Source organism: Panthera pardus, unplaced genomic scaffold, assembly GCF_024362965.1.
Source record: "Panthera pardus isolate Hobbes unplaced genomic scaffold, ASM2436296v1 HiC_scaffold_1, whole genome shotgun sequence".
Classification (NCBI taxonomy): Eukaryota; Metazoa; Chordata; class Mammalia; order Carnivora; family Felidae; genus Panthera; species Panthera pardus.
In genome coordinates this window covers 9124878-9185825 of record NW_026526654.1, presented here as the reverse complement: position 1 = coordinate 9185825, position 60948 = coordinate 9124878, and the positions used below count along the sequence as shown (strand labels likewise).

The following is a 60948-nucleotide window of genomic DNA, read 5'->3' as shown; positions in this document are numbered from 1 at the left end:
GTAAAAATTTCCTTTATCTTTAATGCAGTGGTTTCAACAGGGATGATTTTGCACCTGGGGGACATGTGGCAGTGTCTGGGAGGGTTTTGATGGTCATGAGTGCTGTGGCCAGGCCAGGGGGTGCAGCCAGCTCCCAGACGGCAGGGATGCCACTAAATGACCCAGAATAGCCCTGCTCGTAAATAAGACTCCCAATCAATAATATCCTAAACACACAGAACAAAAAACAAAATTATTGTGGCTCTTCTCATTAAAAGCAAAAAAGCACCTTAGACCATAAATGTGTAGACAGCATAATCCATTCCTCACTCTATCTCCATGGTGCAAAATCAAGTGTGTCCTACCCTCCTCCATGAGGCAGATTCAGGCTCATCCAGCCCCACATCCACGGCCCACAGTCAGGGTCCCCCCAGCCCCACGTCCACGGCCCACAGTCAGGGTCCTCCAGCCCCGCGTCCACGGACCACAGTCAGGGTCCCCCCAGCCCCACATCCACGGCCCACAGTCGGGATCCCCCCAGCCCCGCATCCGCGGCCCACTGTCGGGGTCCCCCCAGCCCCGCGTCCACGGCCCACTGTCGGGGTCCCCGCAGCCCCGCGTCCGCGGCCCACTGTCGGGGTCCCCCCAGCCCCGCGTCCGCGGCCCACAGTCGGGGTCCCCCCAACCCCGTGTCCGTGGCGCACAGTCAGAAGGATGGAGCTCCGTATGCTGCAGACCCCTCAGCAGCTGGCCCGCCTGGACTGGGCAGAGGTGAGGACACCAGTCTGCCGGCACAGCTGGGGAATGCACCCTGCCCTCAGCTCCGTGCTGCTACCTATGGGCTTGTTCTCGGCAGCAGGGGTCCTGCTGGTGTAGTCTCAGGAAACACGTTTGTGCCCATGTCTCCCTGGACAGAAGAGGACTCCGTGGTGGTCAGAATCCCCCTGAGCCATGGCCTCGGTTGTGTGTGTGCTCTCATCTCTGGCTGCCCTGGTCTTCTCAAGAGATTGGGGCTGGCTCGGGAAGCATTCCACAGGAACATTCCAGAGCTGCCTCCACGGTGAGGGAAGCCAGACAGCACCAGGGGAACGGTGCAGCAACAAGACAATCCGGCCCCAAAGCTGCTTTGGGCTCCCGGGGCCTCATGAGACCAGCTGGTGGGCAGTACAGGGCTCTCCTGGGGGCGACAGGCAGAACTCGTTTTCCACACTGAGAGTTGCTGGTGCTGGGGTCGTCTGGCTTGCAGGGGTGGTGGTGAGGGGGCCTTCCTGCCTGTTGAGCAGGCAGTGTCCAAGCCTTGGTTGTCCTGGTCAATGCCAAACCCCCAGGAACTGAACTCTCACCCCCCAGATGGACGGTGTCTCCAAGTCCTGGCCTGACCAGCTCAGCCCCACCCGACCACCTGCCCGTTCCAGAGCCCGCGGATGGGCTTGGGGTCCCCATATGGTGCAAGCTGGCATGCCTGTCCACCCTGGTCACAGACCACAGAGCAGCCTGTGAACACGTGGCCTTCAAGGTCACGGTTCCCCCCCATCCCTTGTTTCCCGTGTGGAAACCTAACTGAAGAGTCTCAGACTAGTTTTTTCAAGTCCTGAGTCAACAGAACTTGTGCCCCGATGCTGCCACTCAGGAAAACAACAGAAAGGACGCAGCCGGGAGGGCAGTGGTGGTTGGGCCAGGGGGTCCCAGGGACACAGTGAATGTGCTGGGACTAGTGGCCACCCTACGTGGCCAGGCCTGCCTGCCAGAGCCTGTGGGCCTTGCCGCGTCCTTGCCCTGGACCTACGGCCTTCTGCAGTTACCTCGAAGGTGAGCTTGGTCCGGGGAGGGGTCCCTGCGGGCAGGTGTCTGTGATGGCCATCAGCTCCCTCACTGAGTCCTGGAGAGCTCTCCAAGGGCAGGCCAGCTGTGGGTGCACAGGGATACTCCCCCCGCCCTCACCAGGGTGCAGTGGGGGGTCACCCGGCTTGCCGATCCAGCAGGGGCTTCTGGCACAGTGCTCAAGGCCATAATGTTTTCTAGAAATCTGGAAAGAGGCCTCTCTGCTTCCAGTGGTGCACGGCTCACTTTGCCTCTCGTGTGAGGATCACTGAACCCTGCTTCCTCCGACTTCTCTTGCTTCTCTCTGGGTCAGGTGGTGACTTAGACTCATTCGGCACAAGAGACCGTTCGGTGCTCGGCTGATAGAGCTTTCAGGGATCACTCTGTCCTGGGGAATGACAGGCTGGGGGACCCTCGGCTGCCATCTGCAGGGCAACATGTAAAAGGAAACCCAGAACCTGCCCCGCAGCCCAGAACATTCTCTGGTGTTTGGTGTTCGAAGAAAAAAAATCTCAGTCTTGAAGAGACTGTCATTGAGCGCGACGCCCAGCGGACACTGAAAACGTCCCTGGCACATTCTGCATGAACACCACATGGCCACCGGCCACGGGGCGGGCGCCCTCCAGTGACCATGGCGTTGGGCAGACAGACAAGCTGTAGCCCTAACCTTGGCGCTGCTCTCCGCACCCCCACCCCCTGCCAGGCCTTGGTGACCTTGGTGCGTGCTGGCAGCTCTGGGGCCCCAAGTGTGTTTTCCAGGGGGGGGTCTTCCTGGGCTCAGTGGGCTACGGGTCATTGCCTCCACTCCATCTCCTGGTGCCGATTCCAGCAGCCCCACCGCAGAGCAGGGACCTCCCGGAATAGAGAAAACAGGGATTCCCTTTACATACAGAGAAAGAAGGAGGCTCAGAGGTGAGTGGGTTTGTCTGGGGGAAAAGCAGCAGGTGCTGGCCAGCCTTGATGCTGGAGGAGTGGCCAGGGCCCCCTGCCTCTGCCTGGGTTGCATCCACGGCACAGAGAACAAGGTGGCAGCTCCCAGAGCCAGGGGCGGTTGAGGGGTGGCGGAGAGGGCACCTGGGGCAGAGGCTGGCACTCGGGACCCTGTGCCGCTGATGCCGGCTGCCAGGCACTAATGGGCAAAGACTGGAGATGGCACCACAGTTAGAAATGGTTCTGTAGATGTTTTATTTTTCCATGTTTTCAGGCCAGAAAGAAGCATTTGGTAATAAAAATAACAGAATTATTTTCCTGGGTCTGCTCCGGTGAGCGCCAGCCTCCTGCCTCCGGCCTCCCTCTAGGAGGCTTTGGGGGTTGGGGCTGCGGCTTCGGGTCACTAATACTAGTCCCCTCAACTATTTACACATATGTTACAAGGCAAAGAACAGTCTCAGAGAAAGCGGCCTGCAGGGGTGTGGGGTCCGGAGAGGCTGACGTGGGCAGGTGGGTGGGGTCACCGCGGCCTTCTCTTCCTGCTGCTCTAGGGGCTGGCCTGCTCGACGGGGGGGCAGGAGTGTGATGTGATGTCACTGTGCTTGTAGGCGGCCTCGTCCAGGTCCAGCGTCTGCTGGTTGACCTCCAGGGTCATGCAGCCGCGGTAGAAGGCCGTGACTGGCGCTGAGGTCACAGGCACGTCTGGGCCAGTGGGGAAAGAACAAACAGCATCTTAGCAGGCGAGCCACCCGTCCATCTGGAGCCTGGGTGGCCCACCCACCACATCCCCCACCTCGTTGCTGCTCCCAGGCACCCCTGGGCCCCTCTCCATCCTGGCCTTTTGTCCTCAAGGGCACAGATTCCTTTCTGTCCAAAACAGCACCAGCTCGGCCAATGTCCACAGGCACCACTGAACACCCGGCCAGGTCCCCAGGAAGTGCACATGAACATCAGTAAATCAGTGTTATCTCCTTCTTGGCCCAAATGAGTCACTCAGGCTGCGGGGTTCCCAGTCCATCATCTTCAAGAGCTTGTTTGTTAAAACTAAATGGAGTGTGTGTTTGGCAGCCAAGGCAGGAATCGTGCGTTCTGCACAAAGGAGAACCTACACTGGGCTGTGCGGGGGCGCACGTCAGCCTTTCAACCACCTTTCTACCACTTTGCCCCGATCACTTGGCTCACGGCCACGGGCAGTCATGTTCTGCCTGGTCAGGAACGGGTTCCCAGTGTGCAGGAGGTGGCTGTATGCCAGCACTTCCTGGGGCACGGAGGACTCTGTCCCCAGAAGCTGCATGTTAGGACAAGGAGGCGGGTTGGTGGGGGCCTTGGCCAGAGCCTCTGTCTGATGCATGCTCAGGTGGGCGCTCTTGGAGGACACAGGTGCATCATGTTCAGGCTGACACCCGTCCCCACTAAGCATGGTCTCAGACTCAACCCCTGAACTGCCCAGCTGGTGCTGATAAACACAGAGCCATCACAATGCCCGTCAAGAGGTGCACCTGCAGTTTTCTCTTCCTCTAAAACAAAAGTTCTTTCTGGACAGAAATGCCCTGGCCCAGTCTAGAGCCAGCACATTGAGGACGGTGAGACAGCTGGTGTTCCCCCCCCTCACCGAGCGCCCCTCCTTCCCCAAGTGCCCCTCCCCCCAGCACCCCTCCCTCCCAGAGCACCCCTTCCCCCCGCCCCCCCAGTGCCCCTTCCCAGGTGTGCAGCCCCAGGAGCCCTACCTGGAAGTCCGCCAACAAAGGTGAGCACAGAGCCCTGCAGGTGCCTCTCGAGCACAGCCAGGCTCTCCTGCAGCCCCGCGGCGCTCACTTCGCTCTGGCCCCTGGTGCCGTCCACCTCCAGGGTGGCCTCACCCTTCTGCACAGAGACGGCCACTCGGTGCTCCTGGCCGTCACAGACCTTGATCTCCATCAGGGCCAGGGTGACTCCCTCCACAGCCAGGACGACCAGCTGTGGGGAGACATGCACCTGAGCAGGCCGGCCTCCTGCCCCGTCTCCCATCACTCGAGCCCTGGGGCGGGCGGGTGGGGGCGGGGGGGAGGCAGTGTCCCTGCAGCCTGCACTCTGTGGCCCACTGGTGCGGGAGTCAGTTTCCATGTGTGTAAGATGGGGGCGGGGGGGGGCGCCACACCCTCCAGTCATCCAAGTGGGGGTGCCGCCAGTGCGGCCATGATCTGGAAGTGGGACGTGGCCACTTCCTCGACGTGAAACTGCCACATAGGCCACAACGCAGTGGTGGGAGATGCGGGGCAGTAAGTGCAAGCATCCCAGAAGGCAGCTGGCCCTATGCATATGGGGATGCTCTCACCAGACAGAACAGCCTCCAACAGCTGGGAACAGAAACATGCTCCCACAGCAGGGAACAGAAACACACACTCCAGTAACGGGGAACAGAAACACACTTGGAACGGACATGCTCCAAAAGCAGGGAACAGAAACACACCCGGAACAGACAGGCTCTGAAAGCAGGGAACAGAAACACACACTCTGGTAACGTGGAACAGAAACACACTCTGACAGCAAGGAACAGAAACACACTTGGAACAGCCACGTTCCAAAATCAGGGAACAGAAACATGCTCTGAAAGCAGGGAACAGAAACACGCTCTGTAATCAGGGAACAGAAACACGCTCTGACAGCAGGGAACAGAAACACATTTGGAACAGACACACTCCGGAAGCGGGGAACAGTAACACACTCTGGCAACAGGGAACAGAAACATACTTGGAACAGACACGCTCCGAAAGCAGGGAACAGAAACATGCTGTGACAGCACAGTTTGGCCTGATGTCTCTCATTCTGCACCCCGGACAGTGAGCACTATTGTGTGGGAGCGCCAAGCTGTTTGCAGGCAGGCTGGGGAAGGAGGTCTGGTGTGTGGACTGGTGTTCAGTGGTGGTGGGTCTGGATGTGGTCCTGCTACTGCCTGGTCCTGGGAGCCTAGGGCTGGACCACCTGGGGGGCAGGCTGCCTCGGTGTGCATGCACCCTCCTGGTCAGCCGGGTCCTCATGCTTTGGATAGAGGCAAGAGCATAAAAGCTCCTTCCACAGCCTCTTCGCTGTTCCCTGGGGAAACAGTGGGTCCCACATGGCAAGAGTCAGCGTGGCTGGGTGTGAAGGGTTGGCTGAACCCGGGGCTTGGCCTGCATCCCCCAGAGTTCTGGGCTGGGCCTGCACATCTGAGCTGGCAAGGGAAACTGGAAGCCTGAGTTTGTTAGTGAAGTGGTCACAAGTGTGAGTGACTGATGTACATCGTCCTAAACGGCCAAGTCGGCCGAGTGTCTGGTGGGACGTGGCCCTGCCACACAAGTGCTCCCGGGCCGCGGCCCACACGGCTCTGACCACAGGTTGTGTCAGGTGACCTCGGGTCAACAGCGTCCCCGGCCGTGTGGCTGTTGGACTCGCAAGGGCCGCGTGACGCCAGGGCAGGGCTTCCCGAGGCAGGAGCGGGGGACCCGCCCAGGAGGGGAGGCCTGGGCAGCAGCGAGTGGTACCTGCTTCTTGAGCTTCTTGGTGGAGTGGTAGTCGACCAGGGCCACGGAGAGGGCGACCACGTGGTCGCCGCCCACCAGCGCGAGCAGCACCCCTGTGTCAGTGGCGGGGCGGATCCAAGCCACGACCTCTATTTCCCAGGCTGCCTCGGTGCCAACGGCTGCGGACGTCCGAGCTGCGGTGAGGGCGGCACATCAGAAGGCGATCCGGGTGGGGCAGGACGTGGTGAGTGGGGGTGGCCGTGGAGGGTAGGCGGGGTGACCGCGAGAGGGCCGTCCCTGTGGGGGGCTTCTGACCCGAGCTCTGGGCGCCTGAGGAGTGGCGCCTGCCCCTCCCTGCCTGCTTTCCCCCCCAGGACGGGCCAGAGCCTTGCCCGCAACCCCACCGCGCCCGCCTGTGTCCCTCAGGCAGTTTGACAAGGTCGGAGGTGCTTGGAAGACGCTGCACCGAGCGCCATCCCCACAGACCACACAGTTTCGCGTGAGGCGAAGCGTTGCTGCCATTCTACCGCCTCAGCCGAGCGGCTCCTCACTTAGGCACCTTATGTATACATGGCCTACGTGATGTCGTACGTGTGCTAAGTGTGTGGTGCAGAAACGATGCACGGGGGCCTGAGGCAAGGCATGTCGAATGTCCCCACGTGTCCTGCGTGGACAGTTCCAGAAGACATATTTTGGTAGAAAGGGCTGGACTGTGGTTGTGTAAGGACAAATATCACGCCACATTTCCTCCCTACACTTGAATCATCTGACGACCAGAAGCCCCTTTGCTCCGTGGTTGTAAGCGCCTTTGTCTCAGAAGATCTTCCAAGTCCTGACGAAGGAGCCGGTTCGGGCCTCTGGTGCTGCAGCAGGGGCCATATCCGTTGGAGCGTGGGCGCCCTGACCACAGGCCGGCTGGCACCACGGTGAACCACAACCTGGGCTCCTGGCTGCTTCCACTGGACTACAAGCACTGCAAATCATCTGTGCGTCCCCCGACCCTAAGTGGGGCTCGTTACAGTCCGTTCCTGATAATCATTCACTGAATCCAATGGGCGCAGAACTGGAAAAAGCAGCCAAAAAACAAAAACAAAAACCAGTGATCTTCTCCATGGCCAAGTTTCACCTTTATTCTTGATGGAAGAGAGGAGTGTTTCCTGGCCCTGAGTTTTCCCCGAGACGGGACCGGCGCACCGTGGGGGCGGAATCTTTCAAGGCACTGGAGCCACGGCTGTGCTGAGAAGCCTCGGCGAAGAGGGTCTCCCCCTGAACTGCTGCTTGGTGCAGAGTCTGTGACTCTCAGGGAGGCTTCTCTGTTCTAAGATGCGACTGTCCGAGGTTATGAGAGACGCATCGAGTTCTAAGTGCCATCTGGCCTTTGCTGTCATAGAACTGACTGCCCCAAACCAGTCCACGTGGACAGTGCACAGACCGTGGTATGCACAGGTCTGTGTTACAACAGAAAATGTCTGTGATACTCAGAAGAAAAGTAATGAAATGTTTTGTGATACCAGATTTTACCCTGAACATTATAATGATGTTCTACATCTTCCTGTTTAACAATGAGACCAAAGGAATAACGTGTATGTTGTTACCGGCTGGTTCTTTCCTCAGGAACACCTAGCAGTTTCGACAATGAAAGCAAAGATACAGGTGGGGGGTGACCCAAGGTCCTGAGAGGACAGCCTGCCTCACTGAGGGTAGAGGAGTGGGCCCCCATGGCCTCCCAGTGGGAGGGGTCATGTGGTCTGTGGTGGGGGTGGCAGACGGGAGCCTAACATAACCAGCTCGCCATCTGGGGAGAGAGGGTCTGCAGGTGGCCCGTGGAGACAGGGAGGACAGAGCCAGACCCCAGGAAGGAGCCAGGGTGCACTGCGGGGGGGGGCACCTGGACTGCAGTGTCGGCTGGGAGCAGGGAGGCACCTGTGAGGCCACCAGACACACAGGCTGTGGACGTGGGGTGGGTGGGGGGCACCTGGGCCCGTGAACCCGCCAACAGGGTCCACACAGTCGTGTGCATGTGCATTTTCCTGGGCCTGGGACCTGGCTCTCCTGATTCTCCAGGCACAGTGACAATAATTTAGGGCTCCAGGTCGCATGTGCTCAGGAAACAAGGTTAATTTTAAACCTAAGTAAGAGAGAGGAGGGAAAATCCCTTGGTCCCAGGGTCAAACAGAACCACTCAGCAGTCACCACTGACCCGCGCTGTTCATGCTGGCACCCTGAGCTCTTTTCCCACTAGCTGGCGATCGAGGACGCACATGATTTAGAACTTCAGTCCCAGGTAAAGTCTGTTTCTGAGACTGTTCCTCTGTCAGCATGAGCGGGTTGTTCGTTGCGTTGTGGCCCTCCAAGGTGGCTGTGCCGCTCTTCTCTCCTTTAACACTAGAGCTCTCCAGGGGCCCTGAGACGGCCCCTGCAACTCCAGGGTGCTGCCCCTCAGGGTCCCCAGGACGGCCCCTGTAACCTCGGGGTGCTGCCCCTCGGGGTCCCTGGATGGTCCCTGTGACTGGGGTGCTGCCCCTCATCCGCTCCTCAGGACGCTCTGACTGCAGAGTCAGCCATGTTCCCCACAGCCGGTGTGGACACACCTACACTCATCTCGTCCAAGAACCGTCTGTAGGCATCCTCTCAGATCCTTCATGTCCTCCTGCCTGCCCGGCCCCAGCTGCCCCGGTACCAGCACGGCCGCGGTCTTCTCCCATCTGTCCCGTCCTCCTCACTGGCTGATGTGAGACCCAGAGCGGGAGCAGCCACCCGCGAGGTGGCTTCCTGCCTCATGTGTTTCTCACTGCCTGTTGTCTGGAGGCCCAGCCCCAGCCCGGGAGCCCACACTTACTGTAATCGAGGCTGTAGAAGGCAAAGCCAGTCCCGGGGTAGAAGGACCCTCTCTCCGTCACGGAGAAACACTGCATCTTGGAGTTTGCTTTCACCGTTTCTTGGATGGTGGTGTCCTCGCCACTCAGCCAGTTCCAGCTCCTCATACAGCCATCTAGACGGGGGTTTATCTGGGAAGACAGAGAAATCCACGTGGCTTCCTGGGACCACAGAGACTCCCAGATACCATGACTAGGGGCCATGTGGTCAGAGCGTGGGATGCCCTCTGGGCTCAGGCATGTGGAAATCTGCCAAAAGATGAACAAGTCCTACTTGTAAAGATGACTTATTTCCCTAAAGGGCTCCACACTGGACACGATGACTCCTTGCAGGAGGCCCAGCACTCACGGTGGGTCCTCCTGCCGTGCGTCGTGCACGGACGCCCACCTTCTGTGGTCGCGCGCTCACTCCCAGAGCAGAGCACTGGCCACCCCCGGGAGGACATGGGACAAGGTGATGTGAGCAGTGGTACCTGGTACCTATGGAACTGAGTCCAGGGGCTGGGAGTGCCAATTCCAGTGCACCAGGCACGTGCTACATGCTTTGGAGCAAATCGGTAGTCATCCCTGCCTGTATCTGCAAAATGAGGAGGCGTAAGCAACTGTGGGACCCCCTGGAATGGAGACTGGCACCCCCTACCGGGATTCTGGCCACTGATATCCACCCACTGGGTGACGGGGAGATATCTACCGACCAGGGTGTGGGCTGTGATGCAGGAAGGGTGAGGTCGGGCAGAGCTTCGAGGTGGACTAGTAGTGACCTCTCCCCTGTGGAAGTCCCAGCAGGACTAACAACCCAAATGTTCTTGGAAATTGTCAAAAGAGTTGACTGTGTTTTTTAATTAGAAAAAAGTTTTTTTTTAATGTTCATTTTTGAGAGAGAGAGACAGCGCACAAGCAGGGGAGGGGCAGAGAAAGGGAGACACAGAATCCGAAGCAGGCTCCAGGCTCTGAGCTGTCAGCACAGAGCCCAATGCAGGGCTCAAACCCACGAACCGTGAGATCTGAGCCGAAGTCGGACGCTTAACCAACTGAGGCACCCAAGGCGCCCCTTGAGTGTTCTTTTTGCTCAAAAATAATTTCATTGTGTCTCATTTTTCATGCAAAATAGGCATTTTTATCATCACTTTAGATGAAAATTAAAGCTACTTTCACAGGGAGAGGCGGTGCACGCATGCTTGCTGACTTCTGGGAAGCCACCGCCTAAGCCTGGGAAGCACTAAACACAGCAGCTCGCAGGCTCGCCTGTCCTGATGGGTCCTGCGCTCTGACTCCAGACTGATGATGGTACTTACTGGCTGGACCAGGTCCTTCTCCTTGAAGGGAATGCCTCCCACGGTCAGGTTCAGATGATACAGTCCTCTGTCCAGCTGAAACAGGTCCCCAGCCACTGCGATCTTCATCACGGCATCCTTGTTCACCTTGATGACCAGATTCCGGTCCAGCTCCTCCACAGAGATCTGAAGGAAACCAGGGCCGGAGAGGCCGGGTATACCTTCACCCGGGACCCCCGGCCCCAGGGCTCACCCGCACACCTCCCTGTCCCCGTGTGCCAACACAACTTCCCTCCAGCTGGGGTGAGGCTCCAGTTCCCAAAAGGCCCCCGGCACTGGCTTCTCTCTTCGCTCCTCCTCCTCCAAGTGAAGCCCCTCGAGCTGCGTCCCTTGCCCCATCCTGGCACCTCTATAAGCCCTGCCGGGAGCTGCTTCCTGGGAGCAGGAACCCCGCCTGACATCACTGTTTTGGTGCCTCACTTCTCCCACCTGCAGGGGCCCCATCAAAGGCAGGGGGCACGTTTCTAACTCCCAGCAGGTAACTAAGTGTCTGGCACGGACCGGATGCTGTGCGTGAATTCACATGGACTCCAGAAGTTTGCATCTTTCCTCCTTTCCAAGCAGGAGAATGTAGAAACCTCTCTCTACACTCTGTGTTCTCCTAACCCTCCAGAGGTCCATCAGTTTCCTTTTTGGTTAAAACGGGAAACTTGTCGGTACTTGGGTCAAGTGTGGTCAGGAGGACACGGTGTCCATGAGGGGGCTGCAGGGGCAAAAGCAGGTCAGGAGGGGCGGCTGCAGGGGCTGCCAATGAGCCGACCCCGCTGACCCCACCCTGAGCGGCCAGTTCATGCACCGGGTGGGGGCAACTGTGCCAGTCACCCGTCACAGGCCCTGCGTGCCCCAGCTTTCTCACCTGGGTGCCGCCCACCCCCCTGGACCCCACACGCCCCACGACCACAGGGGCCAGGCTGCCCGTTTGGAGCACGTGCCTCCCTGGGCCCTGAAGGAGGCCGAGTCCCTCTGGCTCCACGGTCTTATCTGGGCTTTGCTGTTGGCACCCCTCCCGCAGCTCCGGAGACCCTTGTGCTGAGAGCTTGGGAAAGAAGGAAGGTGGCCTTACTTAACAGGGTGGACGCCTTAGCAGATGTCCCCAGTGTTTTTATTCAGAAAGTCCTATTTTAACATAGCTTTTAAAGGGCAAAAGGATGCTCTTCTCTCCCAGGTGCTTACTAAGAGCCCACTTCCAACCAGGGCCCTCCAAACTTCAGGAAGGGTCCTGTGTGTCAGGCTGCTGTGCAGGGGGTGCAGGCAGGGCAGTGGTGGGACACCTGCCTCTGGGGCTCTGGGTGCTCAGGGCACTCTCCAGAGGGAGGCACCCGTATGTGAGTGCGCCTGGGTCTGGGCGGGAAGGGCGCAGGTCCTGGGATGCTGCGGACACTTGGGCAGGAGCCGTGCCTAGATTTCGGCCCTGGACCCCCAGCTTCAGCGCCACGGACATCCTGAGCTGGACAGTTTTCTGAGGTGGGGTGTCCTGTGCACTGCAGGGTGACCGGCAGCCCCTGGCCCCACCAGGAGCTGCTGTGATGGACAGAATGGTCTCGGGGACACAGCCAGGTGTCCCAGGAGGAATGGCCCATCGAGTGTGAACTTCCCAGGGGCCGGGGCCCATGCCACTATGTGTAGTGTTCACCAACTGTCGGGTGCCTAAGCGCACGAGCAAACCCCAGGCCCTCCCCAGGAGTCCCTATGCCGGCCAGGCCGTTCCCCAGGAGTCCTATACGCCGGCTGGGCCGGGGGCACGAGCAAACCCCAGGCCTTCCCCAGGAGTCCCTACGCCGCCCGGGCCAGGGGCGGGGGTGGCCACGCTCACCGTCTGCCATGTGCCATGGTTGATGATAGGCCCGCTGCTGGTGACTCGGCCGACACCACCGTAGCGGAGCTGCAGTTCCAGCCGGCCAGCCCGCAGGCCCAGCACGATCCAGGCGCTGTCTTGATGACCTCCAGCAAAGAACAGGACCCCTTCGGGGTCAAAGGTCCTGAAGTCGAATTCAGCAAGCAGCCTGAGGGCCAGCATGAGAATCATCAGGTGACACACAGGCCCCATAGGACCCAGACCAACACGGGCAGGCAGGCACCCCGGGACTCCTTCCCCAGCGCCAGAAGCAGGCCCCGCAGTGGTGGGTGTCCATGCTGACCCAAAGCCTGGACTTGGCAGCAGGCTGCCGTGGATGTGCCAGGACCGCGGGGGGCTGCGAGCTGCCTCCCACCTGGTGGGCTGCAGCCTTTTGAAGCGCAGTCTGATCACGGGGGTCCCGCTGAACATGCGGCCCAGGTACAAGGACTTCACGCTTTTGGCCACATTGAAAGGCACGCAGGGCAAAATGTCCTGTGGAACGGGGGCGAGGAGTGTCAGGTGGGGCCCACCTGGTTCCACCCCTCCCGGCCACACGGGGCCTGTCAGGGTCGCAGGTCGAGTCCCCCTCAGCCATTCTGCCACCCAGATGCATAAGCAGGAGGCAGATGGGCCCCCCAAATGTTGGAGCGGGATGAGCGGGTGTGGGCGCACCCCCAGTCTGGGGGCTCTGGCTGCACGCACACTGGGCAGGGCCTGCTTTGGGTGCAGGCTGACTGCTGGGCCGCGGGTAGGGAGCCGCCCTGGGGGTGTCATGCACAGGACAGACACGCCCCCCCATCCCGCATCGCCACTGCCCTGGGTCACCAGCCCTCCTCCCTGAGAACGGTCTTCCCGAAGGGGGCGGCCGCCCCGAGGACACTACCTCGCAGGTGTTCATGTCCGGGGACAGCTTGAGGCCCCCACGCCCGTCACAGTGGCAGGTGTAGCCCCCTGGGGAGTTGACACAGGCCTGCTCACAGCGCCCCTCAGCACACTCGTCCACATCTGTGGCCACAAGGGAGATGGGCAAGCCTCACCTGTCTGGTCACACATGCGGTGTGCTCTCTACGGGCTCCACAGCACGTGACTCAGGAGGCACCCACACCCCGCTGCGCCCACAGTGCTTCCCGGCAGGTCCAAGGAGCCGCTGGAATAAGCCAGCCGGTCAGTCACAAAGCACGTCCTCGTCTGAAGGGTCCACTGCCATTGGCAGGCACCCCCGGGGCACGAAGGGTGTGAGCGGCTGCACGTCCCCAGCTGTCCCCAGACACAGTAGCTGGAACTGAGGGCCACACACAAGCCCATCTGCTATGGCGGCACAGGGCATACGGTCTGGGGCAGGTCAGAGAAGGTGCCGAGCTGCACTCAGAGGCAGCACGAATGCATGTGTGTATTGTATGCGCACGTGTGCACACACGGCACGCACACTTATGTGCACACGAGCACACGTACTCACAGGTGGGTGCGGTGTGCTGTGTGTGCACGCCTGCACGTGTGTGTGTGCCTGGTGCCGGTGGGCGGCTGGGAAGAGAGGTACCTTGACAGTCTTTCTCCTGGGGACTGAACGCGTAGCCCTCATCACAGAGGCAGGCGTAGGAACCCGGCAGGTTGTTGCAGCGCGCCTCCCCGCAGGCCCTGCCGTCTGCACACTCGTCCACGTCTGCAAGAAAACCAGCATGCTGGATGGGGGGTTTCTGACTACCATGGGGAGGTGCTGTGGTGGGAGCACCGCGTGTCGGGGGCGCAGCCCCCGGGGCAGACTAGGCCCACGCCCCCTCCGCCCAGCCACCGACACTGCAGCCCGAGGCCCAGGCATTGGGGCCATGGGGGGCAGTTCCAATCGGTGTCCTGGACACTGGACAGGGCTCTGAGCACTGGAGCACAGGAGCAAAACCCCAGGGGCCTTCCGAACGGAGGGTACCCTGCGTCCCTGGAGCAACTCCCCCCCAATGCCCCCGGGATGCCACCTGCATCTCCCAACTCGGCCTCCACTCACACCCTGGGTCTCTCCACCGGAATTCAAACACCACAGTAATGACAAGTTATCAAGGCTCTTCCTGAGGTTCCGTCCATCCTGCCCCTCCAGCAAACGACCAGCACGAAACTTCTGCAGTTAAAAACCCATTTCCTCCAGAGTCAGAAGGAACAGGTGGCTCGTGTCATTGCTACTTCAAACACCATGGGTCCTCACACAGCAACACGACACGTGTGTCTCCAAGCCCCACGCCATTCACGACTCCTCACGAGGGCAGCTAAACGCAGGCTTGCAGGTGCAGAATGAGGAAGACGTCGCTCACTGACCCCAAGAACGAGCCAGCAACCGCACACGTCCCTCGAGAGCGTGTGAAACCGCCAGGTTGCACCCGATCCGTTTCCAGCTGTGTGGACGCTTCTGAGCCTGGACTTCATTTCAGGAGCCAGGCAGGGCCAACCCCACGTCCAGAACCTTAGGAACCTGGCTCCCCCTAGTACGTGGGGCGTGCCGGCTGCACCAGGGAGGACACTGTGCTCCCTGCTCTGCACTCACACTCGGCTGCAGGGCCCCGGGCCGCTCCACACACAGGATGCCTCATTGGCACAGGCTCTCTCTGAACACGGCCCATGAGGCCCTACCATGGTACCAAGGAAACCACAGGGACCCCCCACAGCCTCTGCAGCCTCTGTTGCTCTACAGAAGCTCATGACCTGGGCTTCAAGGTGTGCAGAGTCCCTGTGGGGCCTGTGACAGCGGAGGGGCTGGGGAGGGAGGGCCCGAGAGCCCGCGGCAGCATCAGGGAAGGGCTCCCCTGTCCTGGCCCTGTGCCCACACACCATCACTTCCCAGGCCAGGAAGCCTCCCCATGGGAAACAGTGGTCAAAGCTCCAGACCCCACGCGTCCACGTGGCCCTTGCCACCTTGCTTTCTTCTCCCACAGTGTCCATTGGCCACAGCCACAGAGCCTCTGGCAATACTGTGGGCCGGGCTGGGGGCCCAGACAGCTGAGCTCCAGCCTCTGGGCCCCTCCTCCCTACACCTCACATCCTGCCAACACTCTGCCCATTGGAGATGCCACTGTCGGGCAGTTGGTCACAGAGCACGGTGACTGGGAGCCAAAGCAGGTGAACAGTGTGCAGCATTGGCACGGGGGGGCAGAGAGCCTAGGCCCAACCATACTGTGTGCGCTGCGGCCAAGAGGTCCTTGGGTCCAAAACAGGCTCTTATTGCCCTCCCCCTGCGGGGGCCCCCGGCCCACCTCCCAGCCATGCAGGCTGGGGACCCCTCCTTGCAGCCAAGGACAGATGATGGAGAGGCCTGGGCCCCATTCCCTATGCTGCTGGGGGGCCCTTGAAGTGGGGTGCAGCGACCCCACCCCCTCCTTCCCAGTATCTCGGGTTCTGACTGAGAAGAACAAGATGGAAAGTCCAGGCTCCACAGTGATAAGACTCCCCATTCCCCACAGCCTCCCTTGCCTGCATCTGGGGGTCCCAAGGTCCCCAAAGAAATAGTTGATGGCCAAGAGAAAGGGGGGTACGTGAGGACCAGACTTGGCAGGCACACCCCGAAACCTGGCAGCAGAGGTGGGGCTCCTGCCATCATGCTAATCATTACTCAGTCATGCTGAGGACAGCACCTCGCAGCCCGCTGACCCAGCAGGTGCAGAGTCCCGTCCCACTGCCCTACACGCTGTTCTGGGGGGAAAGGCAAGGATGCAGGGAATATCTGGGACCCCTAGAGTCCTCACACATCATAGACTTGGTGAGCAGGTGGGAGGGAGATTCTGGTCACTCAGGGACTTCTGAGGAGGCTAATGCAGGATGTCCCCCATGGCACACGGCACATTTCCTGGGGGCGTCCAAACAGACCATCTGCCCGCGGCCCTGAGAACCCTGCCCCTCGGCCCCAGCAGGTAGAGGTGCACAGGCCACGGAGGGGCCCTTGCTCCGGAGGCTGCTTCCCCCTCAGTACCTCCATCTTGTTCCGGGGCAAGCCAGCAGCACTCAAGAAACGTCCCAGATTCCCAGGGACGTGCCAGTGACAGACGTCAGCAGGTCTGAGTTGGAGGGTGGGGTGGGGGTGGGCGGAGAGCTGCCCCTGTGAAGTGGGGTGCCCCTGTTGTGCAGTAGGCTGGCCACAGCTTGCAGGATGCTGGGCTGCAGGGGGCCCGAGACAGAAGGGACGAGAGTTGCCTTCTGCTTGAGCCTTTGCCAGAGGGAAGCAAGCCGGGTGGGTGTGGACGGGGGCCCGCCCCTGGGTCAGAGGGAGTGGCTGAGAGCCCGGTGACTCATCCTGGGTCGGATGCTGGGGCAGCTCCCATGGCCGCTGACATGCCCGGGCATGTGCTCTGCGAAGGCCCCTCCCCCTCCTCCCGCCTTTGCAGGGACCCACAGCCTCTCAAGAGGTGACCGCCAGCCTCAGCAATCTGGCCATCTTGCCAGATTGCTCTGGCAATTTGACAGCTGCACAGACTGACGGGGAGGGCACGGGGAGGGCTTGGGGAGGCTCGGCCCGGGCATTACCTTGGCAGGTCCTGCTGTCCACCGTGAGCGTGTAGCCACTGTAGCAGGCGCAGTGGAAGCTGCCGGGCTTGTTGAGGCATATTTGGTTGCAGCCCCCATTCTGCTGGCTGCACTCGTTGACATCTGGGCACAGAGCAAAGAGAGGCTGGGGAGCATGCAGAGGTGACGCACAAGCACCTGCACGCCTGTCCCCACAGGAGACCCCGCTGTGCCGAGGGCGGTGCCCGTCTACCGCGAGTGCACACTGGAGGAGGGCAGGGCCCCGGGGTGGCTTGGAGCAGCAGTGAAGGGGCCCCCGAGGTCACCAGGTCTTGGGGTGTTTTTCCTGCGGCTTCTTTGCTCACCCCCCAAAACTGCAGACAGGGAGGTTGGACAAGGCCCCACCCAGGGTCCCCAGGGGTAGCCCTACGGTGGCTTTTCTTCCAGTCCTGCCTGAGCCAGGCCACTGCCAGCATCCGATAGCTTCTCAAAGGTTGGACAGCGCCCTGTCCTTGGAGGCGAAAGCAGTGCCTCTCCATGTTCTTGGGGGATGTGAGGGGCCAAGGGGCCCCTCCTCTCCTTCTTCCTCTGAGCCGGAGGGAGGTGGGCCGGCCATGAGGGGCCAGGTACCCCAACAGTCTGGGGCTCCTGCCTCCTCTGGAACAGGCCCTGCACATCCCCCGGGTGGGCTGGGGGCACAGGGAGGGGCCTCACCTCTGTCACAGAGCCGCCCGCCCCAGCCAGCTCTGCACTGGCAATAGAAGTTGCCCATGAGGTCTTGGCAGACTTGGGTCCCCTCCTTGTTGCAGGGGTTTGGGGAGCACTGGTCAGGCAAGTCTATGTTGAGAAAAAGGAGAAAATATTCAGCTGGGAGGGAACGGCCGGGGGGCAGGCCCACCGAGGCAGGCCCAGACTAGAGGCATGGACCCCAGCTCCGGGCAGGAGAACAGTCATGGAGCAGGTGGGCCAGGCCCTCGTCTGTTCCAGGGAGATCTGGGTCAGCTTGGAGGGAGTGTCCACCTGCCTGCTGGGCCAAGGGCAGCAGAGGAGGACAGGGTGGGCCTGGCTGGGCTCCTTGTGCTCTGGCCTCCCAGGGAGGAGGCCCACAGACCCCTGGCTGACCTTAAGGGTCACATGAGGAACCCCCATCCCGGCCGACATCTCCACAGTCCCCGGCCAGGCATCCCATCCACTCAAACCCCAGCATGCTCCCCACAGGGCTTGGCGGCCACAGGAGCACCCCCACACCACCTGGCCGGATGCGGGACTGCCCAGGCCCAGGCTGCCTTGGCTCTCCCAGAGAGGGGTACCGGCCGGCCCCTGCTCAGGGGGCAGTCTGCCGGCCAAGACTGGCAATCGCCACCTGCTTTACAGGCTAGTTGAAACAGTCACGGGGGGTGGCTTCCAAGGACTTGGCATGTGAGCAACTTCTCACAGGCTGCTGAAGCCCAGCTCCAAGGTGCCATAGCTGCAGGGCCCGCCCACAAGCAGCCTGGCTCGCTTGGGTGCAGGTGCTGTGTGGGAGGGGCTGGCCAGGGGTCTCCAGGGGATCTCAGCACTGGGGCCCAGGCTGACCTCTGCCGCTCTCACTGTGCCCATGCTCAGCAGGCCCAGGAGATTTCCAGCCCCGCAGCCCTTGTGTGGGTCAGCTCTCGCCTTGGTTCCTTGACATACCTTGGCCAGCTTTCCCCTCCCCTCTTCCAGCATGGACACCAGCCCCTTTCAGCCTGGGGACAGCACTGGGCCTGTGGCTGAGGTCCAAACCCAGGGCCAGGGCTGGTAGATGGGGCGGGAGATGCCCCGAGTGCCTGCAGCAAACTCGCTGTCCCTCAGGCAGGTATCCTTCAGCGGTGTGGACAAAACCTTGCTGCTCTGGACCGCTTCCCTGTGGCCCTGGGGACTGTGGGCTCCAGGCTGGCCAGCTGACAGCCATCCCCAGGCCTGCAGGGGAGAGCAGGTCACTGTGTCACCCTTCCCAGGGCCATGCACCCCACAACTCTCTGATCAGGTCAATCACTTCTCTTGTATTTACATGTATATACATATTTTTAACATTTATTTGTGTTGGAAAGACAGCACGAGCAGGGGAGGGGCAGAGAGAGGGAGACACAGAATCCGAAGCAGGCTCCAGGCTCCAAGCTGTCAGCACAGAGCCTGATGTCGGGCTTGAACCTGCAAACCGTGAGATCATGACCTGAGATGAAGTCGGACATTTAACCGACTGAGCCACCCCAGGTGCCCCACTTCTCATTATTTATGGAGAGAGTAGCCCACACAACATGGCGGCTGGGCAGGTGGAGAGGCTCGTCAGACTCCCGGGTTTTCCAGCCTCTTCTCTACACGAGCCAACAGGGCCCCCAAGAGCCGAGAGCTCAGGTGTCTGTCCTGCTAGGAGACTGACTAGGTGGGCACAGGCCACTGTTTATCACCTCTTCCTAAAATGACTGACATTTCCAGCCCAACGCCAGGTTTGGGGACAGCATTTCTGCCCCAGGCCTTGCTTGTGGTCACCAGCAATGAATTCCTAGTAGAGCCCTTCTCCGCCTCACCAGCCTGGGGCTCAAGTGACCCCCAGCCCATCTGGGCCTCCTGTCAGCCCTCATTGGCAGGACTCCAGACTCTGCCAAGCTGCGTCCCTTTGTCCCATGCAGGTCTGTGACCTTGTCACCAGGGCCCCACTTCTTGGGGAATCCGCATAATTGTGTGCAAATAACTGGGGTCTGAGTCTGGCATTGGGCTCCTCCTGTGGCCCTGCCACACTCACTGGCAAGTGTTGACTGGACACAGCATCCCCAAATGCTTTGTGACACTTGCACAGTTGTTTTTGGCAGGGAAGGTAAATGCCTTCTCCCCGTAAGCAAGCAAGAATCGGGTCCAGGAATGAGGAAACAGGGCCTGGGAACGGTGTGTCCCACAGCCACCAGGAGCTGGCAGGTCAGCCCTGTGGACCCCACGCTGCCCGTGGGGAGGGGCAGGAGGGCTGGGGAGGGCAAGGCCCAACACCAGCCCCAGAGGTGGCAGATAGGGCAGGAGGGTTGTGTGCCGTGTGTCAGGGCCTGGCCTGCCTGCTCACAGCACAAGCCCAGAGGGGCCCGCAAAGGCAGAAGGGTGTCTCCACTTGACGCATTTGGTTCAAGATTCAGTTATTTCAGAAGTGTGCATCTGACACGTGGAACTGCCTGAAATGGCTAAAGCTCCTTGAATAAAAACGCCTCAGGGCCCCACAGTCCAGGGTGGAGACAGACTTCTCCAGGGGACACCACAGCAGGGCTCCCACAGGACACCCACAACAGTGGCCCCAGGACCCAAGGAAGGGGGAGGGGTGGTCCTGAGCATTTGACACCGGGCAGGGGCCCAGCGAACTCCTGTGGGATCAAGGGCGTGCACGTGAGAGCATGGGTGAGGATAAGCCTCTGCAGGCACCCAGGGCACCCGCTTCCCTGTGGCTGGGCCTCCAGCGAGAAGGAGCCTTGAGAACAAGGGGTTCCCCTTGCCCCCACGCGGCCCTGCTGCTCTGAGCAGCCGTGTGATCCCTCGACAGGAAGCCTTTCTCTCCATCTCGGAATGAAGGTAAAGATGAGTTATAAGCTGGACGACACACTCAGTGCAGGGCCCACTGTGGCCAAAGGGAAGGGGCCCTTCGGACACGGTGGGCAGAAGGTGGAGACATCGGCAGGAAGAAAGCCCCAGGCCCAGAGCGCAGCAGGGCTGGACATGGGCACCTGGGCAAACCGAGACTTGGGCTCTTGGGGGACATTGCTTCGATTCTGACAATAATGGACAGTCAAGCACTCAGCTCTGCTGCCTCACGGCCACCAAATGAGACAGCTGTCGGGAAGGAACCATGAAAACAGCCTAAAGTTGCCCAAACTGCGCTGCGGGTGGAGAGGCCTGCAGGAGCCACTCCGGGGGCGCAGGGGGTGGGGGTGCGGGTGCCTGCGGGTGCGGGCAGGACGTGTGTCCTTCCCGAGTGACAGGCCTTGGGTCCTTGTCCCCAGCTGTCTTCATGCACACCCCAATAAGGACGCACTGTATTTGCAGGGTGCCCCAGACTTCGGAAAATTTAGAGGCACAGACGGTGTGCAGTCGGGTACCCACGGAGGACGACACATTTGACCATAGCGCACAGTCCAGAGAGACTGGGCATGGGGGGGCGTAGTGCCGCCACTGCATGAGATCTGACCCTGGTGCCAGCTCAGGAAGCCCCCCTTCCTTCCTCACCCCAGCCGCCACCAGAGCCCAGAGCCTCAAGCCCATTCAGAACACATCTTTGCTATTCAAACAATTCCGGTCCCTCTAAGGCCACAAAATCTCTCACGTGGCACAACATGGCCCAGGACTCAATGACTTTAAATAAATGCTGTTGGAACAAGGGTGCAGCTCTCTGGAAACAATGATCTTCGCGCTGTGTCAGGAAGCATGGATAACTAGGTAACTTTTTATGATTTCCAGAAAAGGGAGCCTGAACCCAGGAATTAAATACTTATGGGGGTGCCGGGGGGCTCGGCCTAAAACCCAGGAATTAAACATCTACGGGGACGTACAGTGGCTCAGTGGGTTAAGCGTCCGACTTCAGCTCAGGTCATGATCTTGCGGTTTGTGGGTTTGAGCCCCGTGTCGGGCTCTGTCCTGACAGCTCGGAGCCTGGAGCCTGCTTCTGATTCTGTGTCTCCCTCTCTCTCTGCCCCTCCCCCATTCATGCTCAGTCTCTCTCAAAAATAAAAATAAACATTAAAAAAATAAAGCAATCTCATCAATTTGGAGACATAATTTAAAAGAAAAAATTGGTTTAGCAAATTAACAACAATAAAAAAATTGCTAAAAACAAAAAGCCAACATGACATGAAACTAAAACTGCAATGACCACGCCCCTTGGAGAGGCCAAGGTCATGGGCTGACCCCCGGGAGGCCGAGGTCACAGGCTGACTCCCAGGAGGCCGAGGTCATGAGCTGACCCCAGGGAGGCTGAGGTCACAGGCTGACCCCTGGGAGGCTGAGGTCATGGTCTGACCCCTAGGAGGCCGAGGTCATGAGCTGACCCCAGGGGGCTGAGGAAGGGAGCCTGCTCCAGGTTGCCCATGATGCACGGGCATGGATTTTGGCCACCCTGAGTTAACAGGCACTTGTACCCAAAATGACAGAGGCCAGTCTGCTCTGCACCTGCTATTGTGCCGCTGCCCTGGGGTCAGAGGGGAGCAGGGGCCACATGGCCTCACCACCCTTCCCTCGCCTTCCTGAGTTAAATCAATCATTTCTTCTGCTCCTCTGAACCAGGGCTTGGGGTTACCCAGGCCAGGCGAGTGGGGTGAGGCCCTTGGCAAGCACACGGACAGGTGGGTGGCTGGATGCAGCAGCACCACAAGCCAGGCCAGCCAGTCCATGAGCAGCTCTGGGTCTTCCCCTCCTGGGCTCCCCGGGGGTGGCAGGCCTGGCCTCAGGTGCAGGGGCTGCGCGCCCAGAGCCCAACTGCCTAGCACGTGCGGTGAACACACAGACACCTGGGCTTAGGGTCGACCAGCCAGCTCGCCGTGAGGAGCTCAGACCTGAGCCGGGCCCAGAGTCAGTCCCAGCTGAGGTGGCTACAGCGTTCCTCGCCAGCGAAAAGTCAGTGTTACTGAGTGATCACTTACATGATGTTAATAAGAATACAAAAGATGCATGATAAGCAGAGGGAAAATTGTGCGAACGGCTAACACATAAAGCTCAGCTTGACTCGGTGAGAAAAACATAAACACAAAGACTGGGAGTCACCCTTCATCGTTTATACTGGGTGAAACAAAAAAGTTAAAAAAAAATGCACCAGCTTGGCAGAGATAAGTGGGTGGGCCTCCTGCTCGCGCTCGCTCGTTCCTGGCGTAATTCAGGCCCGAAATGAGAAATGACGCTGGGCTTGGTGCTGTAGGTCCCGCCCTGGGATTCTGTCCTGCAGACACCGTCAGATGCATGTGAGATTTTGTTTGTACTTGTCAAAAACCGGAGGTAGCCTAGAAGTCCCCAGTTCACAGTTAATGCTACCTACCCGAGCCGGTGTTGCCGTGAACGTGCGTGTGTGCCGAGCTGCACTCAGGGCAGAGAGAGGTCGGCACGCCCGTGTGGTAAGTTGGCATTTGTGCAAAACAAGAGACTGTGCGTATGTGTTTACGGGCCCCAGAATATTCTCAGATCTGGTAACCCGGGCCTCTGGAGCCTCACTGGTTGACCAGGAGGCACAGCCGGGGGCGAAGTCCTTGCTCCTCACACCCAGGAAAGGCTTAGATTTTATACCGCATGCACTGCTTGCTTATTTAGAGAAACGAACCTCACTTGCTGCAAAGGGCAAGTTCAGTGGAAAAGGAGCAGAGCTCAGGCCGGGGCCGCAGCTCCTTAAGGTAATGGGGCTAGTCAAGGTCCCTGGAAAACCACAGCAGAGCCTGAAGTTACCCAAACCCGCGGGGCTTTTGAGGGGAACAGCAGGGAGGCGGACTTACTCTGAACGCAGGCGGCGAAAGCTGGGCTCTTGCTGTGTGGAGGCCCATGCCTACTGACGCAGTCTGTAAGACAGATGGAAAGCAGGTCAGTCATTCTTGTCACAGGTGACAGACGACAGGACAGACCTCAGATCTCGTGAGTCGTCTCTGAGCCACCTCTGGAAGAGGAGATTATTCACATTCCCTAGGTGCTCCAGCTTTTGTTATTAGAGATTTTAACGCTGGCAAGAAAAGGCCTCCCACAAAAAGGCAGAACTGCGTCCAAAGGTCTGTCTGCGGACTCTCTGGTGGCATGAAGGACCAGGAACAGTCACTGGGTTTTCTGGCCACAGTCAGAGAGGTGAACCTCATTTCAAGTTGGTCTCCAACAGAACCCCCGTTGGACCCTGAATGTGGAAGTCATGATTTGAGTGCCCTCCTCCCCGAGCCATCTGACAGGCTGGTTCACACGGGAGCTGGAGGAGGAACTCATGCAGAACGGGTGTTGAGCCACTCCCGGACCTTCAGTAGGTCCCTGGCGCTTGGTCATGCCCAGGAGGACCGGGGCCCAGGCGACCTGGAGGCGGCTCCCGGGACAGCTGGTCACCCTGGAAACAAATCCCAGACACCTAGGAGCGAGGCCTGCGGAGGCCAACAGGGAGCCTGGGAGTGGGCAGGTCCCCGGCTCTTCAGGGCCCACTATGGCACAGACCCAGAGAATACCGCTAAGAGGACATAAGGCCAACAGGAAATTCACCAAACTTAAGAAGGAACAGACCCTGGTGTAGGTCTGTCTCATAATGATGTACATCTTAGAAAAATCTTAGAACAGCATCAATTAAAGGAGTAGTTCAGGGAAAGTCCAGAGCCTCTTTCTGACGGTCCCTGGTCACTTGGCTGTCACGCGTCTTACTTTCTCTCCCAAGTACACTCGGGAGCTTTCTGGGGGCCACGCTGTCCGGTGACACACCTGCTGGGCAGCCAGGAGCACCTGCCTGTCTGTTCCTCTTGTTCAAATTAAACAAAAACATCTCTTACTGGGCTCAGTTCTGTTAAAAAACACGGCAAATACCAACCACCATAGTCCATGGAGCAAAAGCTCTTCGGCATCTTCAGTAACTTCAGGAGTGCAGACACCCCGAGACCAACAGGTCTGAGACTCACTAAATCAGCCACATTCCCAAATAGCAAACTAGCGGAGTCAGAACAGAGAAGCAGTTTGCAAATAATGGCACTAGATCGCGGTTGACGCGGATCGTGCTGCTGTGAAAGGCACAGGTGCTGTGACCACGTGCTCCAAGAGTCCCAAGCTCACCGTGTGAGTAAAGCAACCTCCCCAGGAGCACCTGTGGGACGGGCTGGCCCAGCTGACAGGTGACATGTCCACCTCTGTTCCTCTACAACTACAGAAGCAGCAATGCAAACTTACCTAAGTATCTTGGGTAAAAATAGTCCTGCGGGAAAAGAAAAAGAAGGGGCGACAGTTTACTGGCATGGCCTGCACTCCCCACACAGTGCCCGCAGCAGCTGGCAGAGGGCCTCGCCTTCCTCCCCAGTGGGCACAGACAGGCACCTGGGGGGGGCAGGTGCGTGAGGAAGGCGGGGAACTCTCCACAGCTGGCTCAGTGACAGCAGGGCAGAACCACCCAGAAAGCCACTTTCCACCTCAAGGACCATGGCGTGAGGAAGAAGAGGGAGGGTGCGGCCCAGGCCGCTGTCTCGGCCGCTGCAGAATGATGTCCGCCTGGACCTTCTGTAAGCGGCAACGGGGATGTCATTTAAGGGACCCAGTGTCTCACAGGAGGCGGAGGGCCAGGAGGAAGATTGTCTGGACCCTCGCTGACACCGGGCTCCTCCCAGAAGCATGCAGACCCCGTGGGGCCATCCACACGCAGGCGCTGACTTGCACCGACTGTGTTTGTACAAGGAACTGGTGCTGGGCGAGGTGTGGAGGGTGCAAGGGAAGCAAAGGTCCTTTCCGTCCGTGACCGTGAACTAAGAGCTCTGCACCATACCAGCTGTCTGCCAAATACTAGGACCACTTGCCCTGTCTTGGCCAGCAGCAGAGAGCAGCTGGAACTGTCCCCAGGGTCCTTGGCCCCACCCATCCACCATCATCTCTCACTGAGGGTCAGTCACAGCGTGGCTTGGCCCTAGATGCTCCCCTGGACGGGACCAGGTCGCTACACAGCAGCACCCACTGAGGAGGGGTGCCCGCTACAGGTGCTGTGATTGTATGTCCTTCCATCTGACCCTCACAACCACTCCAAGGTCTTTTCAATTAACCCCGTCATCAGAGAGGAGGAAACCGAGGCTCACGACGGGTCGTGGTGTTCAGCCAAGGTTAGGAAGCCAGGTCGGGCTCCCGACAGCACACTGGGATCCAAAACCACGCTGAAAGGAGCTGGTGTGTCATCTGCAGTGACGGGCCCCCACAGTTAGCTGGCCTCACGCCATGGTCTGGCACCTCACCTGTCCCCTTCCCTCGCTGTTTACAACACTTTGCTAAGACACCCATCAGAAAGTCATGTTCTGATAAAGACGTGGCTTAGACTCTTAACTCCTTTAAAAGAAAAGTAATGGTCAGAGCAAGTTTGTATTTCAGCTTGTATCATGGTTGTGAAGGTGACATTCAGGCAGGTGTGACAGAGGCCAGGTCTGGCAGGCAGAGCCACACAGCCAGGGCGGGGACACCCCTCCCCACCAGCATCCAGAGGGCCCTGACGGCCTGGTTTCACTTCTCCGTGCTGCTTTCAGTCATGGACTGGCCACTCCCGGACAGGAAAGGCAAGCAAGGCCAGGCACACTCAGACGAAGCCCCCAGAGCTGAGGGCAAACAGGCAGGGACATCTGCCGGGTTTAGAGGGAGAGCAAAGGCCACAGACTTTGTCACAAAGGGAGGGGCTCTGGCTCTGAAAGAAAAGACTTAGGATGCACGATGTGTCCACTCACAAAACCAAGAATTAGACTACGAAGGAACTAAAGACACTGAGGATCTGTGAGCAGAGTTCCCAGTTGTCATAGACGTGGCACCTGCCGCAGGAAAGCTATTCTGTATGGTCATAAATGTGGCACCTGCCACAAGAAAGCTGTTCTGTATGGTCATAAACGTGGCACTGCCACAGGAAAGCTGTTCTATATGTTATCCAGAAAGCTGTATTATATTTTTCAAAGCCCTGACTATTACTAGCTATGTGTCATGTGTTTTAACAGCGATTGTATTGTTCTAGAAGAGCCTCACTGACCGAAAAGCCATGTGCCCTTCCCTTAAGTTAATCACACCCATGGGAATGTGGTTTCCAAAACCATTGGGCCATAAGCTGGTGACAATTTATCTTAATTTGTGTGCTTGATTTATTTGGGGTGAGAGGGGTGCTCATTTGGCTGGAAATCTAGGACAGAGATGATTAACCCCGAGTAACAGCAAAGCTAAGGCAGATGCACCTAAAACCACTATGCACTCTCCCAAGAGAAAGAGACATTTCTAATTGTCCTTCAACGTTCTGACCAAAGAGGAAGACCTATCGAAATCTCAGTGAATGAAGGGCACTGGACACAGAACAGAGAGCCGGCCCCACCTGCACCACAAATTGGCCACACATAAACTGTGGCCTGAGGCTCAGGAGCTGGGCTGACTCCCATGAGCATCACCCCTCCCCCCCGCCCCAGGGATCCACGGAGCAGAAGCCACAGTTCACATGGCCAGATTCAGAACCAGGGATCGGTTGCCTACAAACTTACCCTTTCTTTTTGACCACACAAGGAGGCGTGTGAGGGCTTGGCTGGGGTCAGGAGCAGGGAATGGGCAGACCAGCCAGCAGGAGGCCAGGGCCACCCAGGTTGGAAATGAAGCCGTCTATCACTTGGCAATCATTTTTCTCAGGAGTTTGCTTCTGCTTTACTTAAACAGCTAAAGACACAAAGAAATGAGCAAAACTGCAGGCCACTAAACTGTGAGCTGAAGATCCCAGAGGGGAAGGTATATGCCTGATACCTGGCCTGGTGCTGACTATCCCTCAGAAGGCCCTCAGGAGCCATTGCTAAATGGGTGAATGAATGATAGATGAATGGATAGATGAATGGAAGAATGAGTAAATGGATGGGTGGTTGGATGGGTGGATGGCTGGCTGGATGACGGATGGATGGATCAGAGGAAGAATGCATGGATGGCTGGGTGTATGAATGAATGAACAGGCAAATGTAGAGTCCTACAATTTTCACTGAGTTGTTGATTTTATTTATAACAAAGCTAAGCACACTGGGAGAAATACCTAAATCGGTGCTCTCAGCTTGTGTCTTCCAAAACTCAGAAATATCAGTACTACATTTCCTCAAGCTTACAAACTGCCAATGCATTTTTGAACTTAGATCCTTAGATGAACTGCCATTTGCCAACCTCTTCTTCCGCCATTCATTCCAAGGACCCTACTCTCTGAGGAGGCGATGAGACATGGTGCATGTGTGATTCAACAACTGAGTCGTCACTCCTACTAGTAGGGACTGCCCGTGAGTGAAGTGGCCCCGTGTGGAGCTCACACCCCACCTACGGGGAGCACCTGGTTCTGGGAGGCTCAGTGTGCTGGTCTTGGCCAAGAGCCCACTGGCCACACATCCTCACGTAAACGGAGTTGGGTGCTCCAACAAACCCGGCCTTCCCTGGGACGCATTCTCCCATGCTCCTGTTCCCTGCAGGCTTGTAAACACAGGAACCTGTGCCCAAAGCACCTTCAAGGCCTGAACCCAACGACAGGCTCGGTCCACTTGCGTCTAACGTGAGGCCTAGCAGTTTGCTCTGAAACCACAGGACGGTGTTTTCGTGAGACGGTCTCTTCCATGTCTGCTCCTTAATCGTGCCGTCACCCATCTGGCCCCTTCGCTAAGAAGGGGAGCACCAGAAAGGACAGCAAATAGGTGGCTGGTGAAATCCTCGACAAGTCCCATCTGCAGACAGAACCTCCCACCTGCCTCTGCCCCGTGCTGACCACCGGAACCCTGGTCTGCCACACGGGGTCTGTGCCTCCAGAGTCTCCCATGTGGCAACGTCAAGAGCATCAGGGAGTTGCCCACCCTCCCCGTGGGGTAAGGTTGCGTGTGGGCTGTCCACCTGCCACTCGCCCCTCCCCTACCGCGGGACAGTCAGTTCTGGAGTTGGAACTCCAGAAGCTGTGACCACGACGAGCTCCTTGCCTGGCAGCCTGCCCAGCCTGCTGAAATGCCCTCCAAGCACCCAGCCTGTGCACCTCTTCCCCGGGGCCTTCTGAGGCTTGGTGGGGTTCTTAGTGGTCTCTCTATAAACTTGATGCTCTGAGAGCAAACCTGCCTTCCAAAAATGGTCAAAAACCACACAAGCCTAGTGGGTTAAAATGCACATTATTAAGACAGAAACATCACCTGGGCTCACAGTGTGAACTGAGCACAGTTGCCCTCTTGTAGCTCATGAACAGGACCACATGCAGCTGGGAAGGTTCTAGAATTTGGGAACTGACACCTCGTACATGCCTTCATGTCCAAACTACTTTAACTCTTTGAGCTCCTCCCAGGCTGGCGCAGTCCCTGCAGGGGTGGGGTGAACCAGGGGGACCCAGACAGCTTCCGGTCCTGATGCCGTGGCTCACCTTCAGGGCAGTTGCCTTCTTCCTGCCCTCTGACGCATATGCAGGTTAATGGGAGGCTCACTGCCAGGAGGGCCGAGACACCAGCGTGTTAATGGACCTGGAAACTGCTTTGCAAACACATCAGCATCAGCAGTGCGTAAGTCTTTTTGGCGTGGAGTACCCAGCACTTTGATCTAGTTCACACGACATAATAGGCACACATCGCAGCATAACAAACGGTCGTTACTTTTCAAACAGGAAATTAAGAATTTCTTACTTCCTTTAATAAATAACTGCCCGAAATTTTGTTTCCAAAACTCTTTATGCTATTTGACAAAGTGGGCCGAGACTCAAGCGTCACAATAACTGCTTATTTACGTGATACAAATACAAGGTGTCTTCCTGAGAAGCGGTCCACAACACTGACTAATCCTTTGACCTTAATGTTGTCTTGCTAGCAAACTTGACTTCTAAGGGAAATACTGTCCAAGTCACATCAACTTGAATCGTCATTACGGAGGCTTCTGCTTTGCGGTAGCTGGAGGAAGTCACAACAACGGTCTCACAGTTTTTACGACGGCTCCCGGAGAGATTCGCAGCTATCCGCAGCTATCGACGGGCAAGCTTTGGCCCCTCAGCCTGCAGGGACCCTGACAGGTTCTCAGTCCCCTAGGCCAGCATCACTCAGTCTGTGCATGTTTTTCTAAGCGTGGTTCACACAAAATCCCTCTGTCGTCTTCCCAAGTTCATCTCCTCTAAGATTCTCCAAACCAGGGGTCTGTTTAAGCACTCCATGAGACCAAAGGAAACATGGACACCCCCTACCTACCCCTGCCAGGCCCACAGGGCTTCCAGGTCAGTCCTGCAAGGAGGGGGGCAGGCCCCAGAAACACCCTCAAGGCCACAGCGCTCCCCTACTTCCTGAGATGCTAATGTGCACGTGTGTTGTTAAAAATTCCTGTGGGGACAACACGCAGGTGCACAGATAAAAGCTGGGGACTGCAGCTCTGCGGATCTGTGCAGTGGGATTCCTGCAGCCGCACGCACCCCCACGCCCCCAGAACCAGCCCCTGGCGCCCAGCACATACCAGCGAGATAAGCACAGGGTCCCGGGGAGTGGTGAGAGCCAGCTGGAAAGCTGGGTTCTCTGGGCCCTTTTCATAACTAGCTTTAGGATGAATCAGTGCCCATGTGTGCGTCACCACGTAGCAGGCTGTGTAGACACTTCTCGCCTCGGAAGGTCAATCACTTCAGAGTTAACATGCTGACCTTGGATGCTGGGGCCTGAGTTTCCATCTGTGTCCTCCCAGTGAAGAGTGAACTTGGGCAAGTCCCCACGTAGATTCCTGGGCCTCAGTTCACAAGCATCTGGAATAAGGGCCACCACGTCCTATGACCCTGTGACAAACACTACTGCAAAGTTCTTGTCTGTTTCTGGCTTAGGGAAAGGAATTTTAAGTGCATTTTGATGCCCCTTCAGACATGCTACATCATGGCGTGCACGTGAGGTGCAGGTGAGGTGTTCCACGCGTATTGGCACGGGGTAAGCCTGGGGTGTGCGTGGGACAACCCAGAACCTGCATCTGAGGGATGCAGCCGCAGCAATCATTCGGGGCGGGGCCAAGGTGACTCTTCCATCACAAATGGCTGGTCTGCTACGCGACAGGGCAGGTGGGAAGCACCCTCTCCTACTCCCGGCCCCTGGCAACTGCCAACAGCAACCTGCCAACAGGATCTTCCGTTTCAATCTGAAGCATCGCACTATAGAGACATGTGTCCAAACCAGTCACCCAGGCAGCTGCACCTGCAGCCGCGTCATGCCAGTCCTGGCGGACGCCCCAGCACAGCCTCAGTGGCCCCCGGGTGGAAGCAGAGGCCCGCCCCCAGGGGCTGGCTGATTCCAGCTGTGTGATTTTCATGGAGAGCAGTGTTTCAAGAAAAGCCCTGCGCAAACCAGGTCTATGTGGCAGGTTTGGGGGATAGATGTGGAAAACTGTGTATTACCATGGGCACTGATACCAGAAAGAAACAATTCTCAAATCTGACAAAAGAAGTCTGAGGAAACAAGTATGATAGTATGGGGTTCAAACTATCTCATTTGAACAACACATCTGTCATTGTGCGATCACTGGGAGCAGGCCAGATATTGTTCCAGAACTTCAAGTCCTCTTGAAAAGTTATTATAAAACTTCCAATGAACTGCACCCCATCAAGGTCCAAGTTCACAAGAACACAGCTCACAGTGGGGCCCCCGGACCAGCACTGCAGAGGCACAGAGCATTCCCGACGTCAGACACTAACCCCTGAGCTTCAACAGATGCTGCATCACAGAAACAGCCCCCAGTGCCAACCCACCGACCCCAGGGAAGAGGGGCATTGAGTGTGAAGGCAGTGGGTCACCTGTCAGCATGACTGGAACAAAGGGATGACCCGGGAAGTGTCTGGAAAATCCTGGCCCCAGCTACCTGGAATCTCAAGAAACAGGCCATAAGCATCAGAGTCTTAGAAGGCTGTTTTGCTTCTACAGCGTTTTCCAAAACGTCTTTAATTGGCTTTCGGCAGATGTTGGGCCCACTGGCAAGGACCAAGTGTCATCCACTGGGCCTGGTCTGTAGAGGCTGAACAGCACAGCTGAAGTGCCTGCAGACGCCCAGGAGAGAACCCAGCACGGGGCAGCCAAGTAGGGCTGGTCCTGCCTCAGCGGCACCCCCGCCCCAGGCCTTTCAGCTCAGCAGCAGCCACCTCAAGACAAAACAGAACCAGCCCCACAATGGCGAATCCAGCCCGTGACCAGCTTCCCTGCGGCCCCTAGGGGCGAAAGCCCAAGAAGGAGAGGGTCCAGGAGGGGAGGCCACGGTCCGCAGGAGCTGCTTCCCTTGAGAACCCCAAGAAAGGAGATGGGCAGTGTGTGCGTGGGGCAGTGTATGCAGGCCACCTACAAGGCAGCAGTGGGGTGGTGGTGGGGGCAGGTGGGCAGCCGGTGGCTGTCCTGGAGGTCACAGCCGGTATGTCACCTCCCCAGCCAGGGCACCCACATTGCAGAGGCAAGTCATGGCAGGGGTTGGGGGGACTGGTGACCATGTGCCCTCTTCCTCCCTCCCACCTCCTGCTGGGGTCTTTGTGAGACCCCTTAGGCCTTAGGCTGGAAGGTAAGACTTTCATCTCTGTAGGGGTACCTGTCCCCAAGCTGTCCTGAAAGAAACAGGGATCTCAGGAAGACAGTGTCCTTGGAGGCCAGCAGCAGTGCAGGGTTTTGAAGCTGACTGTACCCCTAAAACCCTCCACCAGCACCACCGGGCTCCCCCACATCCAAGAGACATGGAGGAGGTGGGAGGGGGAGACATGGAGAGAGACGGGCAAGGGGGACACGTGTGAGCTCAAGCACTGGCCGGCGGTCATGCACCTGTGATGTGAAGCCCTCCAGGTGCGCTGCTGGCCATGCTGCGAATACTGTCTGCCCTCAAATTTAACGAAGTGCTGGGTCAAGGCCAGGGCCTGGAGTTTCTTTCCTAGCACCAGGTTGTGGCTGCCAAGAGCGGGTTCCCAAGAGGGGAGGGCTCCCAGGAGCTGGGAGGCAGGTAGGGTGGGGCTGGCTAAGTTTTTTGTCCAGAACCCTTTCCGGAAGCGAAGGCTGATTACTGAGACGGCCTCCGGCGTCTGGAACCCGCCAGCCTTAAAGGATTTATGTAGAAGGCGACTCTGCTGGGCTGGCCTGTGGTGAGCTTAGGAGAATCCCAGCATAGAAGGGGTCTTGTGAACGGGAAGCGATACTGAGGACAAGCAAGGAGAGGGCGAGCCAGCGGGGAGCGTAGCATGTGAGAGGAAACAGATAGGGAGGGAATCAACTGTCCCTGAGCCCTGCAGAGGAACGTTAGCCCTGGCAACAATGGGGAGCCTGGGACACTCCCCAGGGGACTGAGGCGTGAGGGGGAGGACTATCTGCTCCCAGGAGGGAAGCAGGAGGGTGACCAGGATGTCAGGAAGCCCCCCACCCCAGGCCCCCTTCCTTTCCAGCACAGGTGTGTGATAAGACTGGAATCAGGAAGGAACCATTGTGCTAGCAGCTACCTGCTGTGAAGGTCACTTCCCTTCCCAAGAGAAAGACAGCCTAGTCAGGAACAATCCGGGTCAGGCAGGAACAGCCCACCCAGCTAGCAGTCAGCACTCCAGCACAAGCCTCCAAACACCAGAAAGTACATCTGCAGCCCAGAGCTGGCCCTCCAGGTGCTCAAGCCTGCCCAACCTGGGGGGCAGGGCCCAGCTCCCGCACGCCCTCCCTGGGGCTCACTCACTAGTGCGCCCCCAGAGCCACAGGATTAGAACCGGAGGGCAGTGGTGCCCTCTCTGCCAGAAGGACAGAGCAGGACCAGGTGGCTGTGTATGCCTGCCACTGAGCCCGACCCTGAGGACAGGGTGGCCCCTTCCAGAGTGCCCCCATGGTGGTAAGGGTGACTCCTAACCCTAGCCTGGCTCCTCCCAGCATGCCACAAGCCAACGGCCAAACAGTCTTCACTACGGTCTACACAAGATGCAAGGTACAGGTTCAGGTGAAGGGTTTGCAACCCAGCTGACCTTGAGGGATGACCCCGAAGTAGCTGGTGTAACCTGGGAAACTGGCAAATGAAGAGAAGGATGTAGTTACTATTGCCGGCAGGGACTGGCGAGGAGGACAGGATCCTGGAAAACCACGGACTGCTTTCCTATGAAAGAAGTTCACAAGTCTCTGCTGTAGGGACGAGGACCCCTGGAGGCTGGGGCGGCCATGACCTCCCTTGCAGGAATGCACCCAGAGAGCACTGGCTGAGTTAAAATCATGGGTCCTGAGCAAACACACTTTTCCTTCTCTTGCCTTTGTGTCAGACGTTTATAAATAAAGTTACGATTAAAACATAAAAGCAATTAAAATCATCAAGGGGATTAATGCTCTGGGAAGAAGGATACTGTGGCTAACACACAGTGTGTCCAGGCAGCAAGGAAAAGCCAGGTCAGGCCTTGTCGTTCTGGGCAAGCACAGCCGGGAGTGGCCATGGGGGTGGACAGTAGCTTCGCTGCCTCAACTCTTCTCACCTGTGAGCCCCCTCCCAGGGTCTCTGTACAAGGTCTGGGGGCTGGGGAGCCCCGCTGCACCTGTCACACAGTCCTGCAACCGGGCAGGGACCTGCTGGCCAGGCACATGGCCCTGTTGCTAGGCCTTCAGAAATCCTCTGCAGGGGATGACTCATTGGGCCACCAGGCTCGTCATTAAAGAAACCGGAAAACAGGCCAGAAAAGACCAGCAGTGCTGCCCTTACAGAAAGATTGAACCGGTGCTGCTATTGATGTGGAAAGCAACGGCCCTGGAGAAAACAACCTTCTCAGAGCCCACCCCACGGCAGCAACTCGCACAAGAACTGCTGGGGGCTGGCCATCTCAAAACTCGCTTCACAACGGCCTGGAAAGGGTTGTCAGGTCAAATGATGAGAAATACCAGGGAAGACAAAGCCTCTGTGGGCCCCACAGAGCTATCCATTTATTGCACACAGTGTTTATTTTATCCCAGAATTCTTTAGAAGAAACATTCCGGTAGAACCAAAAATGTCTGTGAAGTCACCCTGACCTCATGGTATAAAGCCCATCCGATTTGCACACTGGCACTCTCCAAGGGCATCTGCCCCAGGGCCGATACACACGCAGGGTCCCGTGGGTCCCCTCCCGGGGAGGGCAGAGCTCCTGCACAGATGCTGAGTCCACACGGGCTGTTCCCTACTGTTGGCTGCCTGCCGCCCCACACCCCCCAAGGACGTTATTAATAGAGTCACGTCCTGAGCCAGCACAGCCAGGCTCCCAAAGTCACTAGCTGCTTGTAAAGAGCACCTTGCTGAAGGAGGCCTCCACAGGGCACCCTGGCGGGGGGGCCCCCCGACCCCAGCCCTCCTGCCCACCCCTCCCACAGATGTCCTGGTCCTATTTCCGTTTTGGCTTTCGGGACCTGCTGTGGCAAGCGATCCCAGAGGCCACATCTTTCATTTCCTCTTTCAGGCACACAGTCCATACCCCTTGGTGAGGATCTAGGGGCTGCGGGCAGCCCACCCCTCACTTCCGGTCCATCTAAGGGGGGAGGCAGGAAGCCCTTTAGGCTTTTACCCACTGTATTCCTCTTACATCTTAAACACTGAGGAGGTGTTGCCTATTGCACATTTCCCTGAAGGCGGCTGCCTTCAGAGGCCTGCTGACCAAGGTAATGGGGTCTCAAGAGGACCCATTCACACACCTGCTTACAGCTGCGGGAGCACCTGGGGTCACCAGGAGAAAGGGGGCCCAAAAGGTGTGCAGGAGGCTTGAGGGTGGGACCCAGGGCTCCCCGCCCCCCGCTCCAGCACTCCTGACTGGGAGACCTGACTGCAGCCCCGGCACCCCTAACACCAAGGCTGTCTGCGCAGCGGGGAAGGGGCGTCCCCGTGAGGCTCCCCAGCAGCGCGTACGGAGGATGTTCCCAGACCCCAGCAGCGGGACTGCGCGCGCTCACCGTCTCGGGGTCGTTCTCGAACACCTCCCGGGCCTCCTCCTGGCTGCACAGCTCCTCAATGCATTCCCTCTCCAGGTGGCCCTGCTTGGCCTCCTCGAAGACCTGGTAGGCGCGTCGCTGCCGGGGCCGCAGGAACTGCGCCGCCTCTCGCGCCCGCAGCATCACAGCTGCCCGGACGCGGGCGGGAGGACGACGCCGGGAGAGAGCGGGGACGGAACGGGGACACGCCGTCAACCCCGCCCCGCACGCGCCGTCCTCTCGGCCGCCAGCCCCCCGGGGACGCGGCTGCGGCGTGCGGGGCCCGGGGGCGCGGGGAGCAGGCGCCCGGGGCGGGGGGAGAGTGGGGGCGCGGGGAGCAGGCGCCCGCGGGGGGACTCTGGGGAGGGGCACGGGGGTCCGGCCCGGTACTCACTGTGCGCGGACTCGGAGGCCAGCAGGAGCACAAGCAGCGCAGTGCCCAGGGCGGCGGCGAGCGCGGGCGGCGGCGGCATGGCGGGGCCGGGCCGGGGCGAGCGCGGGGCGAGGGCCGGGGACGGCGACCGGGCCGGGAGCGCGCGCTCTCAGAGCGCCCGGGAGGCCGTGGCGAGCCGCGGGCGCCGCGGGGCGGTGGCTCCGCTCATCCCGTGCAGGCGGCTGTGAAGGTCACATCCCGGCGGCGGCGGCGGCGGCGGCGGCAGCGGCAGCGGCACCTCGGCGCTCGCGGCCGGGGCCGGGGCGGGGCGCGCGGGCAGGACCCGGCTCGGGGCCGCGCGGGGGCGGGGCGCGTGTGTTCCCAGCACCCACCCCCCCCGCCCCCCCCGCCGGCTCCCAGCACCACCCCCCGCGCCTTCCAGCACCCCCACCCCACCCCACCCCGCCCAGCCAGCTCCCAGCACCCGCCCACCCAACCCACGCCGGCTCCCAGCACCCCCCCTCCCCAGCCCCGCAGAGATCAAAGACCCCGGGGAGACCCGTCACCCCACCCGGACGACGTGGCCACTTAGAGCGGCGGGTGCGTCCAGGAGAAGGAGATTCAAGTCGATGACCGAGCCTGACCCCGGTCGCGGGTAAAAGGAAGCAGCAAACAGCCAGGTGCCAGGTGACCAGGTGCCGCCTGACCGCTCACCACACTGAACCCTCGTCCCGCCCCACCACCGCCACCCGCACCCCAAATCTACCGCACCCTTTTTGGATTCCCCATTCCCGAGCACATTTTCTCAAGACTTAAAACCCCCGAAAGAAAGGATAAACTGAGGCCAGACCAAATCCCAGCGAGGTCCAGGGAGCGAGAGGAGATTATTTCCTTTTGTAACCTCTGTCTTCCATAATGATGAATGACATTGAGGTTTCCCAGTAAATACTCAGGCTGAAAGCAACATTGTGCTTCTTCTGGGAGACCAAGACTTTCTGTCTCTCTCTCCGGAGTATTTCGCAAATTCAGGGGCCAAAAACACACAAACAAACAAAACCAAAACGAAGCAGAGGGCTCCCCCGGGGGACTGAAGCAGCAGCGAGGCTGGCAGGGGCCTGGACACAGCCCCCCCAACCCCCACCCCGCATGGTGGGTCACTGTGGTCGTCGTGCTGCGGGCTCTAGGCCCGAGTCCTGACCTCAGATTCCCCTGGCCTGCTGTAGTGGGAGAATGAAGCGTTGATGCTGGTCGATTCCCTGAGGTCGTGGTTTGAAGGTGGGGTTAATGAGCATTAACACGTTAAAGTCGGGGGAATGAACACTGGTGAGAAAGCTCTTCAAAGGGAATGCACAATTTAATAGGTAAGTCCTCTGCACCTGTGATCTGCAGTTGAGCTGCTCTCCCACCTCAGCCAGCAACGGATGAAAGCAGCCTGGATGCCTTGGGCTTGGAAAGAGCATTTACTACATTAATTTTCCTGCTTGTTGTTCTTAAGGAGAACCTGTTTCAAGAACCTGGGTGGGGCAGTAAATTCTTCAGTGTGTATTTACACAGATCCTTAATTAATTAATCGTGCGTCTCTTATTTCCTAGGATTCTGAACCAGGTGGCCCGTGGATGTATTTCAGGAAGTATGCAAACTCCTACACATTGTTTGCAGTGGCTTTCTTCTTTCCTATTTCTGTGTGTTTGGCCAAGAGAGTTTATAGAGTTCGTGGGACTCTCAGAGTTGGATCCCAGTAAGAGTGAGTGTCATGGCCTCTTCATGTCCCTCTGGGAGGGTCCGTGCTGAGTATGGGCTCAGTGCTTCAGGTGACCAGGCGTTAGCATGATCCCAACTAGAAGGAGGCTTTCAGGCCCCCTGACCTGTCAGCCTGGACCTCAAGCCCCTCGCTGCTTTTCTCCGTTTATCCTTTCTGCTGACTTGGTATCACAATAACCCCAACAGCACCCATTATGAAGAGACTTGCTTTAATAAAATGCATTCACACACACTTGCTCACCTGAATAACTGTAGAATACAGGAAGCAAATATAGGGAGCGAGGGAGGGTGTCTGACCCAAGCTAACCCCAAGACCAATGCAGAAACTTTGCTTTAAGGCAGAGAAAGAAAATGGATAAGCAACAATTTGGATAATGCGTTCTGAAATTGGGGAGAGTCGTCAGGCACTGTGTTATACACCTCGAAGTAACCACGATGAAGTAGCTCATTTTTACAAGGGGCAGGTTAGACCTAGTGCCGTGGACACCTCGTATGGACTGTCAGCCAGGCTGTGGTCAGGGGCTCGTCTTGCCAAGACCAAGTGGGATGAAAGTGTGGGGGTTAGGGTCAAAGTGCGGGTGTCAGAAACAAGGTGTTGGTGGGGAGAGAAAAATTCTGCATTTCCTTCCACCATCACTTCTGTGGGTGATGATTTCAAGGTGCTGAGGCTGTTCATTTATGAATCTGCTCAATAAATCGATAAATGTGAGTTGAGTACTTGCTGTGTTGTCTTAAAAGGCAGTGTGGTGGGTGCTGACCAAACCAGTCATATTGGGTTTTCTTTGTTTTTAAAGCAGGTTTATTGAGGCATAATGGAAATATAATAAGCTACATAATAAGTTTTGTGGTATCTATGATGAACGTACATACCTGTAAACCCACCACCACATTCCTCTAGAGCATACCCATACTTTGAAAACACTTCCTCATGCCCTTTGGTAATCCCTCCCTCCTGAGTGTCCCTGCCCCACCCTCACTCCATCCCAGGCAAAATCACTGGCCCACTTTGTCCCTATAGACTAGTTTGCTCTTTTTGGAATGTTGCATAAAAGGAATCCTACAGAATGTGCTTTTTTGTCTGGCTTCTTCCACTAGGCAAATTCACTTTCAGATTCACTTACATTGTTGCACATAGTTTATTCTTTTTTTATTCCTTTTTCTCCTCCTCCTCCTCCTCCTCCTCCTCCTCCTCCTCCTCCTCCTCATCCTTCTTCTTCTTTTTTTGCTCACCAGTATTCTGTCATGTGGATATGCCACAGTCTTTTTAGCATTCACCTGTTGATGGACATTGGCTTGTTTCCAGTTACTGGTTATTACCAACAAAGGGACTATGAGCATTCGTGTATAAGTTATTGTATGCACATAAGCTTTTGCTTCTCTTGAGGAAATATGTAGGAAATAACACTGGACTGTATGGTAGGTATTTGACTTTTTAAGAAACTCACAAACTTTTTCAAAGTGAATTTCCATTTTATGTTTCCACCAACAGTATATGAAAGTTTCAAGTTGTTGCATATCCCACCCACACTTGCTAAGGTTAGTCTTTTTTTTTGAGAGAGAGAGAGAGAGAGAGAGAGAGAGAGAGAGAGAGAGAGAACATGCATGTGCACATGGGCATGAGTAGGGGAGGATCAGAGAGAAAGGGAGAGAAAGAGAAGCAGGCTTTGAGCTGTCAACGCAGAGCTGGACACAGGGCTCGATCTCACGACCCTGAGACCATGACCAGAGCCAAAATCAAGTGGGGTGCTCAACCGACTGAGCCACCCAGGTGCCCTAGTCTTCTTAATTTTAGCCATTCTGGTAGGTGTTTGGTGGTATTTCCTTGTGACTTGAATTTGCGTTTTTCTAGGACTATGATGCTGAGCAGATTTTAATGTGCTCATTGCCATCCAAATATATTTTTTGGTGAAATGTCTGTTTTAATTTTATCATCTTTTTTTCCTTTTACTTGGGCTCTGTACTTTCCCAATTATTGAATTATTTGTTGAGTTTTAAGAGTTCTTTAAATCTTCCGGACACAAGACCTGTATCAGACTGTGATTTGCAAATATTTAGTCCAGTCTGTGACTTGGTTTTTCATTATTTTAAACAATGAAACACTGCTCTTTTTCCTCTTAATTTTGAAGTACAATTTATTATTTATCTTTTAATGAATTCTGCTTTGGAATTATATTTGCCTACTCCGAGGTCACGATATTTTCTTTCAGAAGTTTTATAGATTTACATTTTACATTTAGAACTATGACCCACTTTGAATTCATTCCCACATATTTTACATTTCTTTGTTTTATTGTAAATCTTTTTAATTTCAATTTCTGAGTATTTAAATATTTGGTTTTTTGTACATTTATCTTTTATTCTACAACTGTGCTTAACTACTAGTTTCAATTTTTTTTAATAGATTCGGTAGAATTTTTTACATAGATGGTCATGTTGTCTGTAAATACAGCAAATCTCCTTTCAGAGCTGTGCACTTTTTGCTTCTTTCCTTGACTTATTGACTGTCTAGCGACCTCCACAACAATGTTGGCTGGAAATGGTGACAGTGGATCCCTGTGTTAGTCCTGATCCCACGTGGAAACAACTCAGTCTTTCACCATTAAGTATAATGGTAGCTACAGGGCTTTCATAGATGCTTTTTATCGTTCTAGTTTCAATTTTCTGTGAGTTCTTTTCATTAGAAATGGATGTTGGATTCTGTCAAATGCTTTTTCTGCATCTGTTGAGAGAATCATTTTTTTTTCCTTTTTCCATTCATTAATATGTAATTACCTTGATTGATTTTCAAATGTGGGAAGAACCTCACCTGATGATGTAGTATTTTGTTAAGAATCTTTGCAACCATGGGGCCCCTGGGTGGCTCAGTCGGTTGGGTGTCCGACTTTGGCTCAGGTCATAATCTCATGGTTCACGAGTTCAAGCCCTGAGTTGGGCTCTGTGCTGACCGCTCAGAGCCTGGAGCCTGCTTCAGATTCTGTGTCTCCCTCTCTCTCTGCCCCTTTCCCACTTCATGCTCCTCATTGTCTCAAAAATAAATAAACGTTTAGAAAAATTAAAAAAGAATCTTTGCAACCATGTTAATGAGGGTATTTTCTTTTCTTGTATTGTCTTTTTTTTTTTAATTTTTTTTTAACATTTATTTATTTTTGAGAGCGACAGAGACAGAGCATGAGCAGGGGAGGGGCAGAGAGGGAGACACAGAACGTGAAGCCGGCTTCAGGCTCTAAGCTGTCAGCATAGAGCTCGACACAGGACTTGAACCCATGAACCTTGAGATCATGACCTGAGCCGAAGTTGGACGCTTAACCTACTGAGCCACCCGGGTGCCCCTCTTGAATTGCCTTTATCTGGTTTGGCACCCAAGATATGCTGGTCTCATCGAATGAGTTGTTAAGTGCTTCCTCCTACTCAGTTTAATGGAAGAGTTGGTATGGAATTTGTGTTATTTTTCCCTTAAATGGCTGACAAATGCTGTCCCTGATGCCATACACACCTGGGATTGTCTTTGTGGGAAGGTTCTCACCTATAAATTCAGTTTCTTTCACAGATATAAATAAGGTCGTTCCGGTTGTTTCTTTGTGAGTAAACTTTCACAGTCTGTGTCTTTGAGGACATTTGCCTTTTCATCTAAGGTATTGAACATATTGGCAGGAAGTTATTCATAATATTCCTTTATATTTGTAGGTCTGTAGTGATGACACCTCTCATTCTCAGTATTGATAATTTGTGTCTTCTCTCTTTTTGTCTGAATCCTTCTGACTAGAGATTCAACAAGTGTTTCTATTTCAAGGAACCAGCTTTTGGTTTAATGATATTTCTCTATTTTTTTTTTGTTTTCTATTTTATCATTATCCATATAATTTTTATAATTTTATTTCTTCTGTTTACACTGCATTTCATTTTCTCTTCTTCATCTAGTTTCTCAGGATAGAAGCTGAGGTCATTGACGAGGTCTTATGTCTTTTTAATACAAACATTCCTTGACTTGTGATGCAGTTACATCCTGATAAACCCAGCATAAATCGAGAGTATGGTAAGTTAAAAGTGCATTTAATATACCTAACCTATCGAACATCATAGCTTCGTCTTGCCCTTTGTCTCCTTGTGATGATCAGCTGACCGGAGGGGGTCTCTGCAGGTCTCTGAAGTTCTTTCTCTGCATCGCCCTCTCCTACTTGGGCAGTTGGCTCTGCGTGTGTCCTCCACATATGGCAACCTCGTCTCTCCCTCTAGGCAGTGACCTTGGCAATCCTAGGGCCACCTCACTTATTTCCTGTCCCCCGGGGTTCACTCCTTTGTTGCCTAATGTCCAGTGTGTTGAAAACTGTTATTTTATATATATGTCTGCTTGCTCAGTTGTTCTAGGTGGGGAGGTAAATCTGGTCTCTGCTGCTGTCTCTTGTCCAGAAGCAGAAACCCCCAGTCACACTTTAATGAAGGTTTTTGGTTTTGTTTTTTTTTTAAGAGCATGTTTTGCAACCCACTGGTTTAGTCGGGTTTTTAATTTTGCAAAAGTTAGTGTTTTGTTAACCAGTGGTTTTTAATGATGTGGGTTAGAACAGAGGAATATATCAGAGTTTTATTGGCTGTGAGTTCCTTATTTTTCCAATATCTATTTTTGTGAATGTGGTCTGGGTTGTGATGTAAAATACGTTTATTACTGTGGGTTGTGCTCAGAAAATTTGAAGAACATTACTTACTGTCATGAATGAAGGTGGTGGGACCTCATTAAGGTGAAAGTCCTTCCATGGGTAAGTCCGCTGGGCTCCACCCTAGCTTTGCAAGGATGTTCCCCGTTTTAAAATCAAAAGTCCCAGATCCTAGACCCCCTCAGCGGGGGGCTACCGAGATGGTTACTTCCCCCGCTTGGCCCCCTAGGGGAGCACCTTTGCAGCCTGTGACTTACAAGGGGTGTTGTGCCAAATGCCCCCATATAAATGGTTTTGTGGTATGCTGTAGGGATCTTTACGTAGAACAGTGTCTGCTTCCGGTCAAGGGTGCCTACCCTAGCCAGGTTAACTCCTCCTTCATCTGAAAGGAGTTACACTCACCTGAGTCCAAGGCCCTGGTCTTCTTGAGTTTGCAGTGAAGACAGACGGGGAGGTGGGAAGAGGGACCTTGAGCTGGACAGATACATTTACCTCCTCCACTTAGAGCGATTTTCGGCCACTTTTCTCCACCACAAATTTCCTTCTCTGTGGCACACCCGGCTGGCTCAGTCTGGAGAGCGTGTGACTCAATCTCAGGGTTGTGGGCTCAAGCCCCATGTTGGGTGCAGAGATTACTTTTAAGAAATTTTTCCTCATCTGCAAGCAGCATAGACTTACTGACTCTTGGTGCCTGGTGTGACAGGGAAGTGAGATGGTGGGTGGGAGCCCCTCGGCAGGTCCTAACTGACGGCCTGCCTGTGTGCCCTGGCCCTGCTCCAGCCCTGCCGCTGCCACTCCAGACTCCCTCCTGGCCTTAGGAGGGGAGAGAGGAACAACACTCTCTAGGAGCTGTCTGCTGCTACAGGGGCGACTGCGGTCCAGGCAAGTGGGCCCAGCTCAAGAGAACTGCTGTATAAGTGGTGTTGACGGGGGAGCCTCGGAGCTGAGGACCACCTGGGAAGGGTGTGGGTGCAGCTGGACAGACAGGGGGGTGTCATGCCCAGGATAGCCAGGTGGGATCTCCTCCGTGACTTGCGGGCCCGGGGAGGCCCTGAAAGCAAGCATGACTGAGGTAGCCCGATGCACCTGCATTTGGGACAGAGCACCAGCCCTGTAATGTCATTGCCCAGGGACTGCCCAGAGACTTGTGCATTTCAGTGCCGTGTTCGTCAGGGCTGGTCCTGCACATACAGACGCCCTGCAAACAGGAACGTCCTGGTTTCAGTCACTGGTCGGTTCAGACCTGTGCTGGCCTCAGGGTCTGGCCACACCATGACTGGGCCTTTCGCTCTCCTGCATGCTGTAAACGCTTCCTGTGTGAGCGGCTGGGACAGAACGCTGCCAGTGCAGGTGACATCCTCACACCAGGGGCTCGGCAGGGGGGCTCAGCCCTGCTCCTGACCATGTGTGTGCACAGCTCCAGCGGGGAACATGCCGAGGGACTCTCAGCCCTTCAGGGCAGGGCAGGGCTCCAAAAAGGCAAAGCACCAGGCGGACAAAATCCAACAGATGCCCCTTTTCTAGAAGAAAAGTTTTTCGTGTTGGAGGTGTAGATAAGTGTACATAATATGGAACGTTACCTTTTAGGGCATCTGGAACTGTAACTATTTCAGAAAACATTTTCCTCTCCGGCCAATAAAACATTTGCTGGGGAAGTCTGAGAGTTGGCTCAGACATATGTTTTCACGATGGGAAACACTGCCGTTACTTCGTGGGGTTTGCTCTGCGCTTCACGGCAGTGACCGTCCCGTGGGAGGACCGTTGATGCACGCTTCCTCGGCCTGCCGCCGGCTTCCGATTCCCATCCATTGCCCCACACGACTACGTGTCAAAGAGACATTTTGCAAAGCCTACTAGAAGATGTTCTCTTTTCCATTTAGCGGCTCAGATAACTTATTCGCTAAGGAACTGAACACACTTCAAATGGATTTGGGTGGAAGGAAAGTCACCACAAATAGCAGCCAGAGGCTTCCTTCTGTTTGGGTCCTTCATCAGTGTGGCTGCAGGGAGGCTCCCAGAGGGGCCGGCGTCCGAGGCAGAGCGGGGACAGCCCCGGGAGATGGCGGTAGGATGCAGGGAGGCGGGGAGGGGGCCCGCGTGGCTGCCAGCTTCTCTTCACCGTGTGCTGTCGTGAGAACAGAAACAGTGAGTGCAGACGGAGCTCTCGGCCGAGGGCCTGGGCACAGCGGCCCCACCAGCTGTGTCCGCGACCACTGGTCTCACCGCTGTCACCACAGTGGCCTGCTGGGCCCGCTCATTAGCAGTGGTAGCTTTCGGGATTTGGTTACTGTGACAGTAAAGGTGAACAATGGTGAAGGTAGTGCAACACCAGGTTTCCAGAGGGAGCCTCGGTCTCTGGCTCTGAAGGAAACCCTTTTGGAAACATAATGTGCAGGGGCGCCTGGGTGGCTCAGTCGGTTGAGTGTCCGGCTTCGGCTCAGGTCATGATCTTGTGGTTTGTGGGTTCGAGCCCCACGTCAGGCTCTGTGCTGACAGCTCAGAGCCTGGAGCCTGTTTCGGATTCTGTCTCCCTCTCTCTCTGCTCCTCCCCTGCTCATGCTGTCTCTCTCTCTCAAAAATAGACATTAAAAAAAATTAAAAAAAAAAAAAAAAGAAACATAATGTGCAGCTCGGACCCTGCTGTCAGCAGCCCTGGGTTGGACTCCCTCTCGCCACTTGGAGGTGACGGAGCTGTGGGCGGGGACATCGGTGCCACGTGGTCCTTCCACCGTCTCTGCATTAAGTAGCACAGTCGTCTGCTCCGGGTCTTTCCTACTTTCCCTTCATGTGTCTCAGTAAGCTTCTCTCTTGCCCCACCTTTGTGTGACACACTCAGCATCAGGCTCCTGCCGTTGCCTCTCTGGCCTCCACAGCGGAGGGGACATTTCCCCTGCACGGCATGGCTGTGTCCCTCCCACCTGGGCCCGCTAGGGCCCACTGGCTGGCTGAAGCAGCTGGGAGCTCTGGAGGCCAGGAGGACCCCGTGTGGCCATATGAGGGTTCCCCGCCCCAGAGGTGGGGCGCACAATGTGGCCACGCACCTGCCTGCCTTCTCCCTAGCCAGCAGCCACCAGGGCCACGCTGAGAGCAGGGACACTCCCCAGGGTCGTGAAACATCAGGACGGGAAGACCAATCCTCTCTGCCTTCTTCCAGAACGCGGACACTGTGTCTGGGGGTGGACTCCGTGCGCCCCTGCTGGAGTCCTCCTGGGCTGAGGTGCTGGGCAGAGGATGGCTTCGGTCCCCATGAGATGCAAAATGCTGTCATTCTGGGTGTGGGGACAGCGCCAAGAGGGCTCTTTCTGGGTGTAGACAGTGCAAGAGCCGTCATTCTGGGTGTAGACAGCAGGAGAGGGCTCCTTCCAGGTGTAGACAGAACCAGAGAGACATCATTCCGGGTGTGGGGACAGTGCAAGAGGCCTTTTAGGTGGTGCTCTGAAGACCAGACGCTCTGCCACAGTGGCTCTTGGACAACGTGACCTGGGGATGCCCCACAGGAGAGTCTAGTCACTGCTAACCCGCATCCACGGCCCTGGGGACATGCTCTGTGCCCTCACGGGCTCCCATCCGCCCACGGGGTGGCTCAGCTGTCAGTGTTAGGGTGCACGCCCTGTGACCTGGGCCTCCCAGACTGGACAAACAAGAATGTGAGTGTTCGTGCACACACAAACACACATGTACACACATGCAGGCACACACGTCTAGACACACACATGCACACAAAGCGTGGGACATGTGTGCACACACACGTGAGCGTGCACAGACATGTACACACGCACACACATGTGCACACACATACAGATGCACACACAAGCGTGCACACACATACACACACGTACACATGCACAAATACACATGTGTACACACACAGACGCACAGATGCACACACAAGTGCGTGCACACATACACAAATGTACATGAGCACGCGCGCACACAAGCACACACAGGCACACAGGCAACACGCTCACACAGGCATACGTGTGCACACACATGCACAAGCACACACGTGTGCACATAGACATACGAGTGCGCACACATACACACACGTGCACACTCGCACAGGCACGCACACGCACACATGCACACATGCGCACACACGCACAAACACGTGTGCACACACAGACACCCACATACACACAGATGCACACACAAGCACGGGCACACATACACAAATGCACATGTGTGCACTCTCACACACAGGCACACGTGTGCACACGCACACATGCACAAACACACATGCACGCAAGACACACATACACACAAGTGCACACACATACACACATGCACACACGCACACACTCACACAGGCATATACAGGTATGCACACACTCACGTGCACACAGGCACACATGCACACTCATGCACACACTCACGCACACACACGCATCGTGAAACGGTCAACATTGAGGAGCTGGAATTGCCCCACCTCAGGCATCTTGCTGAACCCACTGCTCACAGCTCTGCAAGCCTCTTCCTTCCGGGTGGGCCCCTCCTGCCCCTGCCCTCCATCCACACCTGGCTTTCTTCCTCTGGTCCCCCTTCCCATTTCACGTGTGCTTTTCTTCCAGGGCCCTGGGGGTCGGGGGGTGAGGTGGGGAGAGGGCAGAAGGAAGGGCGTGTGTGCTGGCAGAGTCCTCATGGAGATGCCCAGAGGTGACCCCAGGGGCTGGAACGTGTGTGGAAGTCATTTCCGCATTGCTATGACTGGGGACAGAGCCAGGGGTGCTGAACCCCCCCTCTGCCCTGGCACAGACTGTTCCAGAGAGAGTGTCATGTATGCGTCTGTGGATGAACTGGGAGAAGAAGCAGGGAGGGAAGGTAGAGGCGTCGTGCTCCCAGCTAGGGCACTGGGACCTTCTCTGGTGATGTGTGGGACCCATCGAGCACTTTGGGAACAGAGGCACCATGGGGACTGCTTTGGTTTGGACGGGACAATCCTTCCAGCCCCAAGCCGCCCAGGACAGAGTTCCCCCGGCCCACATGCAAAACATGGGAATTTACCCTCAGGGAGGAGGCAGAACATCTGGTGGGTGGGGCGGCCTGTGGCAAGTGCTGGACACTGAGGCCTGAGGGGCGCAGGGTTGTGAAGTTTCCCCAAGATGAACCAGAGCAGGGCACTTGCAGGCGCATCTGGGTTCACAGACCTGAGAGGGGCCCTCCTGGCGGGAAGCCCTGAGCAGGTGTTTCCAGCATAGTGGCCTCTGAATGCAGGGCCTGGGACAAAGCTGTAGGAGGGAAGGACAGGATGGACACACACACAGAGGGGACCACGGTAAGAGCCCACCCGTGTGCAGAAACCCAGTCCTCGGGCCCGCTCGCAGGCCGCTGGCTGGCCTGGGACACACTGCGTTTTCTGCACCTGCTACATTTGTGTGATGAGCATGTTACCGTTACTACAATACCACAGTGTGGCTTACAAGCATCAGCTGGCCCCAGAGGGGGCTAGTGCATGAAGAAGAACTGCTCCAGAAGCGGGAAGGGTGCGGCAGAGAGGATGGAGTGGGCTCCCTGGAATGTCCCCTGGGCTGTCCTCCTCTGGGCCCAGGAGGGAAGCTGTATGCCCATACTGCCTGGGGTATGTGTGACATGTTAGACGTCTCAGGTTAAAAGGCCTCATTGCACAGGTAACTAGGGTTGTTTTCCTTGTTGGGGAGAATTACTGGACAACTCTTCTAATTGTCCCCGTCTCTTGTGTGTAACAGCCATCAGGATCTTTGAAAGTCACTTAGTGAATTCATCTAGAAAATGATGCCGATAAGCACCTTCCTCCGTGAGCTGCCTCTGAAGACGGACGCGGTTCATTTATTTTCACAAAAGGAATGAGAAGGTGGTTCAGATTTCTCTGCCCAAAGGGCTGATGTTAGTTCTGAGCCTCAGCTCAGCATGAGGGCTCCAGGCTCTCTGGGAGAGGGGCCTGCGGAGAGGGCACCTGCAGGTACCCTGGGGGCACCAGGGCCATGCAGCTGTCAGTCACGGTTTACCCGGTAAACCCATGATCACCCGAGACTTACGGAGTCCCTCTTGTTTGGCGAGGGAGGGGAACCCAGTAGGTGGCCGGTGGTGGGAAGTGGTGCGGGCACCCGGCAGGATGAAACCGGGCCTGCACTTGCAGCCCTGCCCCCGCAGCGTCTTTGACGCTGGCTCCAAACCACCACATGGTGACGAGCAGGCCGACTCGGAGGGTCAGCAGTGACCTCAGTTGTGCTGGAGTCCTTGGCTTATAGGCAGGAAATCTCACTCTCTCTCTTGGTGTCTCCTCCCTTCTTCAAGGACACCATCCTGGGGTGTCATTAGGGTGTCATTAGGGCCCCCCCCCAGTCACTAGCTCCAGTCAGCACATCACATCTGCAACCACAATTTATCTGTGCCCTGCACCCCCCTGTGCCTTCCCACAGGTCGGCAGGACGCAGAGCTGGGAGCGTCCGTGTGTCCCCAAGGCTGGTGGGGCCCAGACTGTACCATCTCTGGACACTCCTGCTCTGAGCTGCCCTCGGGCCCTGCTTGCTGTGCTGTCTCAGGGGTAGGACAGAGTGTAGTTTTTAAAGTGTCCAAAACTGACTGTCACACAAATACAGAATGAAAAAGATTTATTAACTCATTAAAGAGGGACCAGAAACTTGATATGGCTGTTGGAAGAGTATTTTAGGGAAGTGGGTGCTCACAGGCCTTGAAGAAAGTCGGGGCAAGGGTGCCAGGCCAAACGGGAAACTGGCTGATGGCCTTCAAGGCCATTAAATATATTCAGTACGTATTTACTAACTGATATTTTAATATAGTTACATTAATGTTTAAATAATAAAGCTTTATTTCAATTATTAATGGTTATTAGATAATTATTTACAATAACACCCCCATTAATATTTATTTAATATGAACAATACTTAATTATTTACTAATTTATCTCATATTAGCTAATTCCATTTATTTATCATTAACTGTTAATGACTAATTAAATGTTTTAAATATCTATATATTTATTAATATTATCGGTTCAACATGTATTTATTACATATGTAGTGTTAAATGTACACATAAGTACATATTTGAAGTTATTTTTTCTTGTGGGCAGAAATTACTTGCCGCTTCACAGGGAAAGATCTATGAGCCGACACGGAACTTGGGAGTCTGAATCTGTAATTCATGTTAAATAGCAAAGTGAGACAAGGCACTTTGCTCAGCTGGTGAACCAGGCCTGAGGGGCTCAGGAAAGGGCGCCCCGGTGTGACAGGGAGGGACATGCCCCCACTCTCTGGCCTTATCTCTACATCTGGGGTGTTGTTCTTGCCACAGACAGCGGCACCCTGTCCCCCAAGTGGCCCCTGCGGCATATGTCAGAAAGCATCGTGGGGACCCTTCTGCTGACCACCCCCCCCCCCCCCCTGCCGCGGCCCGTGTCCTGTGCTGGTGGCTGGATCAGCGACGGCAGGTAACTAGACACTGTTTACTGGCTGGGTTCCTTCATGAGGGATTTGCACATGTCGCTTAGTGACCTCATGAACGTGAGCGTGGAGACGCCTGGGGACCATGCTGGACAATTCCTGATTGAAGCTACATAGAAAATAAGGGGATATTGTTGACATTTCTGTCTGGCAGCAAGAATAGCCCCTTGGACTGTGAGGCCCGTGAAGCAAACTCCAGTTGCCATAGAAAGATTTGGTCCAGTTCTGAGAATTTAGAATCAGCCACTGTGGCCCGACACGGACGACGGTGCTGCTGGAGTTCACTCGTGTTCGGTACCTGGACACTCAGACCTCGAGCGGGCCGTCCCCTAGATGCACTAGCAGATGTGGGCCACGGGCGAGGTCTCGAGCTCTCGTGCCCCCACCCCCCGCGGCCCAGCCCGCACACCCTGCGGCCTGTGTAGCCCAGAGGAAAAAGCAGTGCGCCCGGGACCTGTTTCCCTGCTTGGAGGCTACTGTTCGAGTCTCGGGCTTCAAAGTGGAAGCGTCTCTACACTAGAGGCCAGTGCCTCCCGTTTCCTTCAAAGGCAGAGCAGAGCCTCTCGTCCCTGACGCAGAGCCCCCCACCCTGCCCCCTGAGAGCTGAAGGCTTCCCCGCTTCCAGGGCTCAGGGTTTGGGATACACGTGATTTATCCGTCACATCAAAGAGGATCTTCTTTTACTGGTGTCTGTTGCAACAGGTAAAGTCATGGCTGGTCGGAGCCGCCCAAGGGCACAGAGAAGACGGCTGAGCGGGACTCAGGGAAGCACATGTCGTTGGCCCCAAGTGCATGGAGACCCGCACATCCTGGTGGCAAGAATGAGCTAATGATGGCCAGCAACATCACAAAACAAGTGCTTGTGGAAGTTATACCCACAACCAAGTGTGTGGCCAACTCGTGCGAGGTTGGGGAGGCTGCAGCCAAGGAGACAGATGCCACCTTCCTCCTCCTGCGGCCGCAGCGGGGCCCCTGGGGGGCTGATGGCCTGCCGACTGCTTGTAGGTCGAGAGCTGTGGAGACACAGAGGGATCTTGCAAGGACACTTTGCTTTGTGCACAGACAGGCGCCTGGACACTGCCTTATTCCAGGCACCTTTGAAACGTGGGAGGAAACTCGACAGCCGCCCTCCTGTGTGTCCCTGTGAGGTAGGAGTGCGTCCATGCTCATGAGTTGTCTCCAGTTTATGCAGCTGGGGCTGAAGACACTGTCTAGCCTGCGACTGCTGTGTTCATCTAGTGTTGAGAACCGCTCGATGCTTTTCTCTGTGCAGGTCCAGGAAACAACGTCTCTTGATCGGGGAAAGTTGTGAGGGCCCGGGGATCAGCCGAGGTGGCCTTTGTGACGCCACCGTCTGCTGCACCGTCGGGGGCTTTGGTGCCTATTTCATGGCGAGCCCTGATGTCGGTCATGAAGTGGGTGAACAGAACTGGAATCCAGTCCTTCTTGCGGCTGTGGTGGAGTGGGGGGGGGGGGCGCCTCCACCTTGTGCACAGAGAGGCGTCTCCACCACTGGGAACATGTTCTGCTCCTGGAGGGTCCCGACATCCAGCCCACCATCCAGCCGATACTAACTTGATTGCCTCTTTGTGTGTGTGACACATCTTTAAAAAACAATTCATCCAGGTGGAAGTCACATAGAATCAACCATTTCATTGTGAACAACTCAGCGGCATTTAGTGAATTTGCAATGCACCTCTACCTAGCTCTAGAACATTCCATCAGGACCAGCCACTCCCTGTCCCCTGCCCCTGGCAGCCACGGGTCTGCATCCTGTCTGCAGACTTGCCTGTCTTGGACCTTTCATATAACAGTGTCACACACTGTGTGTCCGTTGGGCAGCTTCTTGCACTTAGCTGGTGTGTCCCAGGTCCCGCAGCCAGGCTGTAGACTGCATCGGAGGTGTGCTCCTTCTCATGGCTGAATAATACTCTGCTGTGTGGACAGACCACAGTTGGTCTGTTCACTAGCTGATGGACATTTGGGTTGTTTCCACTTTCTGGCTGTTGTGAAAACTGCTTTACTATATTTTCTTGTCTTTCCACAGGTACACCCTCCACACACGTCTTCATGTCTTTTTTCAGTCAATGGTTAATTTTTTTTCCAGGAGCCCATTTTGAAAATATTATTGATGGCTTTATTTCCATTCTGTTAAATCCAATAAAGTTAAATTATAATAAATTTTATTTTTGGTGTAAATAAAATATTTAAACTGAAAATAATGTGAGTTTTAATATACCTTTTTAAAAATGTTTTTCATTATCTTTCTCAAATACTTCAATGTTGCAGAAGAAATGTTAAAAATGTATATAAAAGCATCTATACAGGGTGCACATTTTTCCTTTTGTCTCAGGTCCCAGCATGGCCTGGCCAGGTGCTGGGGCCCCTGGGGGAGGCTTAGGGGAGTGTCACCATCCAATAGAACCCCTGCAGTGAAAGGTCATGGCCATCATAGTCATTGTGATAATGATATTGTCTGCTAAGGACAACGGATGTTTTCTTGGTGCTACATAAGGAATCGATTTTTAAAGAGTCCCTGGAAAACTGCTATTTGCATTTATTTGTCACGTGAAACTTAGCAGACGGCGCTAAGCCTTGGGCTGATGACACGGGCTGTGGGTGCAGGCTTTGGGGCAGTTTCTGCCATCCTTTCTCCCCTCTAGATGCTCAGCCCTGGGACTCAGTCGTCAGAGCAGGTCTGGGGGGGCGGGGATGTGCCCATTTTCGTCCTCTCATCCTGGGGGCGGGGGCCACTCTGGGTGCCTGAGCTGTCCTGAGGCTGTCACTCCGGTGCCAGGTCTGCCCCTTAGTGACAGGGAGACTTCCTTGTTTCTGACAGCCACTGGATTTGGCCCTGAACCCATTCATGTGGTGAAGGAGGTGGGGCTCTATCTCAGGCATCTTTGAGAGCAAGGTGCATCAGGATGTGCCATGGACGTGACCTCTGGGCAGCTCCCAGGCGTCTCCCACAGGCTCCCAGCCTCACCACGTCAATAGCCCAGGTGGTGCCTGGCCATGCCCCAGGCAATTGCAGCCCCTTCGTGGCTCCCCTGGGGCTCCCCGGTGCCCCGGGGGCCTCAGTCTCAGCCCCAGCCCCTCCCTGACCCCACAATCCGAGGGCCTTGCCAGGGAAGCTGCTGTAGGGTTTTGTGAGGTCATGTCCACGTGCCCTGGGGCCACAAAATCAGGACCACACCCTGACCAAGTCTCTGGCTGAGGCTTCCCGTGTCTGTTGCTGAGGGACGGGTAAAATGCAGCAGGAGAATAAGGAAAGGGCAGTTTGCCTTGTCCACAGTTCCAGGCAAGGCCTCCGGGCGCAGCCGCCTGGAACCCCCGAGTGAAGCGTGGAATGCCAGGGAAGGAAACGCTTCTGTCCAACCTGGCTTATCTGACCTGACCAGCAGGCCACCCGTCTTACGATAACAAATCGCTTCCTCTGGTGAACAAGGCGGGGCGTTGGTAAACAGCATGCGCGCCAGGCTTAGATTTAGCGGGGTCTTTCCTTGGGGTCTGTGGCAGAGGACCCTCTCTTCTCTCGGGGGGGGTGGTGTGGGGACGCGGGTTCGGGTTTGGATTGGGAAGCCTCCTCCCGAGAGGGCACCGGAAGCCAGGCGAGCACGGGGCTCTGTATCTTTTCTGGGGCCTGTGTTTGTGTCCAGCCTCTCCCCCAAGGTTGTTTGAAGTGCCAGTGTCCTCCGTTTGTTCCCTCCCGGACACCCCCAGGGAATGGCGAGGAGCGGCTGCGGAGTCGGTGGAGTCCAGGCCCAAGGAGGACGATGGAGCAAAGGTCACACAGACACAAGTGGGGGAGATCTGTGAGAAGTGCATGTTCCTCCAAGGACTGTGGGTGGAGCCCCTTAGATGACCTCCTTGTTCTCGGCGACGAAGGACGTGCCCCCAACACGCTGCTCACGCCTGCCCTCTTGACTCGGGCGGTAGCCATTGGGAAAATTAGTTCACAGAGCGGTCTGCTGTCCACACGTCTGTGAGGTTCATGATGGAAACGCTGAGGCAGACACGAAGCGGAGAGGCTGGTGTCTTGAGCCCTGTCGCCCGTGAGCCCTCGCCATGATGCCAGCCCGCAGTGGCCAGTTTTGTCGGCACCCCACCCACTCCCTCACCGGGCTAGTTTAAGCCAGTCCCATACATGATATTGTTTTATCCCTAATATATCAGAAAGTATTTATAAAAGCTAAGGGCTCAGCACAATTCCATGTTTGCACCTAAAAAAATGGACCCCTTGAGGCCCGCAGACGTCAGTGCTCACGCTTGCCCTGCTGCTGGTGACGCTTGTAAGTAGCTGTGTCTTCCAGTGAGGGCCTCCGCCTCCTCTTTAATCTTTCCGTCTCCCTCCCTTCCCTTTCTTTGTGATTTATTTGTCCTTCATCCCACGGCTTCCTGCGCTGGGTTTTGCCAGCCTGCACGAGGTGTTGCTACCATGTGCGGGGACAGCCCGGTCAGGGCCCCTGTGGCTGGCCCTGGTGGGATCGAGTCAGGCTGGTCTCTGCTCCCAAGAAGACCTGGTCTGCCCACCTCTCTGTGCCGCCCACGCCAGGCCCATTATTTCAGTGTCAAGTGAAGGCATTCCGATTTTACTCTCCTTTTATCATTATTAGTCGTAAAAGGAGAGATGCCCTCCCCCCGACCCCAGCCGCTCGGCCACCCCTGGGCACCCCCCGTCTGTCTGCAAAAGGGAGTGAAATGCTTCTTTCTTCCCAATTATCATCTACCAGCTTTCAAAAAAGCAAGTTAGTGTTTTGGCATCTGCAAAGGTGAGTTTTGTTGTTATTTTTAGTGTTGTTACAAAGTCCTGGATTTCACATATTTGATGTGTTTCTGCCCATTGTAGAGGCTCGAATTGCTGCACCCGTGGCCAGTGGGCGGTGTGCCCTTGTGGGCAGCCAGCACGCAGCTCTCCTTTCCTCGACGGCCCAGTCTCCCTCCACGTCTGTACTTCATGGTGTTGTTTTTACGGGCAGCTCGAGAGGTTTGGTAATTTTCCCGGGCTGGGATTTAGATGGCAGAAACAGGATGGGCAGGGTCACCAAACAAGGGGACAAGGTTCTTCCTTCTGCCTTAGTAACATTTCTCAAAAATTTCACTCCAAGAGCAGAACAGAGAAACTTCCCTCCCCACTGCCCTACCGTGGTTTCTTCTCACCTGCAGGTGTCATTTTACAACTCAACACACTTGCCTCAAAATAGAGGGAACAGGGGCAGAGGCTGGAAAAAGTGGGGGAGGGTTGGCCACAGAGGCAGCTGTGCTCTAGCCTCTCCTTGCAAAGCCTCCAAAACCCACAACCTGGGTGTGGCCCTTGGCGGTCAGGGCCTGCCCTTCTCATGCACCCCTGCTGTGGCTGTTCCCTGGGGGTCTCCCGTGCCCCACTGTGGGCTCTCAGCCTCATCCACACAGACAGGTTCAAGGGTACAGCACAAGAGTACTCAAGGGTGAGCGCTGGATGCAGGAGAGACTGGCAGGGCCCTGGAGGGTACCAAGCCCTCTAGGCACAGCTCCCAAGGCAGGGGCAGGCTGTCTCCACATCTGGGTGTGGGCCCGGGGAGAAGTCCCACTGGCCAGTCCCCAGGCCGCTGTCTGTGACTACCTCCTCCCTGCTCCCAGAGGACCCGAGGGAAGGGTGCTCAGCCTGCCCACAGATGTGCCATCTTGCATGTGAGGCGGCATTTCACAGAGAGAGGAAGCACCACAGGGAAAGGGGCGTACGCTCCGCCCCCACAAGGGTTTGGGTGCAGAGGAGCAGGACCGCAGTGCCCTAGCCCAGTGCGGAGTGCAGGGGTAGAGTCTGGGAGATGGGCCGGAACCCTCACTGGCATCTTGAGAGCCCTGCTTTCTCAGACCGCCAGGTGTGGCAATGCTCCCACGGGGCCATGCTGCATGGAAGGTTCTTCCAAAGTCTGTATGTTCCTTCCTCTGGCCATTGGCACCTGCCCCCACCCTCGTGCGCTTCAGTCCCATCTGGTGCCTCCATGAGTCCCCCGTGCATCCCGCAGCCTGGTGGCTGCCCGGGAGCTGCATCCATGACCCAGTATCTTGCCCCCACAGAAGGTCGTCCAGTGACCCACGCGCCAGGCGTAGCCACCTCACCTGTGTGACTCATGTCTCCAGTGTTGGCTTTTACAGAGCCGGCATCTAGCGAGTACTCATGAATGAAAGAATTGGCTTCTGGGGGCCCTTAAGCCAACACATTTATTATCTCACAGTTCTGGAGGCCAGAGTCGAAAAGAATGGAATCATGGGGATGCTTCCTTCTGGGGGCCCTGGGGAGACCACGTTCTCTGCTTTTCCAGCCCGGAGGCACCTGTGCCCTCTGCCCACAGCCTCTTCCTTGATTCCAGACCAGCAGCTCTTCCCAGCCTCTCTCTGAGCCCTCCTGGCTCCCACCTCCCCTCACAAGGACCCACCCAGATAATAACCTGGATCACCTGCCACCTTAAAACCCTCAACTCAGTCTTACCTGCAGGTAACAAGGTTCTGGGCATTCAGTGTGGGTGTCTTAGGGGCGCAAGTCTGCCCACCACACGAGCCACACAGAAACCACCACACATATTCCCGTTCTCCACATCACACCCCCTCTTCAAACCAGAGTTCAGGTAAACCGTGAAAACTCACACACAGAGGGGCCAAGGTAACAAAACTGACGATTTTACCTGAGAACACAAACTCCCTTCTGCTGTCTGTGGTCTGTCCGCTCAGGGCTGCGCCAGCCGGAAATGGCCTTGCTTCGGTTCCGAGGTTCTGAGGGAGAATCTGCTGTGCCTCTGGGATGGGGTGGGGTGGGCGGCAGCATTTGGGGGCCCAGGGTCATGGGTAGGGCTGCCCTTGGCTCTCCCGAGGTTCTCAGAGAGCTGGTGTTGTCAGGTGTGAGTGTGGCCAGCAGGCCTCATCTCTGGACCCGGGACTGGAGTCAGCACGAACTGCCCCCCTGCAGTGGAGGACGCGCTTGGGCTCCTGAGACCCTCCCACCTCCCTGCCCCCAGGACCCTGGCCCTCAGTCTCTACTCCCTCGGGAATCTCTTGTTCGTTCGTCTATTCAGCAATTGTCAGGTTCACGTTACCTTCCAGGAGCCAAGGAGGATGCCGGAGATAAGGGCAAAAGTTAAGTGAGAAACATAGCCTTTCTCGCCGGCTTGACCTTTTTTCTAATGGGGGAAATTGTAACCAAGAAATGATACAAATGAACATAAAAATACAACTGGAAGGTGGGTCTGATGGATAAGGAAGGTTGGAATCCGCTCATCATGGCTGGAGATGGCCTTCCTTCCCACCTTCCCACGGGTGGACAGAGAGATTCCTCGGGGAAGGGGCAGCCAGGAAGGTGCTCCCTAGGAGACAGGAGGGCGGGCAGCAGTTGAGGCCCAGGTCAGTCCAGCTGCGTTTCCAGAAGGTACTCCAACAGGTGGGAGTCGGGGCTCGAGCGGGGGCTCTGGCGGTCTTGGTGAGAGGTGGCCCCAGGTGGTGGTCTGGGAAGAGAGGACCAGAGAGCCTTTTGGATATGTCACTTTGGAAAAGCCTGTGGCCCACTGTCTCAGTCAGAACAGGACACCAGACAATGAGGTCCAGAGGCCAGAGCCTGAGACCAGGAGGCCAGGTGGTCGGTTTGTGGGACACCCGTCTTCCTCACCAACCCCAGGATTTTGTCTCCCGGGGAGCCTGGCTCACCTGTTCACCCACCAAAGGGCGTCCTGGTCGCTTCCAGGATATAGAGTTGCTGTAAACATCCCTGCACACTTTTGTGTGGACACGTTTCCAACTCCTTTGGGTCAATGCCAAGGAGTGTGACTGCTGGACCGGGTGCTAAGAGCATGTTTGGCTTTGAGAGAAGCCTCTGGACAGTCTGGCAAGGCGGCCGCACCGTTCCGCACTCCCAGCGACACAGGACAGGGCTCCTCAGGGTGCTGTGTGTGCGGCAGGGTCCTCACGGGTGCAGGGTGGGGTCCTCGTGGGTGCCCGGCGGGGTCTCCTGGTCGTGTCTGTGTGACATCCCTGGAATGCTTCTCATGTGCTCAGCTGCCAGTGCCTTATGGGGTGAGTGTCTGTTAGGGTCTTTTGCTTCTTATTTGGGTTTGTTTGTATTTTTATTGTTGAGTTTGAAGAGTTCTTTATATTCTTTGGATCCCAGTCCTTTGTCAGATGTGTGCTTGTAAGTACTTCCTCTGTGACTGTGGCTTGTCTTCTCCTTTTCAGTGTCCTTATCAGAACAGAGCCTTTAATTCCCTATGTTAGGATCAGGGTCTGAGTCTATTTATTTATTATTTTTTGCACATGGACAGCCAGCTGCATCTGTCGAAGAGACTGTCCTTTCTCCTTTGTGACACGAAGGAGACACAGGCAAAATTCAGTTGCCTGTTTCTGGGCCTTCTGTCCTGTTCCACAGATGCATTCACCTGTTCTCCCGCTGATACTATGCTGTCTGAGTGATGTTGCTTCGGCGCAAGCCTTGAAGTCGGACTGCGTCTGTTCTCCAACTCTGTTCTTCTTCTTTAGTATTTGTGTTGACTACTCTGGGTCTTCTGTCCCTTCGTACAAACTTCAGAATCACAAAACACCTGCTGGGATTTTGATGGGATTGCATTGAATCTAGGGAGCAAGTTGTAGTTTGTGGTTTCCCTCAAGCAGATGTTATACATCTATGTGTTTTGCTAGGTTGTACCTAAGGACAGGGGCACCTTGGAGATACGGAAGGTCTGGTTCCTGCTTCCCACTAAAGCAAATGGCTCCATAAAGTGAGTCAAATGAGCTTTTTGGCTTCCCAGCACACATGAAAGTTGTGTTTCCACCACACTGTAGTCTATTAGATGTGTAATAGCATTATGTCTGAAAAACAATATACACACCTTAAATGGAAAGTACTTTCTTGCTAAAAAAATGTTATCATCTGAACTCTCATCTGAACTAATTGCTGAGCACAGATCACTATAAGAAATATAATAATAATGAAAAAGTTTGAAATATTGCAAGAACTATCAAAATGTGACCCAGAGACAGGAAGTGAGCAAATGCTGTTGGAAAAACGGCTGCTTGTCGCACAGTGGCCACAGACCTTCCATTTGTATAAAAGTCACAGTATCTGCAAAGCTCATTGAAACAGGGTATGTCTGTATGTCTCTCTTTTGCTTTTGTTTGTTTGGGTTTTTTTGGTGCTAATGTAAATGGTGTGTTTTTAATTCCAAATTTCAGTCATTCATTGCTGGTGTATGGAATAGCAATGGACATTGTTTTAACATACCTCGTGTCCTGCAGCCTTGCTGTTGTCACTTTATTTATTGTTGTTGCCACCGCAAGTGGGTTGGGATTTTCCACCTGGATGATCATGTCATCTGCAAACTAAGAGAGTCTTTCTCCTTCCTTCCCAATTGGTAAAATTTTTACATATTTTCCTGGTCCTACTGCATCAGCAAGGGCCTCCAGTATGATGCTAACTAGGAGTGGTGAGGAAGACATCCTTGCCTTGTCCCTGACCTTAGGAGGGAAGCTCTAGTTTCTCACCATGAAGTATGATGCTAGCTGAGGGGTTATTGTAGATCCTCATATCAAAAGGCTTTCTTCTTAGTTTGCTGAGGTTTTTTCTCATGAATGAGAGTTGGGTTTTTATCAAATGCTTTTTCTCTATCTATGGATATGATCATATGATTTTTCCTCTTTGGCATACCTGGGGTAAATCCCACTTGGTCATGGTGCATATTCCTTTTATACGTTGTCAAGTTCAATTTGCTAATGTTTTTGTTGGGGATTTTTGCATCTATGTTCATGAGAGGTAGTGGTGTGTGGCTTTTCCTTTCTTATTTTTATGTTAGGGTAATGTAGGCCTTAAAAATGAGATAGAAAGTACTCCTTCTGCTTATATTTTCTGTGATAAATTGCAGAGAATTGGTATCATTTCTTCCTTAAACGTTTGGTACAATTTACCAGTGGATCCATCTGGGTCTCGTGCTGATTTGGAAGATTAGTAATTATTGATTCAATTTCTTTAACATACATATAGACCTATTGAGGTCATTTCTTTCTCCTTGTCTGCATTTTGGTGGACAGTGTCTTTCACAGAACTGGTCCCTTTCATCGAGGTTATCAAAGCTATGGGCTTAGATGTGTTCATAATATTCCTTTATAGTCTTCAACGGCCATGGGATCTGTAGTCTGTACTGATGGCTCCTCTTTCATTTTTGATGTTAGCAATTTGTATCTTATTTTCCCCCTTGGTTAGTCTGCCTAGAGATTTATCAATAGTATTGATCTTCTCCAAGAACTAGTTTTTGGTTTTGTTGATTTTCTCTATTGTTTTTCTGTTTTCGATGATCTTGATTTATTATTTCTTTTCTCCCCCTTACTTTGGGTTTAACTTGTTTGTCTTTTTCCAGTTTCACAGTGTGGAAATTTAGATTATTGACTTTAGACTTTTGTTCTCTAATGTCTGTGATCATTGCTACAAATGTTCTCCCAAGAACTGCTTCCACTGTGCCCCACACATTGTGATAAATTTTCATTCAATTAATAAAAATACTTTAGGGGCACCTGGGTGGCTCAGTCAGTTAAGCGTCTGACTTTGGCTCAGGTCATGATCTCACAGTTCGTGAGTTCGAGCCCTGCATAGGGCTCTGTGCTGGCAGCTCAGAGCCTGGAGCCTGCTTCAGATTCAGTGTCTCCCTCTCTCTCTGCTCCTCCCCTGTTCATACTCTGTCTCTGTCTCAAAAATAAATAAACATTAAACAAAAATTTTTTTTAATACTTTAATTTCTCTGGAGGCCTCTGCTTTGACCCACTTATCCCAATATTCTGGGACATATCTGCAAACCCACTGACCCTTTCCTCATCAATGTGCTAATGAGTCCGTCCGGGTGTACTTGATTTTCATGATGTTTTTATTTCATCATTTTTTAAAATTCTTTCTTAAAGTTTCTGTCTCTCTGTTTACATTATTCATTTATTGTTGAGTATTCTTTGTTTTATCCATGAACCTTAGCTTATTAATTGTAGTTATTTTAAATTCCTGGGCTGATAATTCTAAAATCTCTGCTGTACCTGAGCTGGTTCTGATGCTTGTTTTATCTGGTCATGCCACCTGAGCATCACCCAGGGTGACAGTGACATGGGAAATGCATGAGAACAGAGGGAGAGAGGTAGGCGGCTTGCTGGGCAGGTCTGCCAGCCCCTGCAGAGCCCCTCAATGGCTCTCTGTTGCCTTCGGTGATTGGCTGGAGCTCCTTGTGTGGCTCAGGGGTGTTCCTGCGCAAACCAACCAAGCACAGATGGTTTGTCACACAAGAACCTTAGCTCTTCCTTATTACTCTCACACTCCAAGGCCTTCATGTAGAAGTTTCTTTTTACATTTTGTCCAGAACTTACAACTGTTATTGTGGAAAGGTCAGTTCAGTGGGAGCTATTTGGCCGCTGCCAGAAGTGAGGCTGTTCCTGTATT

The 60948-nt window shown here is 55.4% G+C and overlaps 1 protein-coding gene across 1 annotated transcript; it reads right to left on the bottom strand.

The window, feature by feature from the left end:
- Positions 1 to 2966: 2966 nt before the first annotated feature.
- On the bottom strand, positions 2967 to 35982 carry GAS6 (growth arrest specific 6). Its single transcript, XM_019443814.2, has 15 exons — positions 35690 to 35982; positions 35278 to 35444; positions 24608 to 24632; positions 23200 to 23262; positions 17447 to 17569; positions 16754 to 16876; positions 13794 to 13916; positions 13140 to 13261; positions 12630 to 12748; positions 12233 to 12422; positions 10381 to 10545; positions 9049 to 9217; positions 6231 to 6403; positions 4458 to 4686; positions 2967 to 3432 (listed from the first exon to the last, which is right to left on the bottom strand). The coding sequence occupies exons 1-15, from the start codon at positions 35766 to 35768 to the stop codon at positions 3278 to 3280; spliced, it is 2025 nt and encodes a 674-aa protein (XP_019299359.1). The 5' UTR covers positions 35769 to 35982; the 3' UTR covers positions 2967 to 3277.
- Between the last annotated feature and the right edge of the window lie 24966 nt (positions 35983 to 60948).

Bases quoted from the DNA above. Each gene is read 5' to 3' on its own strand.
- GAS6 (XM_019443814.2), bottom strand. From the start codon at position 35,768: ATGCCGCCGCCGCCCGCGCTCGCCGCCGCCCTGGGCACTGCGCTGCTT. The intron at 24,633-35,277 runs GTGAGCGCGCGC...CTTTTCCCGCAG, and splicing joins TCGAGAACGACCCCGAGACG to GACTATTTTTACCCAAGATA. The intron at 23,263-24,607 runs GTAAGTTTGCAT...TCTGTCTTACAG, and splicing joins TTTTTACCCAAGATACTTAG to ACTGCGTCAGTAGGCATGGG.